General features: G+C 33.1%; 2 pseudogenes; both read right to left on the bottom strand.

The window, feature by feature from the left end:
- Positions 1 to 30,271: 30,271 nt before the first annotated feature.
- On the bottom strand, positions 30,272 to 63,331 carry LOC134471848 (inhibitor of growth protein 2-like; annotated as a pseudogene).
- Positions 63,332 to 71,822: 8,491 nt separating this feature from the next.
- The window catches only part of LOC100728724 (dnaJ homolog subfamily A member 1-like), a 9,623-nt pseudogene continuing 9,356 nt past the window's right edge, over positions 71,823 to 72,089 (bottom strand).

Genomic DNA, 72,089 nt, shown 5'->3' with positions numbered 1-72,089 from the left:
CTTGTCATGTTTCTGGTTTCTTTCAGACTGGGGTGTCCTGGAAGTCTCTGGCCCTCTCTCAGGGTCTTTCTGAAACACACTGACTGGAGTTTGTGCTGCCCTCCCCAATTTGCTGTTATCTGACGTATAGGCAGGGATGCAGGGATGGTGCAGGGTAGCTTCCAGCCTCTGTGCTAGCCAATCTGCAAGTTAGGCTGTACCTTGTGGTTGTCACAAACTTGTGACAATTTTGTATCTGCTTATTGGGTCCCAACCAGAGGTGTAGTTCAGCCGCAGCAGACCCTGCCATTTTTCTATGTGCTAGGGGAGGCTAACTAATGTCACTTTAGTGAAAGGCTCTGCCAAATCCAAGCTGTCCTCCACCAGACCTCTCTATGCCAGGGGCAACTATCTGATTTCACCAAGGTGCCGGGCTCTGCCCAACTCCAAGATGTCCTCCACCAGTCCTGTCTGTGTCACTGATGCTGCCGTGGTGCTGGGATCTGCCCAATTCCAAGATGTCCTCCACCAATCCTCTCTGTGTCACTGACGCCATTGTGGCACTGGGCTCTGTCCAATTCCAAGCTGTCCTCCAGCCAGTGACAGCAGCTGCAGAACCCAGTCCCTAGTACTCACCAGGACTCAATGCAGATCTTCCTTGGGTTCACTGCACACTGCACCATGTGTCTTCACTGTGTTCCCAGCACAGTGCGGGTCAGTCAGAAAACTGTGTGGTGTCCAGCTTCAGAGCCCAGGAGCTTCATTCAGTCTCCTCTGGTGCAGCCAGGTGGCTTTGGCTGCTTGGCAAGGCCTGGGGTCTCAATTTGCAGCAGTTGCTGAGAGTCACTATAGCTTTTCCCCTTGGATCCACTGCTCACTGTGCCACGCCCTCCCATTAAGGATCTGGGACTCGCCAACTCTTGTTATCAGCAGCCATGGTTTCAGCACGATTTTGGATGTCCAGGTCCAGGTGCACCTAGTACTGCACAGAATGGGGCTCAGTGAGCATATCGAGCTTCAGCTCTCCACCCACACTTTTTCTTCCTCTTCCTAGTTTTATTTTTCCCTTTGGTCACCTCCTTGGTTAATAAGAATCATTATCCATTCATCTGGCCCTCTCCATGTTGTCATATTCTAGCATCTGATCTGATTTCTCCGCAGAACTCTGCTCCCAGCCCTCTAGCAAGCCGCCATTCTTTCCTCTTAACCCCTTTCCTCTTTTTTAAATAAAATTTGAAGAGTTAGTTCAAGGGAAGGATTTCCTCAATCTATGTACCTTCTTATTTTATACAATGTGTTTTTTTATTCTCCTTTGGGAAAAACAAATTTGAAAATTTAGTGCTTCTAATTAGAACAATCCAAGTGCATAATACTGGGGGGGGAACTGATAAAGTATCAGGATTTATAACCCATACAAAATACAAATCTTCCAAAAAGTTCTCTTTGACATTCTCAATCTTTTCAGTTTTCTACTACCTAGTCATATATTATATAGTAATCTTCATGTTCTGGCCCAGATTTCTCTGGGTATTCCACCAACACATCGTATCTTCTCAGACAGATACTGTCCTGTGATTGAAAGCATTGCTGTAACTTTGAATCCCCAGTGCTGGCATTAAAGGTAAATATTGTCTGATTGATAGTACCATGGATATAAGTGAGGACTGCATGATCACATTACATGGATGTGAGTTTTGTTGAAAATCATTAACTGTTAAAACTTTGATTTTTCCCCAGAGTTACAGTGAGCATTAAATGAGTTAAATACACCCAAAATATGAACCAGTACTGGGGTCTTCTATGGATTGTAAGAGAACTACTGTAATTTTTATAATTTTTTAATTCCTTCTTTATGTAGATATCTGCCTGTGTATCCATTAGGTTATGCAGAGAGTGCTCCTGACTTGATTTTAAATATATTTGACATTTCCTGTATTGCCATTTATTTTTCTTATAAGATCTATAATTGAGTCAATAAAATGTGTACTTTAATATATGTGTAATCATTCTTGCAAATATTTTCTAAAATATCATTGGTAGATGTTAATGTGAGTGCTTTTCTTTCATTAATATGGGCTAAAACAAAGTTTTCACCCCATACTTTCAAGTGAGCTTGGTCATAGTTGCTCCTAGACTGTTATAAGAACTCTGTTTTCCCTACTGGCAATGCTTGATAAATGTATGAAAGGCTCAGATTTGGAAAACTATAGCAGTGGCAGTAAAGGCAGAGGGAGCAAACTGAGGCCGAGGAAAGGTTATGGGGAAGCAAACAGAAATCCCTTCCTGGGATCACTGAGAGTCTCATCTGACCCAGCTGCTAATGCCTTACGGGTTCACTGAGATGACATGACTTTCCCTGTGGGTTTCTTTATATAAAATGTCATTTCATATGTTGCATTCAAAATACTACAAAAACGTAAGTCTATGGAACATCGTAAACCACTGTTAAATATTGTATGTGTTTCAAAGATTTAGAATATTTTCTTATCTACTATTCTGATTTTTCTATATAAACTCCCTGTTGCATCATTCAAAAGAAAATTTTCACACACAGCTTCCAATCCCTAGCCAGGCTTCTTTGCCTTTGGACCACTAAGCCTGGATTTTTCCCTTTCAGCAGCATGAGGCTCTTCATCTACATGTATAGATATTGATTACTGGGTTGGAAGGGTTACAGTCCCTATGTTTTGTTTGTAGTTATATCTTATAAATTATTTCCTTAGACTTTTAGAAAATGAAATATTTTTGAGTTTTGAATTTTAAAGGAAGCAACATTACAAAGAATTCTGTAATTGAAATAATTATATATAAATATCGCTAAATAGAAATGAAAATGTGATGCACATATGGAAGCCCTGAAGAGTAATTTCTCAAATAATTTTGAGTAGTTAGGTGTACTAAATGAAAGCTCCTTATTCATGTATTATTTGTCTAATAGCATGTTTTTTTATAGAATAATTATTGGGTATTAACTTTTCATGTGTTTCTGACAGTTTGAAAACAGGAGACAAAGCTCTCATAAAGTACTTGTACAGTACTTCACAGGAAAATGTTGAATGTGTTGGAATTTTGATAAATGACAGATTTATCTGATGTGAGCATATTGGAGCTGATCTATTATGTAAAGGAATAATCCAGTGTCACTGGCATTCTGCTGTGATAAATAAAAACATTTGTTAGCTGGCAAATGTGCAAGAAAATTAAAATTCTAAAATTGTTCATTTTTTCTAGGTATAAATTCATTTAATTTTCTTTTTATCTCATATTACATTTGCATAAAATTATATGGAGAAAGAAAAGTAAATAGGGCTAAAAACTTTTCCTAACTTGGGACTCATTAGTTGGTGAATTTAAATGGATCTATTGACCTACTTGATTCCAGTGTCTTTATCTGTAGGTTTGGGTAAGGAGAGAAAACTCACAGATTTTCCTCTTCACTTTATAATCAGTTGATAGGCCATGATCAACCGTCATAATCCCTCCTTTACATATTTTCGAAGAAGCAATATTATCTTCTGAGTTTACTACTAAATACACATGATGTTAGGTAGACTATATTTTGATGATGTTAAATTTGAATCAGTTAAGGTAGTGTCCACCAGAATTTACACTATAAAGCAAATATTTTTCCATCTAAATTAATTATTATTTTAAGAATGCTTTAAGAAAATAGTAAGATTTCTTGATCAAATAGTCACACATTGGTGGTGTGCTCTTGGTGAATGATTTGAGAAGGACAATGTGAAAGATATGTATCATTGTTTCCCCCAGATTTATGTGTTTTAAAATTTTGCTATGTTTCTTCTTCTCCTTCTCCTTCTTCTGCTTCTTCTCTTTCTCCTTGTCCTTCATTTTCTTCTTCATCTTCTTTATTTTCTTTCTTTTTGTGTTTGAAATAAAGTGTATTTATAAAAATAAATAAAATAAAATAAACCACACATTGAAACAGGTATTGTAACACACACCTTTAATTCCAGCACTCAGGAAGCTGAGGAAGAAGAATTTCTGTGAGTCTGAGAACAGCTTGGGCTACAAAGTAAGCTTAAAGTCAGATTCTCCTGCATAGTGAGAAGTCTCAAAATAGTGTGTCTCAAAAAGACACACACACACACAAACACACACACACACACACACATACACACACACACAAAAACACAGTCACTAATTATTTTTACAGTATTTTGATTCCTTATCTCAAGTAGTCATTCCATGTCTAAGAAAGTTGTTTTCTTTATTTTTTCATTTATTTATCACACACTTACTTATTACAACACAGTTTCAAAGATTCTTATTCTATTTGTTACTGTCATTATTTATTTATATGTTCAGTTGACTCAGGATTGGCCAGTGGAAACACATTCAACTTGTCCCTTCTATTTTCAATAAGTCTGATGGAGGTTTTCTTACTGTCTGAAGTTATAAGACAATCTAAGCTCACTATTGTTTTCAGTGCCACAGATGGAATGAGCTTTTCCTGTCAAGGAGTTTTGCTTCCTTTTAATAAAGAATTATTTCTACCCTTTTTTCTGTTTTTTAATTTTTCTCTAAATAAAAAAAGAGTTATGAATCATAAAAAAATGAATACTAACCAGATATGATGACTCGTACCTACAATCCCAGAACACTGGGAAGCTGAGACAAGATGACCACAAATTATAGCCCAGTCTGGGCAAAATATGAAGACTCCCTGTGGTGTTCAAATTTTAAAAAAAAACACTTGGGGATGTAGACCAGTACGAGGGCCTGCTTAAAATCACTAGCACTATAAATAAATAAATAAATAAATAAATAAATTTATAAAATAATATTGTAATAGTAAATGGTAGTCAGAAGCAATTATTTGAATGTTACATGTACTTCTTCCTTACTGATGTTTTGTTGGGGCTGGGCTCTGTTTGGCTAAGGGTTTTATGATGAATTAATGTTTCTGTATCAAGCCATAAAGCAGAGTTGATCATGGGATTCACTTAGTATTTTTTCATGTTTTCAATATTGACAACCCTGTGCTTAATATTACAACAGCAAACAGATGTATTGTAAATTTTCTGAATTCTTACTGTGGGTTCTCTGAAAAGATAGACAGGTACCTTTTGCTTTGCCATTCTGCTGTGATAGATTTTAATTTTATACCAAGTGAGATACTTTGAATGATATCAATTTTAACAAATATTTCATCTATGTCAAGTCAGCTTATGAAAACAAGGTAACTAATAGAAAATTAAGTAGAGCTACTATTCCTATAATTATGAAGAGTTTATCATGACCTAACAAATATTAGATGGGATAATTATCCCATGTCTAAAATTTGGCTCCTACAGTTCACAAATAAAAATGTTTTCTCCACTTCAATCAATTTGTAATTTTTATTGCAACTCAGTTTTATGAAGTCCTATTGCTTTAGTTCACATGAATATGCCCCAAGATCCATATGTAATGGCTAATTCCCCCAGGCATTTGTATTGAAATTCCATGGATTTTAAAAAGTGGGATGTATGAAAAGTCTTCTGGCCTTTGGAGATATACCTGCAATAGAGATTTTGGGACTCCACTCAGCCTTCTACGCTCCAGCCTAGCTGGAGAGGTGATGGCTTATTTTGACACACGACTCTGTGATGATGTGAAACTTTTACCAGAGGCCAAAACCCACAGGGCTGCTCAATCATGGGCTTTAAATATTCCAAGGCACTCATGCTTAAATATCACATGATTTTTCTTTTGAGAAAAACCCAAAGCATAACAAAATTAATGTGCAAAATAAAAGACAATAGAAAACAAGAAGGTAGATCAAAACAAATAAATATTTAAAAGTGGACCTAGGAATGAACAGGGGGGCAGAGAAGGGGAGAGGGAGGGAACTTAAAAAACATTGAGTTATGTTATGTTTGTATGTCAATCCCACACTATGAATGTAATCATTATGTCATGCAAACTGGAAATAATAATAAAAATTTTGAAAAAAATTAACCTGCTCATTAACAGAAGTAGCAGATATTTCATTACAGTGATAGAAAGGTGACAAGTACACATAACCCTCTCCAATCATAGACTGAGAAATGAAAAAAAAAAAAAAGAGTTCTGTGCATTTTGCATCTTTTTATTTGCTGCCTCTAGGTAAATGAATCTGAACTAGAAAAGTTCATGATGATATAAGAATAAAAAGGATGAAGAATAAGTAATAAAGGTATTTCACTATCACATTATAATATAAATAAACAATTATGTACAAATGATAAATTCCAACCAAATACTGTATCCAAATAGCAAATATTTTAAAACAATGTAAATTTCTTCTCAAAGATGGTTTCAATTTATATTATTTTATATAAGCAGTCAATTAACATGTACATATTTCCATTTAAAGTTAACAGAGTTAAATTTATTTATCTGGCTACTATTTCATTAGTAAATAATTTAATAGTGGAAAATATAAAATTTTATCCACAAACTTTAGTTTGATTATTATTATGCTGATATTTTTTTTGGTACAAACTTACTTATTTTTATAATATAGGTGTGATGATTCATTGCTAATATTTCATTACAACTCTATTGATTTTTTAAGAAAACTTGTACCCAAGGCAAATCCAAGGCAAAGAAATGAATAAAATGAAATCTTATAAGTGATAGCTCAATTTCGTGCATGGTCTCCACTTTTAGTTACTAATTCTGTTATCTTTTCATTGTTCGAAAACTAATTTATAGACAAAATTTATATCAAGAATGAGAGATATGGATCTTCTTTCTATCCAGGTAGCTGAGGCCATGTGAGGTGAGTTCCAGCATATGGCACTGGCCCGGGAAGAGTTTAACACTATTGCTCCCTCTGATTAAGGGCGTGCCCAGTTTCCTGAAACACTGGGCTAGACTCTGAAGGTTTTGCTGGCCAGACCAGACCACACCCAACAACCTTCCTTCAATCCAGGGAACTGAGGGAATGGTAGGTGAGTTCCAGCTCATCTTCACTAGCCTGGGGAGAGCTTTGGAGCATCACTCCCAGCTGTTAGGACCCCACCCAGCTTTCTGGAACACCGGAGGTGGCAAGGGAGGTCCTGTGGGCCTGACTGACTCAGCAAATTTCATTCAGCCTCAGGAGACAAGGGGGTAGGAGGTGATTTCCAATGTGCCTGGGGGAATAATTGGAACATCAGTTGAAGCACAGAAATATAGGAAAATGACAAGATAAAAGAAACAAAAATGCAATTTCAAACTTCCAGCCCATCCCAAGAAAGCCTAGGAGCCATGTACATAGAAAAAAATATAAGCCATACACCTGATATGCCTGACATTATAGAAACTGAAATAAAGAAGCAAGTCTGGGACCCTATAAAGGAATTCAAGTTATAAACAATCTCCCAGATAAAGGAAGAAATGATAAAAGTAATGAAAGAAATGCTGAACACATCTAAAGAAGATACAATTAAAACATTAGAGGAATAATGCAAAAAGATAGAATTCCTGGATGAATAATATAAGAAACAAATAGATGATTATACAGTAAGCAGGCTCAAAGATATACAGGAAATCAAAAATTCCACTGAAAATTGGTAAAACTGCCTCAATCAAAGTTAAGATAGAATTTCAGACCTAGAAGACAAGATTGCAACTAGTGAACAGAAAAAGAAAGGTCTTTTAAAAATAACAAGGAATCAGGAAAATAACAATTCAACAGGAAAAAAAGAAGCAAGGAAAAATACAATAAGATTGATAGGGATAAATGAAAAAGAAGGGGACAACACAAATGATATCAAGAGGCTATTTACAGAAGTAATAGCTGAAAATTTCACAAACATCAGACTGGAAATTCACATACAGATCAGTGAAGCATATAGAACTCCAAATAGCCATAATCAAAATAGAACTGCACACGGACATAAAATAACCAACCTCCCAGAAATCCAACATAAGAACAGAATAGTAAAGGCTGTTAGAGAGAAAAGACAGATCACTTATAAAGGAAAACCTATCAGAATTGCAGCAGACTTCTCAACACCAACAATAAAGTCAAGAAGAGCATAGAGTGAAGTATATCAGATCCTAAAGGAAAATGACTTCCAACACTAATTGGTATACCCTGCAAAACTGTCCTTCAAAAATTATGGAGAAATAAGATCTTTCCATGACAAAGAACAGCTGAAGAAGTTCATGATCACCAAACCAATCCTGCAAAGAATCCTGAAAGAACATTCTATATAGGAAAATACCATTAAGCAAGGCAGACAATTAAACAGAAAGGAAAGGTCATCACCAGCATATAGCAGCATAAAGAAAGGTTATACAACAGCATAAAGATAACATGTAAACAATAAACCAATATATAACAGTTATAACAATTAATGTAAATGGCCTCAATTCACCAATTAAAAGAAACAGACTCACAGAAAAGATCTAGAAACAGCATCCAATCATATGCTGTACACAAGAAATGCATCTAACCTAAAAGGAGACTCAGACTGGAAGTCAAAGGATGGAAAACAATACTTCTTGCAACAGAAACCCAACCAAGTGGGAATAGTTATTCTGTTTGCAGACAATGTGAACTTCAAACCAAGAATGATCCAAAGAGATAAAGAAGGTCACTACATACTATTTAGAGGAAAACCTCAAGAGGAAGACATAACAATCTTAAATATATATATGCACCAAATTCAGGAGCACCCAGCTATACAAACCTAGTTTTAATGGAAATGAAAAATCAAATAAGCAATAATACAATTATAACATGAGACCTTAACACACTATTAACACAAAGGGACAGATCAACCAGACAGAAAATCAGCAAGGAATTAACAGAACTGAATCACAACTGTGAACAAATAGGCTTGATAGAGGTAAACAGAGTGTTCCATCCAACAACATCAGAATATACAGTTTTCTCAGTAGTACATGGGACATTCTCTAAAATAGATCATATACTATCTGACATAACATATTTGAGTAAATGTAAAACAATTTAAGTTATGGCATGCATGTTACCATATCATAGCACCATGACACTAGAAATTAATGATAAAAGAAACTGGAAAAGCCCCTAAAAGACATGGAAATTGACTGATACACTCTTGCACAATCAGTAGATCACAGGGGAAATTAAGAAAAAAAATAAGCAATATTTAAAAGCAAATGAAGATACAAATACAACTTGCTGGAATTTGTGGGATGTAATGAAAGCATTTCTTATAGGAAAATTTATTCCACTGAGTTCCTGAGTTAATTCCATGAAAACAAAACAAACACAAATAGACAACCTGATGCTAAATCTCAAACATCTACAAAAAGAAAGGCAAGTCTAGCCCAAAGCCAAAAGAAGGGAGGCAATTATAAAAGTTAGAGCAGAAATAAATATAATAGAGACTAATAAACAATCCAAAGGATCAATGAATCAAAGAATTGGTTCTTTGAAAGAATAAATAAAATTGATAAGTGATTAGCCAACCTTATTTTAAAAAGGAAGAAAAAACTCAAATTCATGTAAAAGGAATGAAAAAGATGAAATCACTACAGACTCTATAGAAACACAGAAGTTCATCAACACCTATTTCAAAAAACTCTACTCTCAAAGGTTTGATAACACAGAAGAAATACACAGATTCCTAGAAACATATGAACTACCAAAGATGGGCCAAGATGTAAAACTGCTAAATAACCCAATTTCGATTAATGAAATTGAAAACGTAATTAAGTCCTTACCAATAAAAAAGAGGCCAGGCACAGATGGAGTCACTGTGAAATTCTACAAGAAATACAAAGATTTAATGCCCACACTTTTCAAACTCTTCAATGAAATTGAAAGGGAAGCAATTCTTCCTAAGTCATTCCTGGAAGCAAATATAACTCTACCACCAAAATCTGAAAAAGACCCAACTAAAAAAGAAAACTACAGGCCAATCTACATAATGAACATAGATGCAAAAATTCTCAAAAAAATATTGTCAAACAGGATGCAGTAAATAATCAAGAAGGTTATACAACATGACCAAGTGGGATTCATCCCAGGCATACAGGGATGTTTCAACATATGTAAATAAGTAAATGTAATCCACAACTTCAATATAGCCAAAAGTAAGAATCACAGGATCATTTCTTCTTCTTCTTCTTCTTCTTCTTCTTCTTCTTCTTCTTCTTCTTCTTCTTCTTCTTCTTCTTCTTCTTCTTCTTTGTCTTTTTCCCTTTTATTGGTACCAGGGATCGAACTCACGACTGCCTGCTTGCAAGGCACGTGCTTATGCCACTGAGCTAAATCCCCAGCCCCCACAGGATCATTTCTATAAATGCATAAAAAGCTTTTTATAAGGTCCAACACTCATTCATGATAAGAACTTACAGAAAATTGCAATAGATGGTCTTTACCTCAATATAATAAGGGCCATCTATGACAAACAAACAGCCAGCATCATATTAAATCGTCAAAATTGAAAGTTTTTATCTTAAATCAGGCACAAGACAAGAATGTCCCTTATCACTGTTTCTATTCAACAATAGTACTGGAAATATTAGCCAGTGTAATTAGACAAGTGAGAGAAATAAAAGGAATAAAGATAGGAAAAGAGGAAGTTAAAATATCACTCTTTGCAGACAACATGATACTCTACATACAAGACCCTCAAAACTCCAGTGAAATACTCCTAGATGCAATAAATAAATTGAACAATGTAGCTGGATACAAAGTCAATACTGAAAGATCAATAGTATTTCTATACACTAACAAAAAATCACTGAGAGAGAAATAAAAGAAGCCACATCCTTCACATGAGAATCCAGAAAAATGAAATACTTAGGAATTAATGTAACCTAAGAAGTAAAATATATGTACAGGTAAAATTATAATACTGTGAAAAAAGAAATTAAAGAGGACTCTGAAATGGATAGACATCCTTTGTTCATGGGTAGGAAGAATAAATACTGTGAAAATGGCCATTCTCCAAAAACTGTTACACAGATTCAATGCAATCCCAATGGAAATATCACTAACATACCTCACAGATCTAGAGAAATCACTGTTAAAATTCACCTGAAACCAGAAGAGACCTAGAATACCAAAGGCAATTTTAAGCATCAAAGGCAAGGCAGGAGACATCACAATACTGACTTTAAATTATACTACAAAGCTACTGTAATAAAATCAATGTGGTTCTGGATTTAAAAAGATCTGAACATCAATAGAACAGATTAGAAAATACCCAGAACTACAAACATACTCAATTACCTTATCTTTCATAAAGGAGTTAAACATGTTCACTGGAAGAATGTTAGTCTCTTTAATAAATGATGCTGGGAAAACTGGCTCTCCATATAGAAAAATGCAAATTAAAACCACACTGAGATTCTATCTCACTCAGAAAGAATTTCCAGGATCACAAAAACTACCAACAATTGCTGGAGAGGCTGTGGAGGAAAAGGAACACTTCCACATTCTTGGTGGGAGGGTAGGCTGGTGGAACCACTATGGAGGTCAGTCTAGAGATTCCATCAAAAATTGAGATTGGAAGTCCCTTTGATTCAGCTATTTTGCTTGTAGGCATATTCCCAGAATCACCAAAAACATCACACCACAGTGATATTTGTGCACCCATGTTTATAGCAGCACAATTTGTAATAGCCAGATCTTGGAAACAACCTAAATGTCCATCAACTGAGAAATGGATAAAAAAAAAAATTGTGGTATTTTTATACAATGAAATACTATTGAGCTATAAAGAATGACTACCTTGATACATTTATTTTTTAATTTTATTTAAAGAAAAAACAGTAAAAGGGTACAAGTGACACAGAATTTCAAAAAAAATAAACTGTAAGAAATCACTAGTTAATAGATTACATATTGTCATCTAAGAAATAGTTGTTTAAGTTACAAAATTAAAGCATACAAAGTGGACATTCAAACAGTGAGACTGCAAAGAGTTGTGTTCAATGATTTAACAAAAACTTAGTAATATGGTCATCTACCATACACAACTAAACACACACAGAGTTGTATATTTTAGAGCATTTTCTTTTCCTCTTTTTTTACAATAACATTTACACATTTTGGGATTTATTACTCCCACAGTTCTTATTACATTTTTTTGGAAGAGAATAAAACCAAATGTGACAAAACGAAGCAGTGAGTCAAAACAAAGGATGGGCATAGTACATGATGTAAAAACAGAATACAAGGTAATCAACAATGGTTATCATAATGCCTCTTGCTACCTTAAAAAGATTGCCTATATCATTAGGTATAATATAATTGAACAAAACAGTACAGAATAAAGCCTAAACATTGGAGACATTACAGGAATTCAAAAGAAGATAATAGTCAAACCAGAATGGGCATCATAGTGAATCTCATTGCCTTCAAAGTAGTTGCATATACCCTCAAACTTGATATTATCAAGCAAACCAGAATAAAGTAAAATCATTCAAAACAAGATGGTGAGAGCAATACAGCGCTTCAAATCAAGTTAATAGGAAAACAAAAAGTTGCTATAATACATCATGCTAATTTTTTAAATTTCTTCCCTTGATTAAAATAATAAAAAATAAATATATTTTTAAAAGGGGGGAGAGATTGAGATAAAAGAGGACATAACAACACAGGTCAGAAAAGAACAATTTAAGCAACATAGTGTCTCACCATCAGATAACCCGACTTATTAGTAGTTACCATAGTGTCTCTTTCCTTGAAATATTTGAGTACAACTTCGTATACTATAGCATCAAACATATCAAGACAGCGTGAAACCACTCAAGAGTATGAAAGTATTACAGGGTATTTAGAACCAGCTAATAGAAAACCAACAATGGTTTCTATATTATCTCTTTGACTATAAAAATTTTTGTTTATACTATCATATATAATAAAATTTAATAAGAAACAACATGATAAAACCAATGGAGACAGAAGAACAACAGTTTGATGGGACTCCAAAACAATATGCTATTAAATCAGCACTAGCTATTATGATGGCCTGTTTTTTTCAAAATAGCAGTTCATATCAGCAAAGACAAAGATATCAATCAACCTGGAATAAAAACATTCCAATTAATGAGTGAAAACTTTATAAGGCTTCAAAGCCATATAATGCGGAATAATGATTACCACATATTTTTATGCATTTGTATCATTTCTTGCAGTAGGGAAACTATTCGATAGTTATATATGTGAGTTTGATTTATTTCACTTATGAGTATGGTCTCAAGCTGCACCCATTTATTTATAAATATCTCAATGTGATCATTCTTTATAGCTGAGTAGTACACCATTGTATAAAAATACCACAGCTTTTTTATCCATTCCTCAGTTGATGGACACTTAGGTTGTTTCCAAGATCTGGCTGTTACAAATTGTGCTGCTATAAACATGGGTGCACAAAAATCACTGTGGTATGATGCTTTCAGTTCTCCTGGGAATATGCCTAGAAGTGGAATATCTGGAACAAATGGGACTCCCAATCCCAGGGTTTTGATAAATCTCCAAACTGACCTCCACAATGGTTGAACCAGTCTACACTCCCACCAACAGTTCAGGAGAGTTCCTTTTTCCCCACAGCTCTCCAGTATTTGCTGTTGCTGGTTTTTTTTTTTTTTTTTTTTTTTTGATCCTGGCCATTCTTTCAGGAGTGAGATGGAATTTCAGTGTGGTTTGAATTTGCATTTCTTTAATGACTAATGATGATTAACATTTTTTTCTGAATTTATTTTCCATTTGTATTTCTTCATCTGAGAAGTGTGTATTCATTTCAGATGCCCATTTTTGGATTGGAACTTTGAATTTGGGGGCTATGACTTTTTTAAATTCTGTCTATGTTTTAGACACAAGTCCTTTGTCCGAGAGACAGTTCACTAACATTTTTTCCCAGTTTGTGGGTTTTCCTTTTAGTATGCTGGAGACTTCTTTTGACATGCAGGAACTTTTTAATAAGACCTGATCCCAGTTATTGATTCTAGGAAGTATTTCCCATGCAGTTTGAGTCCTGTTCATGAATTCTCTACCTACTCCTATATCTTCAAGGTTTTTACCCAATTTGTCTTCCAATAGATTTAGTATTTCTGTTTTAATATTCACATCTTTGATTAATTTAGTTTTTAATTTAGTACATAGTTTTAGTCGTGGGTACAGTTTTCGCATTCAGCATTTGGAGAGCCAGTTTTTCCAACACCATTTATTAAAGAGACTGTCATTTTTCCAGTGAACCTGTTTGGCCCCTTTATCAAAGATAAGGTGGTTGAGTGTGTTTGTAGTTGTGGTTGTATCTTCTAATCTATTCCATTAATCTTCGGCTCTGTTTTGTTTCCAGTACCATGTTGATTTTACTGTGGTCGTTTTGTAGTATGACTTGAAGTCAGGGATTGTGATGCCTCCTGCTTTGCCTTTGTTGCTTAGAACTTTCTTTGCTATTCTAGGTCTCTTCTTACTCTAGATGAATTTTAGGAGTGATTTGTCTAGATCTATGAGGTATGTTGATAGTATTTTTGTTAGGATTTCATTGAATCTGTATAACAGTTGTGGGAGAATGATCATTTTCACAATATTTATTCTTCCTATCCATGAGCAAGGAATATCTTTCCATTTTCTAAAATCTTCAATTTCCTTTTTCAGTGTATTATAATTTTCCCTGTATGTCTTTCACTTCTTTCATAAGAGTAATTCCTAACATTTCATTTTTTCAGTTGCGTGAAGGGTGTGGCTTCACTTATTTCTATGTCAGTGCTTTTGTTGTTAGTGTATAGGAATGCTATTGATTTTGTATCCAGCTACATTACTGAATTTATTTATTATATCTTTTTTTTTTTTTTGGCTTTTTCGTTTTTATTATATCTAAGAGTCTTTCAATGGAGTTTTGGGGCTCTTATATGTAGAGTATCATATCATCTACAAACAATGATAATGTAACTTCTTTTTTTCCTATCTTTACCCTCTTTATTTCTCTCTCTTGTCTAATTTTTCTGGCTAGTATTTCCAGTACTATATTAAATAGGAGTGGTGATTAGGGAAATCCTTGTCTTGTGCTTGATTTTAAAGTAAAGGCCTTCAATTTTGGGCCATTAGTATGATACTGGCTGTTGGTTTGTTGTAGATGGCCTTTATTATATTGAGATAAAGACCATCTATTCCAGTTTTCTGTAAAGCTCTTATCATAAATGAATGTTGGACCTTATCAAGTGCTTTTTATGCATCTATAGAAATGATGATGTGATTCTTACTTTGGCATTATTGATATGGTGAATTACATTATCTGATTTACGTATGTTGAAACATCTCTGCATGCCTGGGATGAATGGCACTTGGTCATGGTATATAATCTTCCTGATGATTGGCTACATCCTATTTGCCAATATTTTGTTGCAGATTTTTGCATCTTTGTTTATTAGGGAGATTTGTCTAGAGTACTCCTTTTTAATTGGATCTTCTCAGGTTTTGGTAGTAGAGTAAAATTTGCTTCTAGGCATGACTTACAAGGGATAGCTTCCCTTTCAATTTCATTGAAGAGTTTGAGGAGTGTCAGTATTAAGTCTTCTTTATATTTCTTGTAGAATTCTGCAGCGAATACATCTGGACTTGGGCTCTAATTTGTCAGTAAGGACTTAATTATATTTTCAATTTCATTAATAGAACAGTTTCATCAGTTTTACATCTTGGCCCAGCTTTGGTCCTTCTTATGTTTCTAGTAATCTGTTTATTTCTTCTGTGTTATCAAACCTTTGAGAGTAGAGTTTTTTGAAATAGGTGTTATTGATCTTCTGTATTTCTATAGACTCTAAAGTAATTTCACCTTTGTCATTCCTTTTGCATGAATTTGAGATTTTTCTTTTCTTATTTTATAATAAGTTTGGCTAGGGGCTTATCAATTTTATTTATTCTTTTGAAGAACCAACTCTTTGATTCATTGATTCTTTGGATTGTTTTCTTAGTCTCTATTGCATTATTTTCTGCTCTGATTTTTAGTATTTCCTCTCTTCTTTTGGCTTTCGGCTTGACTAGCTCTTCTTTTTCTAGATGTTTGAGGTATAACATCAGGTTATTTATTTGTATTCATTCTGTTTTCCTGATGTGGGAACTCAGTGCAATAAATTTTCCTGTGAGGACAGATTTCATGCATCCCACAGTTTCCAGTAAGTTGTATTTGTATTTTTGTTTGCTTGTAGGTATTGTTTAATTTCTTCTTTAATTTCCCCCATGACCCACTGATTACTCAAATGTGTTATTCAGTTTCCATGTTGTTTGTGGGATTTTTGCAGTATCTTTTATCATTAATTTTTAATTTAAAATCGCTATGATCCGATAACATGCAAGGGATACTTTCAACACTTTTGCATTTTTAAAAATATGTTCTGTGAGCCAATATATGTTCTGGTTTAGAGAATTATCCATGCACTGCTGAGAAGTATGTGTTATGATGTTATTGGGTGTAACTTTCTTTATAGGTCTAACAAGTCCATTTGTTCAAAGGTGTAATTCAGTTCTTTTATTTCTTTGCTGATTTTCTGTCTGGTTGATCTGTCCCTTGGTGTCAATAGTGTGTTGAGGTCTCCTGTTAGATTTGTGTTCCTGCTAATTTGGTTTTTTATTTCTGTTAATACTTGTTTTATACAACTGGGTGCTCTGGAATTTGGTGCATATATATTTAAGATAGTTATCTCTTCCTCTTGAAGTTTTCCCCTAACCAGTATGATGTGACATTCTCTATCTCTTCTGATCGTTATTGGTTTAAAGTTCAGATTGTCTGCAAACAGAATGGCTACTCCCACATTTTGGAGGGTTCCTTATGTGTGAAGTAATATTTTATGTGCTTTGACATTCAATCTGTGAGTTTCCTTTTGGGTTAGATGGGTTTCTTGTAGACAGCATATGGTTGGATTTCATTTCCTGATTCATTCTTCCAGTCTGTTTCTTTTAATTGGTGTATTGAAACCATTTACATTAATGGTTATAACTGTTATGTGTTGTTTTATTATTGACATGTTATCTTTCTGCTGTTCCATCTTTATCTTTCTCTTTTAATTATCTGCTATGCTTAGTGGTTTTTTCCTAAGTATATCTAAACTAATTTCTAATTTCAACATTCTTTGCAGGGTTGGCTTGGTGTTCATGAAGTTCTTCAGCTGTTCTTTGTCATGGAAGTATCTTATTTCTCCATCCATTTTGAAGGACAGTTTTGCAGGATACATCAGTCTAGTTTGGAAATCATTTTCCTTTAGGATCTGAAATACTCCCTCCATGCTCTTCTTGACTTTATGGTTTGTGCTGAGAAATCTGCTGTGATTCTGATAGGTTTTCCTTTATAAGTGATCTGTCTTTTCTCTCTGACAGCTTTTAATATTCTATTCTTTTGTTGGATTTTTGGGATGGTGATTACTATATGTCTGCATGTAGTTTTATTTTGGTTATGGCTATTTGGAGTTCTATATGTTTCACTGACCCTGATGTCGGTTTCCGATCTCATTTTTGGGTAATTTTCAGGTAGTACTTCTCTAAAGATCCTCTTGACATTCTTTATGTTGTCCCCTTGTTTTTCCTTAATCCCTGCAAACCTTATGTTGTTTTTCTTTGTGTCATCTTGCAGTTGTTGAATTATTTCTTGATTCTTTGTTATTTTTAAAAGATCTTTCCTTTCCTGTTCACTAGCTGCAATCTTGTCTTCAAGGTCTGAAATTCTGTATTCACATTCATTGAGGTGGTTTTTACAGCTTTCAGTGGAATTTTTGATTTCCTGTATATCTCGTTGCATCTGCTTTATGTATTAAGATTTCAGGTGTATGGCATATATTTTCTTGTTATGTACATTGCTCCTAAAGTTTCTTGTGATGGGCTGCATGTTTGAGATTGTAATTTGGTCTTTCATTTTGTCATTATCCTATATTTCTGTATTTCAAGTTTTTCAAGTGTTATTCCAAGGCTTCCCCAGTGTCTGTTGGAAATCATCTTCTATGCCCTCAGTTCCTGGGACTCTGGCCATCCTGTTCCCCGGATTGAGAAAGGGTCACTGGGGGTGGGGCAGGCCAGCTCAAGCCCAGCCTCTGCAACCGATGGCGCCTGCTTGCTTGCTTAGAACTCCAGAGACCTTCCAGCACAGCCACGACAATGAAGGCCATTGAAGGCCCACTCAGGACCAGCAATGCTGGTCCAGTGCACCTACAAGCCACGAAGTTCCCTGCCCGGGGCCAAGTGAGGGTCCCAAACTAGCTGGACTTGGGGATAGTGCGGGGTTGGGGGACTTACCCCAGGGCATTCAGCCTCTAGAAGCGATGGAGCCTGCTTGCTTGCTTTGAAATCCAGAGTCCACCAAGCAAGACCCAGAGTGGGGAGGCCCACTCTGGACCTACCATGCTGATCCAGTGCCACATTGATATACTTATAAGTAAATATATGCAACTTGAGACCATACTCATAAGTGAAATAAATCAAACTCACATGCATAAATACCGTATAGTCTCCCAAGTGTAAGAAATGGTAAGAGTACATAAGATTTTATGGTAATCATGATTTACCATTACATTGCTTTGAAGCCTTACAATGTTTTCATTCATTAGTTGGAATGGTTATATTCTGTTTTTTTTTATTTTATTATGTGTGATTGAATGAACAGATATTTTGAAGAAAACAAGACATTATGTCAGTCATTACTGTTTTAAATAACCATGCTTTGAAATCCTACCATGCTTTTGTTCTTCTTTTTGTATCATGCTGTGTCTTATTGGATTTTAATATGTGTGATAGTATGAACAAATTTTTATGGAAAATGAGATAACATAGTAGCCATTCTTCATGGTCTGTTATTTGGTTCTTAATATTCTGTAATACTTTCATTCTCTTGAATAGTTTTATATTATTTTTGTTATGTTTGATATTATTGTATATGAAGGTATGCTCAAATATTTCAGAAAAGGATAGTATGGTAGCTACTATTAATATCTAGTTGCCTTACTGTGAAGTGCTGTGTTGCTTACACAGTTCTGTTCTGATCTTCTTTGTCCTCTTTTTCCTTAATCTCTTTAAAATAAAATTTAAAAAAAATTGGAGACACATATGTAGCAGCATATTACATCATATTCAGAAAATTTTGGAGTTAAATTTACATTTATTATACAAATAGTGTTTTAGTTTTTTTATTTAAAGAGGAAAAAAACAAAACAAAACAGTAAAAGGGTACAAGTAATACTGAATTTCAAAAAATAAACAGTAAGAAATCACTAGTTAACAGATTACATATTGTCATCTTAGAAATAGTTGTTCAAGTTACAAAATTAAAGCATATAAAGTGGACATTAATACAGTGAGATTGCAAACAGTTTTGTTCAATGATCCAACAAAATCTTAGTAATATGGTTACTATCTTACACACCTAAATATACGTGCAGTTATATCCTTAGAGCGCTTTCTTTTCCTCTCTTTTTTACAATAACAATTACACATTTTGGGTTTTATTACGTCCACAGTTCTTATTACTTTTTTTTTGAAGAGAATAAAACCAAATGTGTTTAAAAAAAAAAAAAACGGAGTCAGTCAAAACAAAAGGATGGACATAGTACATAGTGTGAAAATAGTATACCAGGTGCTCAACAATGGTTATCAGAATGCCTTTTGCTACCTTAAAAATAATTGCCTATATCATCAGGTATAATAAAATTGAACAAAACAATACAGAACAAAACCAATAAAACCTAAACATTGGAAACATTACAAGAATTCAAAAGAAGGTAATAGTCAAACCAAAATGGGCATCATAGTGAATCTAATTGCCTTGACAGTAGTTGCCTATACCCTCAAACCTGATATTATCAAACAAAACAAAATAGAGTAAAATCAGTCAATACAAGATGGTTAGAGAAACACAGGGGTTTAAATCAGGTTAATGGGAAAATAAAATAGTTATTATAATATATCCTGCTATTTTTAATTTATATTTTCCTTAATTAAAAATAATAAAAAAGTAATTTATAAAAAGGAGAAAGTGAAATAAAAGAGGACATAACAACATAACAACACAGGTCAGAACAGAACAATATAAGCAACATAGTGTTTCACCACCAGATAACCTGACATAATAGTTGTTGCCACAGTGTATCTTTCTTTGAAATATTTGAATATAACATTGTATTCTATAGCATCAAACATATCAAGACAGTGTGAAACCATTCAAGAGAATGAAAGTATTACAGGGTATTTAGAACCACTAAAAGAAAATGAACAATGGTTTCTATATTATTTCTTTGCCTATAAAAATTTTGTTTATACTATCATGTATAATAAAATCCAATAAGATACAACATGATAAAACCAATGGAGACAGAAGAACAAAAGCTTGATGGGACTGTAAAACCAGATGATATTAAATCATCACTAGCTATTATGATGTATTGTTTTCTTCAAAATAGCTGTTCATACTAACACAGACAATAAAATCAAACAACCCAGAATAAAACATTTCCAACTAATGACTGAAAACATTAAAGTCTTCAAAGCAATATAATGAGTAATCATGATTACCACATACTTTTATGTATTCTTATCATTTCTCACACTAGGGAAAATATTCCATATTTATACATGAGAGTTTGATTTATTTCATGTATGACTATAGTCTCAGGCTGCACCCTTTTATTTATAAATATCTCAATGTGATGCTTCTTTATAGCTGAGTAGTACTCCATTGTATAAAAATACCACAACTTTTTTTATCCATTTCTCAGTTAATGGACACTTAAGTTGTTTCCAAAATCTGGCTATTACAAATTGTGCTGCTATAAACATGGGTTCATGTATATCACTGTGTTATGATGCTTTCAGTTCTTCTGGGAATATGCCTAGAAGTGGAATAGCTGGAACAAATGGGAATTCCAATCCCAGCTTTTTGAGAAATCCCCAGATTGATCTCCACAGTGATTGCACCAGTCTACGCTCCCACCAACAGTGCAGGAAAGTTCCTTTTTCCCCACAGCCTCTCCAGCATTTGTTGTTGATGTTTTTCTTGATCTTGGCCATTCTTTCGGGAGTGAGATTAAATCCCAGTGTGGTTTTAATTTGCATTTCTCTAATGACTAATGATGATGAACATTTTTTCGTGTATTTATTTGTCATTTGTATTTCTTCATCTGAGAATTGTGTATTCATCTCCGATGCCCATTTTTTGACTGGAACTTTGAATTTTGGGGGTCATGGTCATCTGGAGCTAGAAGATACCTAGAATAGCAAAGACAGTTTTAAGGATCGAAGGCAAGGCAAGAGGCCTCACAATCCTTGACTTGAAGTTACACTACAAAGCAACTGAAGTAAAATCAACATGGTACTGGAAACAAAACAGAGCTGAAGATCTATGGAGTAGATTAGAAGATACAACCACAATTACAAGCACACTCAACCACCTTATCTTTGATAAAGGGGCCAAACAAGTTCACTGGAACAACGACAGTCTCTTTAATAAATGGTGTTGGAAAAACTGGATCTCCATGTGAAAACTAAAACTAGACCCATGCCTATCAACATGTACTAAATTAAAATCTAAATGGATCAAAGATCTGAATATTAAAACAGAAATACTAAATCTATTGGAAGACAAATTGGGTAAAAACCTTGAAGACATAAGGATAGGTAGAGAATTCGTGAACAGCACTCTAATCGTACGGGAAATACTTCCAGAATCAATAACTGGATCACATCTTATTAAAAAGTTTCTGCATGTCAAAAAATATCTCTAGCATAGTGAAAAGTAAACCCACAAACTGGGAAAAAAATCTTAGTGAACTGTCCCTCAGACAAAGGACTTCTCTCTAAAACATATAAAGAATTAAAATCTACAAATATTTATTGACTGCATAATACATCAAGAGTATTGTGACATTAGAAATAACATTAATAGAATGATATATCCCTATGAACCTTATAATTATAAAAGTTAAATTGTTGATGAAATATTGCAAAACACTTTCAAATATTTTTTTCTAAGTTCTAAAATTTTACATATGAGTAATACTACCCAGTTTTATTTTGAAAGTTTAATGGCAAACAATAACAACAATGACCCTAAAGGTAAAAAAAAAAAAGTAGCTTTTCCAAGAGTATATGGGTCCTTTTCATAAGAATTGAGTTTAGACCCAGTTTTCTGATTTAAAAACTATGACATTTAAGCCATATGGTCAACAAACACCAGATGGCAAAATTTAGTCTGTAAGAATAAGCAAGTTGGCTCCAAATAACACAAAGTACCCCCTCATTATTTATTTGATTTCAGCTCCAAAGAGCAGATTATTTTACTTGAGGCTTTGTTTTAGAGACAAGAAGATTTAGTATAAACTTCCATTAAATCATTCCCTCAAACACAAAAGCAATTGAGCTTATTAATGTAAACATATCAAAAGAAAGTCAGTTAATCAAGTCTTGTTTTTCTATAGGAATCCATGTGCTGTTTTAACTAATACTACTGATTTGTCAACACTAGGAGTGGAAAGCATATGCATTATATGATACACACTAAGAAGGTAAATATATACTTATGTATGTGCCTTGTTTTAAGTTGCAATTTATAGTTGAAAAAGAAACCTGAATCCAGAAATGCAAAAGTAAAGGGAACTATAGGTTCTAGAATATGAGAAATAAGACTAGTTGATCTCCAAAGTTCCATTCAGCTTAATAATTCTATGAGTGTATAATGTCTCTGATGTCTGCATTTGAGCGTGTACATGAAAGTGTGAAAATAATAATATTTGTGGGTAGAATGACCCCACATAATTTTGACAGATTTTGTATTATTTGGCTATTTCTAAATATGCAATAGTCAGTATGAAAACTTATGATGGTATTTGGGAATATACTTCTTTAGAAAAATCTCTGCAAAGTTAATTTTACAGTTTTAAGAGAAGTAGGGAAATAAAGAGAAATAAAATATATTTCTTAATAGACTGGTATATGGGATTATGCACCTTTTGGAGGGTTCAGTTACGTATGGTCAGATTTTTCTATTGCCACTTGTTGAATTATTCCTTTAACCAAGTGTCTTAATTTCACATACCTGAATTTTTCGCATGCAATGTCTAATAACTCTGAGTTCTTTTTTTTATATGAAAACTGCAATTTTTTTCCTTTTTTTATTTAAGGAGAAAAAGAAAAACAGAAAAAGGGTACAAGTAATACAAAATTTAAAAAATAAACAGTAAGTAATCACTAGTTAATAGATTACATATTCTCATTTTAGAAATAGCTGATCAAGTTACCAAATTGAGGCATATAAAGTGGACTTTCAAACAGTGAGAATGCAAACAGTTTTGTTCAATGATCAAAAAAAACTCAGTAATATGGTTATCTATCTTATACACTTAAACATATATGCAGTTATAACCTTTAGAGCACTTTCTTTTCTTTTCTTTTGTACAATGACAATTATACATTTTGGGTTTTATTACTCTCACAGTTCTTATTATTTTTTTAAGAGAGTAAAACCAAATGCGACATATCAGAACACAGTTAGTCAAATCAAAAGGATGGACAGAATAGATAATGTAAAGACAAAATACAAGGTGATCAACAATGGTTACCATACTGCCTCTTGCTATTTTAAGAACAATTTCCAGTTATATAAAATTGAACAAAATAGTAAAGAATAAAACCAAAGCATTGGAAACATTACAGGCCTTTAAAAGAAGATAATAGTCAACCAGAATGGGCGTCATAATGATTCTTATTGTCTTCACAGTTTTGCCAATACTTTTGAACTTGGTACTATCAAGCAAAGCATAATGGGGGAAAATCAGTCAAAACAAGATGGTGAGGGCAATACAGGATTTCAAATCAAGTTAATAGGAAATCAAGGTAGGTTACTATAATGTATCCTGCTAACACTTGAGTTCTTAAAACAGTTGGAGAATTAAATGAATATTTCCTATCATTCCCTTAATTTGATGCTTAATTCATTGTAAGTAAAAGGAAAAAGACACTTAATATCTTCACAAAATAGTCTAAAAACAGACAAATCTTTTTCTTGCCATTTTAAGGGACAGATATGTTGGTTAGGCACAGTCTCATGGAGTCATGCAAGATACTGATACCATGAGTTCTCAAAAACTTAAGTGAAAGTTTATACTTTTGCTCAATACCACCCTTTTCTTCCATTTCTATTGAACCAGTGTTCTATGAATTCAAGCTTTGCATTTCATGAAGAAGAAAGGTTATATAACATTTGTTTTTCTGTGGCAGGATAATTTCATTGAGAGTAAACATCTCTATCTGCTGGATCATTTAACATGTTTTCATAGTAAGCAGGTGCAAAATTTTTCCCTGGCTTTATGAAACACAATACATTATTGCTATTCAGACCATTCCTACTACACAAAAGGGGTTTCAGTACTGTTGATATATCAATCCATGCTTTTATAGAAAGTGTGATTTTTGTCTAAGAAGAGATCTTGTTCACTTATATGTGTTGTGGGGGATGTCCTTAATTGTATAATTTATCTACATCATACAAAACTAAGCTAGGTGTTTTAAAGCCTGTATCAGTTTGTAGCAAAATGGAAATGACCTAGAAACATTTTAAAATATGCAACAAAACTTGAACTTTTCCTCTCCTTTGTGGGTCCTGTCTTCTTTCTATGAACCATGTTCAAACTAATAGTTCAGTCATTCTAAATGACCACTCATCAGCTCCAGAACACCTAGTACTTGGTACCAATGTATTTTGATGAGAAAATGTTTCAGTACTCCTAATTCGTCAAAAGAGAAGCACCCTTAAACAGTTATTAATATCTTGTAGTTTTGTGTGCTTCAGTTGGATCACAAAAAGGTAAAGAGTGATAGTACTAAGCCTAAAAGTTTGATATTTTCCCATTAAAAATCTAATATTACCCCAGCAAAATGTGAAATTTCTGGAGAACTTTCATAAATATATCTAAATACATTATTTCTTTTTTAATAGTCCAAGTTTTCTGTATATAATGAATAATCAGATGGTGAGCTGGTACATTTACAAACCCATCTTAATAATTTTTTATCCCTTCTTTTGCCCTTACTCAACTTCTTGGTTCTTTTCTGTTTTCCAAAGCACCTATCTTCCTGTTTCCTATCATCTTTTGTTTTGCTATATAATTTATTTACATTTTGGATTTATTTCTTATGGAAAAATTCATTCAGTTTGACACAAAACACAACTTTTAAAACAATTTAACAATGAGTTTAGCAATATAATAAGAAAATTCATACATAAAGTTTCATGATTTTGATATATTTAATAAAGAGCTATAATACTCTTTCCAATAACGAAGACGCTTATTATAATAAACTTTGTATATTTCTGGGCAGTGATAAAACACTAAAAATATACATAAAATATAACTTGACTCATTAGTGTTAGCTTCTTTACCTTCCCAAAAGCTAAAATATGATGTTAGTTTGATTTCAGCCCATTTTTTCTAGATTTATTTCAGTAGTATATTATTTCCTATATTTTAAGGATTTATATAGAGACTACCCGAGCTTACCTTCTGCAGCTTACTTTTGCTAATGAAAAATTTACATTTAGATTCATCTATTTTCCCACATATTAATTTAATTTCACTTTTTATTAAATTTATTGATATAATTTAGATATAAGTAATGATAATATTCACAGTAGAGAATTCATACCTGTATGAAATGTATCATGATTTCTCTTTTTTCTCATTCTCCTCTTCTCCCTCCAACCCCTTTTCAACTCATTATGTACATAACTTTGTTTCCATTTTATGTTTCACTTCTAAGATTTTTTTCCTTTATGGATCCTTTCTTTCCCTCTTCTCCCATCTTTAGTTCTTCTATCCTTTTGAACAATTTATTACTATTTCAGTTATATATTATATATATTTTATTCCTTATGGTTTCTCACATAAAAGGTGATACAAGACATAGGTGTGTCCAATTTACTAAACTTAAGAGTAAGGTTTCATAGTATCCATTTAGCTAGAAATGTCTCAAGTTTATCCTTGCTTCTTGTTGAATAATACTCCATTATTCAAACAATCATTTTTATTTATTCATCAGTTGATGGACATTTGGGATGTTTGCAAGATTTGGCTATTAAAAACTGTGCCATATATCACATATATATGGTGGACATATATCACTGTGGTGTGCCGCTTTAAAATTCTTTTGGAAAGGTATCAAGAGGGGAAATAACAGATTAAAATGAGACCATGGAACCACTAGTCCTAGCTTTTTGAATAAGTTCACGCAGATTTTTGCAGTAATTAAACAAGTCTGTACTCCCACCAACAGCGTGGAGAATAATTCCTTTTCCAAACAATCCCACCAGCATTGTTATTGGTTAATTCCTTGATAATAATCATTTTTTATCTAGTGAGATGGACTCTCCATATTCTTTTAATTTTCATCTCTTTAATGACCAATGATTTTGAATATTTTTTCATATATTTATTTGCTGTTTGTACCTCATCTGGGGCATATAGATTCATCTCACACATGTCCATTTTGGATTGGGTCTTTAACTGGGTGGGGGGTGGGTCTGCTTTTTGTTTGTTTTTGGTACCAGAGATCGAACTCACGACCTCATCCTCATGCTTGGCCAGACAGGTGCTTACACTGAGCTAAATCCCAGCCCTGGGTTTGGGTTATTTTTTTTTTTTCTTTCATTTCTCTGTGTATTCTATGTATTAATCCTTTATCCAAGGAATAATTGGCTAATTTCTTTTCCAGTCAATAGGGTGCCTTTGAACCCTGTTGGTGGTTTCTTTTGTTGAGCAAAAAATTTTAATATGATGAGACTTCAGTTGTTGATTCTTATAGTATCACTCAGGCAATTGGGGCTTTATTCATGAAGTCTTTGCCTGCATAAATGTCTTCAACAGTTCTACCTTTTCTCTCTCCCATCAGATGTAGTGTTTTTGTTTTAATATTTAGGACTTTGATCCATTTTGATTTTAGTTCAGTGCATAATGAGAAACGTGGGTCTAGTTTTAAGCCTTAGACATGAGGGAGGCCATGTTTTCCACCACCATTTACTCAAGAGACTATCTTTCCTCCAGTGAATATGTTTGGTCCTTTTGTCAATAATAAGGTGACTGAGTCTGTTTGGAGTTGATTCTGCATCTTCTAATCTGTTCCATGGATGACTACGTCTGTTGGTGGTTTTTTTGTTTGTTTGCTTTTGTTTTTGCCAGTACTATTCTGTTTTTACCACACTAGCTCTGTACTATAATTTTAGTTCAGGGATTGTGATGTCCCTTGCCTTGCCTTTGTTGCCCAGCAGGTTTTTTTTGCTTTGTTTTGTTTTATTTGTTTTGCTTTTCTAGCATTCTTCTGGTTAGAAATGAATTTTAGGAAAGTTTTCTCAAGTTCTGTGAGGTATGCCAATGGAAATTTGATAGATACTGCATTAAATCTGTATACCAATTTTAGAAGTTTTAGTCATTTTCACTATGTTGATTTTTCCTACCCCAAAAAGAGACATCTTTGATATTTGTAATTCTTTCAATCTCCTTTTTCAGAATAATGTAATTTTCAATATAGAGGTCTTTTAGTTCTTCATTAGATTAATTCCTAAATATTTATTTTGTTCAATGCTATTATAAAAGGTATTTTCCTAATTTCTCTCTCAATGAGTTTGCTACTTATGTAAAAGAATATTGAATTTTGAGTGTTAAATTTGTATCCAGATATGTGAGTGAAATTGGTTAGTAAATCTAGAAATATTTGGATGGCATGTTTGAGGTCTGTTATGAAGAGTATCATTTCATCTGCAAATAAGCATATTTTAAATTCTTTCTTTCCTATCTTTATTCTTTTTATTTCTTTCTCTTGTCTAATTGCTCTATTGTTTCTGGAACTATATTTAACAGGAGTGGTGATGATGGATATCTATTTTATTCCTGATTTTAGGGTGAATGTTTTGAGTTTTTGTCCACTTAGAATGTTTTTGGTTGATGGTTTTTCACAGGTGGCTTTTATCAAATTGAGATAAAGACTATGCATTTTCATTTTCTGTATTTTTTTAAATCATGAATTGGCATTGGAGTTTATCAAATTGTTTTTTCTGTGTTTATTGAGGTGATCATATGATTTTTTTTCCTTTGACTCTGTTGACATGGCTTATTACATCTATTGATTTGCATATGCTGAACAATACCTGAATCCCTGGGATGAATTCTACTAAGGCCATGGATAATTGGAGTTTTATATGCCACACTTGTTTGTATGTCAAATTCTTTTTCCATGTTTGGGTGGTTTTGGCTGTTACTTCCGTGAACAGGTTGTATGACACACTTTCACTGACTTTCTCATTAAATTCAGTCAATCTTATATTGTTCTTTACATTACCTTGAAGATATTGGATTTATTTTTACCTTACTGTTTTTAAGATATCTTTCTTTCGTGGTCTCCTGTCTTCTAGATTTGATATACCATCCTTTGCATCTTTCAATACACTGTATACTTTTTCAATAAAATGTTCAGTCATCTGGATATCTGTTTTTATTTGCTTTATGGATTTCATTTCTTTACAATGTTGAATATTCATGCTTTCTTTCTATGGGCCTTTTTTATCTGTGTTTGCTTTAAATTCATTGAACAAGTTCTTCATTATGATCATTTTTTTAACCTGAATGATTATTTTTTCTATAGCTTCATTTATCTGTTTCTTTTTCTTTTTGCAGCTATCATTTGAGAAAACTCATATGGGTGGATTCAGATTTTCTCTGTCTTCTTATCACCTGGAATTTTCCTGTGTAAGCTGGAGTCTAGCATCGCATTTTGCCTCTGTATCTTTCAATTTTCTATTTTTTAAAATTTTATTTTGTTTTCTGTATTGATGATTATAAATTTATTATGATATGTTAATCACTAGTATCCAGGCTTCCTTAAGAAATGTCTGTGCTTCAAAGATGTCTTCTGATTTAGATGATTCTTGGTCCTTGTGTCTGTCCCAAACTTCTATATTCCCTGTTTTTTAGAAATCAGATGTTGCTATTTGGCTCAGCACCCAGTCCTCTGGAACTGGATTATGATAGTAGTTATGCCCTTAGACAATCACAGTGTTACATAAGGGAGAACAACTGATTATAAGAGATAATGACCTCCTAGCTAAAGTAGTATAATTATCAGTAGCATTAAGCACAGCCTAAAAATTGACAAACTATAGTACCTATTTATTTAGTACTGTTAACCATAGTAGCAACATTTATAATTATATAACAAAATCCAGCATAATTTAGGAACTCATATGCAGTTTTCCACTAGAAGAGCAATTTCATTGCGTGGTGGAGAAATTTAAGAGGGGACAAAACAGAGATAAATGAATACAAAAAGAGTAGAAACCAGGTGGGAGAACACAGAATGATCACCCAAGCTTTGAGAAAGTGAGGAAAGGGCAGGAGAGAAAGAAGGAAAGAGAAAACAAAAGATAATTCAAAGGAATCAGGAAGACTAGAGACAATGTTCGCTCACATGAAAATAACATAAAAATAACATAAAATCAATAGAAATAGTTGAAGAAACAGAGAAAGAGAATAAAGCAGAATAAAAACAATATTAAGTTAATAAAAACATTATTAATTTAGGAGAAAAATAGAACAAAAAGGAAACAAATAAAAAGAAAAAAATTTACTCTGGGTTCCAAAATTGTGTGATAATGTCCAAGTCAGAGTCCAAAGCAGCTGGAAAACCCTGCCAAGACTGCAGGAGGATTACTTTGGGGTATAGGGCTGATCTTGCCCTCCAAATGTCTGGGCTGGGGCCAGTCTTTATCCAGCAGCTTTATGCATCCCATGGCAGCCCAGCCACATCTCCTTACTCTGATTGTCTCTACCTCGCCATCCCAGCTACTATGGCGCCATCAACAGGGACATCCTGGGGCCACTCCCAGTCCTGTGTTGTTTCAGCTCTTTGAAGTCCTTGTATGGTCTCCTCTGTTCTGACCCTGCTGGCTGTCTCCATTCTGTCATGGCAGTTTCTTGCCAGAAAGGTGGGAGGGGTGCTATTAACTCTATGGAGACAGCCCAGGGCTTCCCCATCTCCCTTCAGTCTACACTCCAGCAGGGTGAGTGCCAACATCCCAAGGCTGTTTAAATCCCACACATCTGTGTCACCCTTTCGTGGTCACAGGCCAAGGTGTCCCACCTCTCCTGCAGTCCCTGGCCTGCTTGTTGCTAGAGACTCCACTTAGCTGCTAGAATATTCAACAACAGCAACAACTAAAGCTGGTAACTAACTGGGGAGGGTCACTCACACCTGTGTCACACATACCAATGTAGCTCTTTCTTTTTATTTATTTTTTTATTTTTTTAAATATGAATGCCCTTTGCTACCTCTATTTTCTTTCTTTCTTTTTTTTTTTTTTTTTTTTTTTTTTTTTGTCTTTTCAGTACTTTTGTCCATTGTTTCCTCATTACCTCTCCTGAATTTTAGACAATACAAATTCCCTCTTTGGTTTATACATAAATGAAACACATAAAAAGTGAAACCATTCAACTGGACACTTTATTGTGACATCCTATCCATTTCCCGTGACAGATGGCTACATACACAGTACGTGGGTTCTTTGGGATCTATTGTAAACTCAACAGGTGAAGCTTATCTTTCTTGGCCTTAGAGCATTTCTTTTTCTTGCCTGACTTAGATTTCTTTCCCTTAGACGGCTGATCTCATTTGTCATGTGACATAAATCACTGCTCTCATTGGTTCGCTGCCAGCGGGGCCTTTTCCAAGGTCTTTCTGGTTGGGTAGAATCCAACTTTGCCTTATCTGAGCTCGTTCACTTTCAGCAGGATCTTGAATGCGCTCTGAATCCAACTTCATTTGTCTTGCTCAATTTTCTACCAATTTGAGCATTTGTATGACAGTTTTTTTTTTTTTTTTTTTCGTTTCCCAATTCTTGACTATTTATCCATGTCTCTGGAGATGCTGCTATAGGCGTTTTTTCTCGTTTAAACCATCTTCTTTCTTATATTTTTCATAGACATCATGATTTTCCTATAATGTTTATTGCAAACTCTGACACTGATTCTGCTGGGGCCCAGCCAACACCAGGACCAGGTGAGCTCCCTCACAGTCAGCTGCAGTGGTCCCCCAAGCTCTTCCAGCGAGGGACCGGCGTTGTCTGGGCCGGCTAGAGTGCACGCCCTCACTCCATCCACCTAGCTTTCTTTTTTACTTTATGTAGAACAGATTATTGCTGGCCATGCTTATAACTTTTATTTTGCTACTGCAAATTTTATACGAAAGTGTCACACTATCTTGTTATCCCGGACATTTTCGTCTTCACTAGATGCCTTGAAACTGTTCCCTAGAGTAGTTGGGAAAGCTCAAGAAGAGAGAAAATCTCATTTTCTGTACTTTTCCATCAATGTCTAGAAGTGAGTGCTTCTAAATTCTGTTTTTCCTTCCTACCTTTCTTTCTTCTTTCCTTCCTTCCCTCCTTCCTTCTTTTCTTCCTTCCTTCCTTTCTTTGTCAGTGTCCTAGTATGATGTAAAGTATTATCTCATTGTCATTTTTATCTAGCTATGAGCAAAAAATAATCATATTTTCAAATATTCATTAAGTCATTTCAGAATTTCTCTTCTGCAATGTGCTAGCTCATTCTTTTATCTTTTTCTTTAAAAATTACATCTTTTGAATTTTCTTAGTGGTTTGTGAAAATTCTTTGTAGATGCTAAGCTAGCTATAATTACATAATAAGCTGGCTACAATTATAGAAGAGAATATGCAAATTAAATCAGATATTTTAATCAGCAATACAAAGTCATTCAAATGGTAGTTATATCCAGGACATTAGGTGTAAAGCATTTCACTCCTATACTGTATTGCCACCCAAATATCAAATAATAAATCTAAGAAAAATAAAAGAAATTTAGTAACCCTTCCATTTTGGTGCATCATGTTTTTATAAAATGTCATGAAGAAGGCAACTGTATTCTATTTATAATTTTACTTGGTTTTTGGTAATGACTATATTAAACCAAGAAAAAACCACAGAGACTACCTCCAGGATTTGGAAATTTCTTAAGGGTATGGAATATAAATCACACTTTCCAGTGCATGTTATGTTTCCTTGGTGATGCAGTTCTGGCAGAATCATCCCAACACATTTATGGTGAATGCTCACAAAATGAGCAAATTAAACTCATCTTTCTGACCTAAGTTTTGCTGAGTATATATTAGATCAAACCTAATGCCTTGTTTATTTAAAATGTAATATTGCCAGTGTGTCTACTAAAATGCCTGTGCTTGTTAACACCCCTGGGAAAGCAAACTATGGAACCTATTAAGATCAAATTCTCAGAAGTTTTGTAAAAGCTGCCCAAAGTTAGACTTATACCAGTTGTCATCTCTCTATCACAGAATTGCACTGCTTAAACAAAATATGATCCTGTGTCAGTTCAAAGATTTTGAAGTATCATCACATGGATAAATAGTATTCTTTGTTCTGTGAACAACTGACAGAGACACAGAGAACCCTGAAGGATCTTTGTCCTCACCAAGTTTTACCTTAGGCTGAAAATGAATGCAAGTGCTTGCTCCAGGGTCTGTTACTTTCTTTTCTCAGCGTTTCACGTGGACTTCAGTGTTTCTCTCTTGATGATTTGTAACGGTCTCTGAAATACTAAGCAGCATGTGGTTTCCTAGGCTAAGTCCAAAACCTAAATGACAAGTGATCATGAAGAGCCAAGCATAGGAACTGCAAGACAAAACAAAGTTTTGAAAGGTGCTATAGCTTGGACATGGTTTTACCCCAAAAGTTCATTTGCTGGAGACTTGGTTCCCAGCATGACCACGTTGAAAGATGGTGGAACTATCCAGAGTATTGTATATGTGGGAAGTGAGAAGTTTGTTGGGGGCATGTCACTCAAGAATGGGTTAGGATAGTTTTTTTGTAGGGGCGGGATGTGTTTCTTTTTCAAGTTGAGTAAACAGGAGTTGGTTCCTGTGTGCTCCACAAAGGTCTGTCTTGGAGTGTGATTACTTCCTTTTACAAGCACACTTGCTATTTTTCAAACAAAACTTCAAATTTTAATCAAATAATAAAGCTGTCATTAAATCTCTTTTTCTATTAGACTTTGTTATGTTAATTTTTGGTGCACTTTAGATATACATAATGATTACATTCATCATAGGGAATTTGTACCTGTGCATAATGTATCTTGATTCGCTTCCCCTCAAATCCTCCCATCCTCCTCAAATCCTCCCATCCTTTCAACCCCTGCTTTGTTTCTATTTTTTCCTTCTATTCTCATTCTTTACTTTTCTATCCCTTTCTTAACCCTCCTCCCTCCCTTGTTCCCCTTCCCATTAAAACATGTTCTTCCTGTCTCCCAATATCTATCATATATTTTGGTCCTCATTTTAACTTTTAAGTTCTCATACCAGAGAAAAATATGATATTTAAATATGTATATCTGATTTATTTCACTCAGAATGCCACCATTTTCCTAGAAATGTCTCAAATTTATCCTTCTTTACACTCCCACGATGGGGACCCCTCCTGCAGTAGGACTTCCCAGAGCTGAGCTGAATCCTGTGCCTCAGTCTTGAGCCTCCATAGCTGTACGCTAGGTAAAACTCTTTCCTTGCAAAGTATTTACTCTCAAATGTTTTGTGATAACAGAGGCAAATGAACTCATACAAAACATAACAATGATCTTTGCCCTTCATGGTCCATCTTGTTCACTCTACACACAATACATGGCTGTGTAATTCCAACTAAACTGGGTGTTTCATACAATTTAGGCACGCCGTTTAAAAATATGTAACAATGAATATATTCTACAGTGATATAATGAGAATGAGGAAACAGAATTAATTCAGTGTTCCATTTTGCTTTTACTAATATTGTTGTTGCAATAAAGAGCAACTAACCTCATTACTGATGATGACATTTATCTTGAATATACAGCACCAAACCAATTAATCCCTAGCTCCAAACTGTAACTCATCTCTGTTTTCTTTTTTATATAATTTCAACCTAATTTATAACTATGGGTCAGAGAAAACATATCCATTAGTAATTTCTTTCATTGTTAAATCCCCTGCACTTCAGGATAACTACTATACAATTTCACAGTCACAGTAACACATGGTGGTCTGAAGAAAATATATCCTGATAGAGTTTACTGAAGAAGCTACTCTTTTCCCCATTACACAATTGTGACTGTATTAAAAGATGTCTTGCCATGTAAATGTCATAAGATCAGTGAATTTGTCTTGATCATCATAAAACTGGGATTTACAGTATGTTACATAAGCCAACCTCAACATATATTTGATGAAAAGGGAAAAGAAAGAAGGATGAAGAGGAGAAAGGAAGGGAGGCAATAAGAGATCAAGGGAGAAGAGGATACATAAAGAGATATCCACATAAGAAAGAAGTGGAGGTGCGAGCAGAAAGAAAAATGAAAGATAAAAGAAAAACTAATTTAGACCATCTCAGAAAAGACAAGTCTTGAGCAACTTATTCTTCTTAGTTTTACCCTCACTGCTCTCTTCATACTGTTCATCTGATTTTCATTTGAAAATCATTTCATATGAACACAACATACAAGGAAAATTTCAATGTAATTATTATGAAAATTCTAATAAGAGAGTGTGATCACTCACTGAATATTTATTTATTCAGGTTAGTAAGTATAATGATAATAATTTTACATTTCAGTAATAAGGAATGAGAATGGGTTATTGCTTTTATAGCTCAATATTCATTTTATTGACTCAGAGACGTTCACATTACCGTAGTTAAGAGATAATTACTGTACATAGGATTGTTATTTGATTAAGGTAAAATCGTGTTAATATTATGATAGTTGAAAGCAAATGTTAAGGTACAAAATTTCAAATTTAAATTAATTTATACACTAAAAGTTATAAGAAGTACAAATAGTTTCTCCTAAATAAAATCTTTTCGAGTATTTTGTACTGAAATAAGAAATGAGAAACCAATTATGAAAGATTTCTTGGCTTAGTGTCTCACCTTCAAGAAAAAAATAAGCTGCATTTTATTCAGAAAGGAGAAACTATTATATTCTCAAAAAATATTGACTTTTACTTCCTTTTGGTTATAAATTTAGGAATGCCAGCCCCTACCAATCTGACAGGCCTTTTGTTTAGGTAATAAACTGGGCCCAAAAAAGTTTTTTATAGAATACTTTTTACAGGCTAGTCACACAAAAGAGAAACCAGGAGCACACACAGAGAATTTAATCTTGGAAAATTCAGGATACACTTTAATGGTTGTTAAATAAATATTTGGCTAGAAGTGATTGCATTGGAAAACGCATTAACTGTATTTAATGCTAAGTCCAACCATATGGTTGGTAATATAATCATAAGGAGAGAATTTAAGAAAGATTATGTCACTTAAGTATGGTAGACAACCTTTGGGAATGATAGACCCAAATAGAGATATAATTTCAAAGAGGAAGTTGTATTTCAATCTTGTATTACCAAAGAAACTACAGAGGAACAAAGTGAATTAATGTTCAAAAACATGCTATCATAATCTTTAATAAATTTGCTGTGGGGTGGTCTGTAATTTTGTGTATTCCTAAAAATATAATGTTGCCTCTGATTCAGCTTCTTGATTCTGCTATTACAAATTCCCACAAGATTCTTGAAGCTTCTGGAACAATTTACTAAAAGTTAGGTGGTTTAAAATAATATAAATGCACTCAGGCCGAGAGCCTACAAATCTGAAATCAAAGCCTTAGTAAGGCTTTGCTCTCTCTAAAGTTTCTAGGGGAATATTTTTCCTTACCACTATTTGCTTCTAATAGCTCCATGTCAATTTTGATTTAGGTCTTCATTGTTTCAATTTGTGTTGTTTTCACATGGTACTTTCAATGTATCTCTTGGTTTTGTTTTATTTTGGTTATATTTTCTCTTCGGTAATGATTTAATACTGAATTTTCTACCTACACTTTTGGGACTCAAAGTACTTAAATTATTGCTACAAAGATGTCATTATTCAACTATGGTCACATTTATAGATTCTGGTTTTCAAATAAGAATGCATCATTCTTGAGGATCACAATTCTACTGACTATAATTTCCATTTTACTAATGAGAAATATTTAACTATAAAATTAAGTGCCTTTTTGAGAACAGTGGAAAGAAAATTCAATTCCTACTTTATTCAACACAAAGTCTTACAGGATTATTGCACAATATTCAAATTATAAATTGCAATTATGATTCTAATTATTTCTGTGAGGGAAACAAAATATAATAATAAACAAAATTAACAGTGTATCACAAACAAGCTAAGATCATACCTTGTAAAACAAACTGACAAGAAAAACAAAATAGGCATTGCAGCCATAAACAGATCAAGATTACATGAAACATTAGAAGAACTGAAATAAACCTTAAGATAATGATAAAATTGAAAGAGAGAACTATTTTTATTTAGGTATCCTTACATAAATAAATTCAGTGAAACATATAGTGTGCTTGATGCATGGAGAAATCATTAATGTACCTTGGCCAAATTTTAAAAAATGATGAAAAATTAGAATTTTATGGGTGGAAATTTGTGTACACTATCATAATTTTTGAAAATAGACGTATTCTTTTTATATTTTATGTGACTCTTTATTGTGAACTATCTTTGATTTATTTATTTTAATGAGACTAAAACGCAAGAGAGCAGAACAAAGCAATTCAGAACAGAACATTGCAAGCACCATACCACTTCACAACAAGACAATTGGATATCAGTGGTGGCTACCATAATGTCTCTTTTCTTTGACATAGTTGATCATACCTTCATACACATTGATATCAAATATACCAAAATAATATAAAACCATTCAAGAGAATGAAAGCGTTACAGGGCATTCAAAACCAAATAACAGAAAATGAATAATGGCTACTATAATATCTCATTTTCCTTAAAAAATTTGTTTATACCATCACACATAATAAAATCTAATAAGACGCAACAGGATAGAACCAATAAAAACAGAATAAAAAATACATGGTAGGATTTCAAAGCAAGATGATAGTAAATCAGCAATGGCTTCCATAATGTCTTGTTTTCTTTAAAATAGCTGTTCATATGATCACATATAATAAAATCAAACAAAAAAGAATAAAGACAATCCAAGCAATGAATGAAAACATTTTAAGACTTCAAAGGAATATAATGGGGAATAATGGTTACTATAAACCCTTATAGTAACCATTTCTTACCATTTCTTACCCTACGGAGACTATATGGTATTTATATATGTGAGATTGATTTATTTCATTTATGAGTATGGTCTCAAGTTGCATCCACTTATTTATAAATATATCAGTATGATCATTCTTTATAGCTGGGTAGTACTCCATTGTATAAAAATACTACATCCTTTTTATCCATTTCACAATTGATGGGCATTTGGGTTGTTTCCAAGTTCTTCCTACTACAAATTGCACTGCTATAAACATGAGTGTGCATATATTGCTGTGATATGATGTTTTCAGTTTTTCTGGGAATATTCTCAGAAGTGGAATAGCTGGGTTGAATAGGACTTCCAATTCCATCTTTTTGGGGAACCTCCAGACTGACCTCCACAATGCTTGCACCAGTCTAAACTCCTACCAACAGAGCAGAAGAGTTCCTTTTTCCCCTCAGTCTCTCCATCATTTGTTGTTGGTAGTTTTCTTGAACCTGGCCATTCTTTCTAAAGTGAGATGCAATCTATGTGTGGTTTTGATTTGCGTTTCTCTAATGACCAATGCTGCCGAGCACTTTTTCATGTATTTACTTGCCATTTTTATTTCTTCATCTGAGAACTGTGTATTCATCTCCGATGCCCATTTTTGGATTGGGTCTTTGAATTCTAGGGATCTGATTTTTTAATATGTTCTAGGCAGAAGTCCTTTGCTGAGGTACAGTTCACAAAGTTTTTTTTTTTTTTTTTTTTTTTTTTTTTTTTTTTTTTTTTTTTTTTTTTTCCCAATTTGGAGGTTTTGTTTTCACTATGCTTGAGATTTCTTTCAACATGCAAAAACTCTTTAATAAGACGTGATCCCAGATATTGATTTTGGGAAGTATTCCCTCTGCAGTTTGATTCTTGTTCATGAATTTTCCATCTACCTCTATAACTTCAAGATTTCTGTGTACTTTGTCTCCAGCAGATTTAATGTTTCTGTTTTAATATTCAGATTTTGATCCACTTGGACTTTAGTTTAGTACATGGTGATACGCATGGGTCATTTTAGTTTTTGGCATATGGAGAGCCAATTTTTCCAGCATCATTTATTGAAGAGACTATCTTTCTTCCAGTAAATGTGTTTAATCCTTTATTAAAGATAAGGTGGTTGAGTGTAGTTTTTAGTTGTAGTTGTAACTTCTAATCTATTTTATTTATCTTCAGGTCTGTTTTTATTCCAGTACCATGTTGATTTTATTAGGGTAGCTTTGCAGTATAACTTCAAGTCAGGGATGGTGATGCCTCCTGCCTTGCCTTTGTTGCTTAGAATTGCCTTTGCTATTTTAGGTCTCTTCTGGTTCCAGATGAATCTTAGGAGTGATTTATCTAGACCTGTGAGATATCCTAGAGGTATTTTGATTGGGATTGCATTAAATCTGTATAACAATTTTGGGAGAATGGCCATTTTCACAATATTTGTTCTTCTTATCCATAGACAGGGGATATCTTTCCATTTTCTGAGGTCCTCTTCAATTTCTTATTTTCAAGGTATTATACTTTTTCCTGAATAGATCGTTTACTTCTTTTTAAGATTGATTCCTAAGTGTTTCATTTATTTGGATGCTATTCTAAAGAGTACAGCATCATTTATTTATCTCTCAGTAATTTTGTTGTTAGCGATAGGAATGTTATTGATATTTGAGTGTTGACTTTGTATCCAGCTACATTACTGAATTTCTTTATTATACCTAGAAGTCTTTCAGTGGAGTTTTGGGCATCTTCTATGTGGAGTATCATGTCATCTGCAATTATGATAATTTATCTTCTTTTCCTATCCTTACTCCTTTTATTTCTCTCATTTGTCTAATTGCTCTGGCTCATATTTTTAACACCATCTTAAATAGAAACGTTGATAATATACATCCTTGTCCTGCTCCTGATTTTAGGTAAGAGCTTTCAGTTTTTGACAATTTAATATGATGCTGGCTGTAGGTTTGTCATAGATGACTTTTATTATAAAGGTAAAGCCTATCTATTCCAATTTTCTGTAATGTTCTTATCATTAATAAGTGTTGGACCTTATCAAAAGGCCCAAAACATTCTGCATCTACATAAATGATCATGTGATTCTTATTTTTGGCTCTATTGACATGGTGGATTACATTCATTGATTTACATATGTTGAATCATCTCCACATTCCTGGGATGAATTCCACTTGGCCTTGGTATATAATCTTCTTGATGATTTGCTGAATTCGCTTTGCCAAAATTTTATTGAAAATTTTTGCATCTATGTTCATTAGGGAGATTGTCCTGTAGCACTTTTTTTTAGTTGTTTCTTTAAGTTTGATTCCTAAGTTTTTCATTTATTTGGATGCTATTCAAAAGAGTACAGCTTCATTTATTTATCTCTCAGTAATTTTGTTGTTAGCATATAGGAATGCTATTGATTTTTGATTGCTGACTTTGTATCCAGCTACATTACTGAGTTTATGTGCTACAGTAATCTTTGCTTCCAAGAATGAGTTAGGAAGAATTGCTTCCTTTTCAATTTCACTGAAGAGTTTGTGTAGTGTTGGCATTAAGTCTTCATTGACTTTCTTGTAGAATTCTGCAATGAATCCATTTGGGCGTGAACTCTTCTTTGTTAGTAAGTAGTTCGTTACATTTTTGATTTCATTAATTTAAATTGGGTTATTCAACAGTTTTACATCTTCTTGACCCATCTTTGGTGATTCATAAGTTTCTAGGAATCTGTCCATTTCTTTTGTGCTATCAAACCTATGAGAGTAGAGGTATTCAAAATAGGTGTTGATAATCTGTTTCCCCAAGGTCTGTAGTGATTTCACCATTTTCATTCCTTATTGCATGAATTTGAGTTCTCCTCTCCTTTTTTAAATAAGGTTGGCTAGGATCTTATCAGTTTTTTTTATTCTTTCAAAGAACCAACTCATTGATTCATTGATTCTTTCTATTGTTTCCTTAGTCTCTATTGCATCAATTTCTGCTCTTATCTTTATAATTTCCTCCCTTCTTTTGGCTTTGGGATTGACTTGCTCTTCTTTTTCTAGATATTTCAGATGTGGCACCAGGTTGTTTATTTGTGTTCATTCTGCTTTCCTGATATAGAAATTCATTGCAATAATTTTTCCTTTGAGAACTATTTTCATTGCATCCCACAGATTCTGGTAATTTGTATTTGTGTTTTTGTTGGCTTGTAGATATTGTTTAATTTTTTCTTTATTTTCCTCGGTGACCCACTGATTGCTCAGAAGTGTATTATTCAATTTCCAAATGTTTGTGGAGATTTTGCAGTTTCTTTTGTGATTAATTTCTATTTTCATGGCACTAATATACGATAACATGCATGGAATAATTTCAGTTCTTTAGCATTTACTTAAGCATGTTCTGTGGATTTGTATTTGGTCTATTTTAGAGAATGCTATTTAGAGAATGACCCATGTGCTGCTGAGAAGAATGTATATTCTGATGTTGTTGGATGGAACACTGTGTATAAGACTATCAAGTCCATTTGTTCTCAGGTGTGATTTAGTTTTGTTATTTCTTTGCAGATTTACTGTCTAGTTGATCTGTCCATTTGTGTTAATGCTAGATTAAGGTTCCTTTTATAATTGTTGTATTGCTTATTGGAGTTTTCATTTCTGTTAATATTTGTGTTGTAAAGCTGGGTGGTCCTGAATTTGAGGCATATATATTTAAGATTGTTATCTCTTCCTCTTGAAGTTTTCCCCTAACTAGTAAATAGTTTTTCTTTGGATCATTCTTGGTTTGAGGTTCACATTGTCCTCAAACACAATAGCTACCCCCACATTTTTGTGTGTGTTCCTGTTGCAGGAAGTATTGTTTCCCACCCTTTGACTTTCTGTCTATGAGTTTCCTTTTGGATTAGATGGTTTTATTGTAGACAACATATGGTTGGATGCTGTTTCTTGATGCATTCTGCCAGTCCATTTCTTTTAATTAGTGAATTGAGGCCATTTACATTAATGGTTATAACATATGTATATTAGTTTATTTTTACATTATCTTTCTACTGTTGATTTTTTATCTTTATACTCTGTTTAATTGTCTGTGTTGCTTAGTTGGGTTTTTTCCTATGTGAATCTAGAATGTCTTTTAGTATTCTTTGCATGGTCAGATTGGTAGTCATGATGTTCTTCGGCTGCTCTTTGTCATGGAAGTATATTATTTCTACATCTATTTTGAAGGACAGTTTGTGGGATACATCAGTTTGGGTGGGAAGTCATTTTCCTTTAGGATCTGAAATACTTCACTCCATGCTCTTCTTGACTTTACTGTTTGTGTTGAGAAGTCTGCTGCAATTCTGATAGGTTTTCCTTTATAGGTGAACTGTCTTTTCTAACAGCTTTCAATATTCTGTTCTTATACTGGATAACTGGGATGGTGATTATTATATGTCTGGGTGTAGTTTTATTTTGGTTATAGGTATTTGGAGTTCTATATGCTTCACTGATCTGTATATCTGTTTGCATTTTCTTGTTTGGGAAATTTTCAAATATTACCTCTGTAAATAGCCTCTTGATATCATTTGTTTTTTCCCCTTCTTTTTCATTTATCCTATCAATTTAATATTGTTTTTCTTTGTATCATCTTGCAGATTTTGAATTGTTATTTCCTGATACCTTTGCATTTTTAAAAGATCTTTCCTTTCCTGTTCACGAGCTACAATCTCATCTTCTAGGTCTGAAATTCTATCTTCATTTTCATTGAGGCAGTTTTGCCAACTTTCAATGGAATTTTTGTTTCCTGTATATCTCTTTGAATCTACTTCATGAATTCTTTCTGTTTATTATATTGTTCATTCAAGGATTCTATCTTTTTTGCATTGTTCCTCTAATTTTTAAACTATGTCTTCTTTAGATGTGTTCAGCATTTCTTTCATTACATTTATTATTTCTTTTTTTTTTTTTTAACCTGGGAGATTATTTCTGATTTGAGCTCTTTTATAGCTGCCCAGAGTTGTTAGTTTAATTCAGTTGTTATCATTTCAGGCATTTAAGGTGGATGGCTTACCTTTTCTTCAGTATACACGGCTGCTAGGCTTTCTTGGGATAGTCTGTATGTTTGAGGTTGTACTTTTATGTTTTGTTTTGTCATTTTTCTGTATTTCTCAGTTTTGAGCTATATTCCAAAGAGTTCCCCCTATGCATGTTGGAAATCACCACATGCATCTTCAGCTGAATGGAGGCCACTGGGCATGGCCCATTCAGGTCCCCAGGACCTCTGGTGATTTAGGACACTTGGCCTAAAAAAATAGATAAATTGTTGCACAAATTCAATGCTTCCAATCTATGTGAACATTTAGAAAAATTTTTATAGAAGATTGCTCATAATTCCTAAAACAAATTAATGATAGTTATAATTCACTGTAAAAGAATAAATGTCATTCATTCTGCCCTAGTATTCTGTCTTCAACTGGTACATAGAAAAACATTTGAAAAATGTATTGAGTAAAGATAAATGCCAATCTCTCTACAAAAATAGGGTTGCTAATCAGATATTAGTAACTTGATGAATAGCTTTAACCAAATGGTATCTCCTAATACATCACTAATTTTACACATTTCTTTGTGTGCACCAGGGTTCTCTAATCCTATCTTCCATTTCCTACAACAATTTTTTCCCTTATTGTGTCTTAGACTGTGAGATTTCTACTGAACAATTCATTTACAAGATTTCAGTAAAGACTATCTACTAATCAACACAATTGTGTGCATGATGTTTGTATAATCTAATACCAGATTCAGTCCAAAAACACTGATAGAAAGATGAATGAAAATTTCAAAAAACAGAGATTATTTTCTTGGAGGATATAAGGACTTAACCAAAATGAAGCCCTAAATTGACTGAACGCTAGGATTTGTTGAGGAACACCAAAAGTGTAGGCTTGTCCTGAGTTCAAGGTTTGTTTCAGGTTACAAAAGCATGGTGACAATTTGAATTACTAAGTTTTATCTGATTATCCCCTAGGGCATTTCCTAGTTTTCCATGTAAGTCATGTTTCTCTTGAATGTGAAAAACATCCTGTCTTTGAGATGTTTTGGTTCCTTAGGATCAGCAGTCCCCCCCACACCATGTTAACCTGAGCAGATTTTGACCCACTGGGTATCACAAGAAACTCCACAATCTAATCTTGTGGTCATTTTATGTTCTTCTATGAATGATGTGTTTTATGTTTATTCCATTCAAATTTTTTTTACTAAAGAAGAATTTTATTGAAACAAATTTGTCCCAATTTTCATCTTGCGAGAAAGCTAGTAACCACATTGCTATGTTCTAAGACTGTAGCACAGTTATTATAATTTCTTAAACTTTTTTCCAGTTGTCAGTCTGAGATGTGTTAATAAATTATTTCAACATCTATCCTTTTATAATAGTGAATAAATGTATTTTTTATAGAAGTGATGATTTTTTTTGCAGTTTTACTGCTCTACTTCCATACAAGTCTGAACATTTTTAAGAAAAATCCATTTTTATTCCATTTTTGTTCTCTGACAGAGACATTTAACTGATGCAGACTCATTGTATATTTAGTAACATACATAAAGATTCCTCAGTCCTTGACAAAAACAATTAGTCATCTAACTTCCCTTGATTAATATTCTTAAAATACAGAAAGTAATGTAATACACTTATCTCTTACTAGGGAACAGCATAATTATTCAAGATTCCATTTATAAATGTGTACCAAGTGCATATGACTCAAAGAACATAAGAAAATAAAATAGCCAACTTTTTCTATCTTAAAACGAAACATAGTTTAAAGTTAACAGGTATAAAATGTTGCAGACAGAAGTAATCTAATCAGAGAGGTAACAGAATTTGGGAAAATTCATTGAAAATGGTTGAATCACGTCTTTAAGAATATGCTATAACAATTCCTCTTATTTTTTTGTATTGAGCATTATATCCAAATACATACTAAAGTCTGCTACTTAGAAAATGTGTTATTTTTAACAAATGATGGACAAGAAATTAGAATATTTAGAAATAATACTGAATTTGCAGTGGAAATTAGTCATATAAAGAATTATGAGGTAAGCCAAAAACTGAGCTGATTTATTGGGAAATTGAACTTGATTATATTAGAAATCTCATTAAAGAACTTGAATATTATATTAAAGTGTAACAGAGTTAAAAGCATTTTGTCTATATATTTGAAGGCATGAGTAGTAAGTCAAAGGCTTAGAGAGCACTAAAATTTTCTGTGTATTTGTCTACAATCCAACATTCTGGTTGACTGAAGCAGAAGAATTACAAATTTGAGCTCAGTTTGAGCAACTACTTAGCGTAATTTTGTCTCAAAATAATAAATAAAGGAAGTAATGAGAGTATAGCTCAGTAAAAAGACCCTGGATTCCACCCTCAGTAATTGCAAAACACATATACATAACATTTCTTGATGTCATATAAATGAAGGTTTAAATACTTGAATGCAACATAACATTGTATCACATAAGACACTGAATAGCATAGTCATATGTACATAAGAAAAAAGAAGGGATGTGACTTAAAGAACAGTACAGCTTAATATAAATATACGGTATGATATATATGGCCAATAAAGTCATTAAAGGTATCTGTATGTTGCTTTGAACAATTTGTATCAGGTAGAATATAGCTGAAGAATTACACATATTTACAGAACCTGTTGGAAGCCCTGTAATTGGCTGCCACCTTATATCTGCAGGCCACACCAACTTAACTCCATCTAGGAGTTAAGTTTGGTAGCTAAGCAGCACCTTGCCTACCTATCTTGTTTGGCTCATTAAGGGATTATGCTAATCAGCCCGCCTTATGAGCCCCCTCTGGAAATTTGAATTAAACTATGACCTTCAGCCTTGCCACTGTTGTTAAGTTACCTGCTGACGTCTCAGAACCCAACTCCCTCCTCCTCAATACCCTATATATTTGATACTCCTTCCTTGAGTAAACCAGACTTGATCAGATGGACTTTGTCTTGTCTCTGTTCTTTGCATCTATTGTTTCCTTTTCATCCCCACTCCCTCTCTAAATTCTCCGCGGATTTAGCCACAGGCCGGAACAAGAATCTTGAAGTTTTGCAATTTTTTTTGAGTTATATAGAAAGAGTAATCTAGAATTGTGAGATGAAGATAGTCTGACAAAAATGAAGGGATTTTGGACCTATAGGAGATAAAATTCAATGAGGAAATGATAGTTTAATATGTGAAAGGCATAAAACAGAAGAAATATTTGACTTATTTATTATGACTTTGAGTAAAAATTGTACCAGTTGGTGAAATCTCAAGGGAAATATGCAGGTCCAATTTAAAGAAAGACTTATTAAAAGACATGGATTATTTCTGTATGTGTAAGATCGTTCTTTGTCTCAATATGTATTCAGTATTAGGCTATACACATGGCAATAATATTACACAAATAATTTTAATAAGATACAATGATTAAATTAGTCCAAGATCAATAGTGTAAATCTGAGGTCATATCTTCAGTAGACTTTTAAAGATTAATACTTTCCAATTACTTCCACTCCAACAAATTTCCCTCCAGTTATATTCTATCATTGTTAAATTCTAATGCAGTTAACATACATATGGAAAAAATACCATGTGGTTTTCACAGTCCCTTATTTCGTGAGTGACAAATGAAATTTTATTTTTACTTTAGTTTCCTTACCCTTGAAGAAGAATGTTATTCCTCAACTTAGTTGCAGGTACCTTACTTTTAATTTAAAATTTTATTGAGATAATTATAAACCTAAATCATGCAATTTGCCCAGTTCCCTTTCAGTGACACTTTAATAAATAATACAGTAATGGAATATTAAACCAAGAACTTCAACACTTATAACAATGTACTTCAATATTAAGTGCACTTGCCAAGTTTTGCAGTAAGGGCTTTTTCTGAGGCAGATAAGCAGATATTCATGAGTTGGTTTGGGAAGATATAACTTTTAGGCTGAAATAGCCACTTGGGGTCTGCAAGTCAGGGAATTTCGTGTCATTCTTGTGAAGAACAGTGAGAATAAAGTCATTAATAGTAGAGATTCCAAATGTTCATACATTGCAATTTGTTTTGCAGTCCTTGTTTAGAAAAATGAAATCAATTTCATTTTATTTCTCTGTTACACTAATGTTTCCTTAAATTGTCATTGACAGGTCCAAGGCAGCAGAGAGACTAATGGAAATAAGCAGAAAACACAACCGAGAATGCACAAAGGCCATTTATTTGGAATTCACCATAGCAAGACAGTGATCATCGTCATTTGCATTTAACAGAGATCAGTACAGGAAAAGAGTAGAAGGCTTTTAATAGAAAAAGGGAGAGCAAAGGTGTGTTTGAATGGAGATTTTGGCATGGGGAAATTGCAGGTTCACTAACTCATCTCTAAACATCTTAAGGGATTGGTTAAGATTTGTCCTTTGCACATTCAGACTGTCATCTTTATTTCCCCTCTGTCCCTTTCTTCTCATTCATTCTCCTATCTTCTGTCTATTCCATCCTATCTATGTACTCATCTGTTAGGATATTTATTTAGCTCTTTTTTTATTTAAAAAGAAAAAGAGTAAAAAACATAACAAAGCAAAACGGTGTAAGGGTGCAAGTAATACAGAACTACAAAAAGAAAAAAAAACAGTAAGATATCACCAATTAATAGATTAATTGAAACAGTGATTCAGGTCACAGGATCAAAGCAAACAAAGTGAACATTCAAACAGTGAGACTGCAAACAGTTATGTTCAATGATTCAATCAAAAATATTAATATGGTCATCCATTTAACACACCTAAACACACTTGCTGTTGTATCCTTTTGGGCACTTTTTTCCCCTCTTTATTACAACAAAATTTACACATTTTGGGTTTTATTGCCCCCTTAGATCTTATTACTTTTTTTGTAAGAGAATAAAATCAAACGTGATAAAACAAAGCTGTCAGTCAAAACCAAGGATAGACATAGTACATGATATAAAAACAAAGTACAAGGTTATCAACAGTGGTTACCATAATGCCTCTTGCTTCCTTAAGAAGAATTGTCCATCTCATTAGGTATTATAAAGTTGAATAAAACAGTAGAGAACAAGTCCAATAAAACATAAACATTGTAAACCTTACAGAACTTCAAAAGAGGACAATAGTCAAACCAGAATGGGCATCAAGTGAATCTTATTGCCTTCAAAGTAGTTGCCTATACTCTGATACTTAATACTATCATACAGAGCGGAACAGCTCTTAATATATTTCAAAATTTGAATTATAAAGTGATTAATTTTGAACTATTCAATAAAAATGTAGTATACAGTGTTGAAGATGTCATGAGCACCATATTCTGGAAAAATAGGGAAATTCTATAAAAAAGATAAAACATTTTAAAATCAAATGCAAATTGTGTACCTAATAAAATACACAAGGTGATATGTTTAATTTTGACCTCTAAGTGCTGGAAATGAAATTTCAAATCTATTTACCAAAAAGCTCACGATTTTATTAGAGATATGAGCAAAATGTATGCAAACATGAAATAACTTTTTAAAAATAAATTGAAACGAATGAAATTATAGAGTATAATTAGTACTTCTTACCCAAGTTTGAGGAAGGGGCCTTAAAGGAAAGAAATATAAATGATTTCAATTTCTGTGTTAGTACATGCTAGGTAAATAAAGAGGATAGAGTATGTATTAGTCAGCTTTCCCAGTGAAGAGACATAATATATAATATCCACAATTTATAAAGAAGAAAGGTTAAATTTGGCTCGCAGTATCAGAGGATTGAAGTCATGGTCACCAGTGAGACACATCATGGTGAGAGGATGTGGTTGAGCAAGGAACCTGTGGTAACTAGGAAGCAGAGCAGAGAAACTGTCAGAGAAAAAGGAGCAGGAACCATATGGGGCTCATTAAAAAGTACGATGTGCATCTTAATAAAAATAATTTATTATAGTAAAAGATACATTTTCATTAATCCTCCTTAAAATACTCTACTGAGCTCCGAATATATTCATGTCACCATTCTTAACTATTTTCCAAAGCAGTCTGGAAGTTGTCTTTCATGCTTGTCTTTAGTTGTGCTAGCTTGCTGTCCTGCTGCCAAGTGCCACCCTATGGGGAGGTAGGCCTATGGGAAGGTACGCCGTGTCTTCCTTCTGCCTTATTAACCAGATCTGGAACTGTATGACTTCTCACTCATTGTCAAAGGAAAATGAACATGAAAAGTAAACTTTTCAAATACTTTCACAGCAAAAGATATTTGGTTCCTGCAGCACAAATTTAGGAGTCAGAGAAGTCAAACAGAAGTTTTGAATATGTAAAATCTTTCACAGCAGTATCCACTGTCTCCACTTGGATATGGGTGAGTGCTCAACATTAATAAAAGTATAACAATAGATTTAAACTGGCACATAAAGCCAGTTATTATTGCAAACATAATTGTTTAAACAAGACTATCCTCTTTCCAAAGTAACAAAAATTTTTACTGTTCATATGTCAATTCTGTTTTTATTTGTAATTAGAAAAAAATTATCTCAGATTGTGTTTATGCCCACAAATTAAGAATTTAGCTAATTTTTAAAAAATTACTGTCATTTTTTCTCAAATAAAAGTACACAAGTATTTTCTATAGTTTCTCTTTACTATCTCTTTACCTTATAAATTATGTAGTATTTAACCTCAGTTTATTAATGTTTTCCTGTAAGAAATAACATTCTTGTAATTGCAAAAGTTTTATTATTCTATAAATAGTCTCTTGGAAAATTGAAGTCTTGAAAATGCCTGGCAAGAAACTTGATGGTAAAGTCTTTTTGAGATTCCCTGAAATAAAAGCATAATAATTGAATAATAACTTGCCTGCTTCTTGCAAGTGGAAGATACATGCAGTCATTTTAATACCTTCCATGTATCTGATAAGAATCTATGACTATTTTATTTTCTAAGCACTCTAATTATCAGCAGGAGAAAAAAAGCTAAAGAAGCAAGAACATTAATATGCTCTTTTTATCTCCCCGCTTCTGAAATAAAAATAAATTTAGTGCATGATAATAACAGTTAGTAATGCCCTCTTCACTTTTATATTAATGACCAACAGTGTAAATGCCTGAGGCATTGCCTTTAGAGTTTGATTGTTCTGAAACTCAACCATATGGCTTAACAATAAAAATGACTTCTTTTGCCCTGAAAAAAGATTAGCGATGCTCTTTAAGATAATGCCACTGGTACAGAGCCAATAGCTTTCTTCAGTCTGGGTGGATTTTGAAAAAGCCTTTCTCTTGAGACTCATCTATAAAACATTGGATTCAGCTTCATCTTAGAACAATCTTTTATGGGAGGGAGATTTCGTAGAGTGTAAAGAATTCAATATGAAAATCAGCAGAAAGGTATTTTGCAAATGACAATGAACACCACCAAGAAAGAAGGTTGCATGTGATAAAGGAAAGATAGAAAATTACAATTTTAATTTAGGAGTTGAATTTTTTTCAAAGAACATCTTAAAAAGATAAGAGTATAGTCTTTTTGAAGTCAAAACTTTAAGTAAATAGCTTTCTCTAAAGCAAGTAGACCTAGTTACATAAAAGTGTAAAAATCATAAAGTGTACATGGAATCTAGCTACATCCAGAAATAAAAGACCAATTATTTTATTGAATGAAGTAATAAATAAATAGTTAGGGTTAAGTTAAGAAGGAGTTATGTGTCTCATTATTATTTTAAAAATCTTGAGCACTAGGATTGGCAATTTAGCACCTGCCTGGCAAGCGTGAGGACCTTTACAGAATGAGTATGCACACACAAACACACATTCCTCTTGAGGAGAATTATTAACATTCTCAAAGGCTAAGTTACTTGGTTTAATAATAGAACTTTGTTTTCTCATAAAGTTAGACAAATCTAGTTTGCCTCAGATCTAAATATAAGTTTATAATAAGAGTAGTTGGAAAAATGGAATTAGAAAATGTCCACAAAACAAACAACAAATAATCATATTTTATGCTAAGAGAATAAGCTGAGGATGCTAACTCTTAGGAACAGATGATAAAATTCCAAATGGAAACATGAAAGAATGATGTGAATCTAAGTCACAATTAAGCTGGCTTTGGCCAGAGAACAGTGAACACTCCTATATTTCTGGCTCTATTTGCATAAAAGCTGCTCTCTAAGCAATCAGGGTTTTGACATTTAGGAAGCTAGTAAGTCATGCTGGACCAATAAATTATTGTTTTTGCCAATACTGGATGCTCAGATATCTTTAGTCTTAAATTTAATGTGGCTTTTTGTTTGTTTTGTTTTTTGTATCAAGGATCAAACTTATGACCTTACCCTTTGGCAAGCAAGTGCTTATGTCGCTGAGCTAAATCCCTGGCCTGTTCTTAAATTTAAAGTTTGAAATATGAAGCTTCGTAGAGATTAAAACTAAAAAAAAAAAAAAAAAAAAAAAAAAAACTAATGCTTCAGACTGCCTCTCTGAAAGTGATCTAAATATTTAAAAATAAATGTGACTTCATTCTCACTGTTCTAATGACTCTAATAAATTTTTCATATTTACTTGATGCCTATGTACAAAATATTTTGTATGTATCATCTCATAATAGTGAAAAACTTAATGCCATATAAAGTCCATATGCTAACTCACAGAACTACAAAAAGGCACAAAGTGGTAATTACATGCACTTTACATGAGCAATAAAGCACATGTAAGTGCATGAGCTTCCATTTCAGACTAAACGGGAAATTTGGTTTACTGGTTAATATCTTGAATTTAATGTTAGAGACACATTAAAATATTTAAAAGCATATTTAAAATATTTAATGTACTAGACAAAAATAAAAAGGAAACTTTACACATGAAGTTAAGATAGATGAGGAAAGAGAGTAAAAGAAGAATGTAAATCTCACCTCTACCTTGAGAATATTTGTTAAATATGGTGAACCTGAACTTTGGCTTTTCATTGCTTTACCTTAGGATATATAGGAAAGTAGAGCGATTGTAGCCTGTCCAACAAAGACAAGCAAAAAGAAGACTTTCATATATATAGTTAATGCTGGAAACCCTACATCCTCATTGAAAAGGAGTCACAGAAATAACCCTGATGATGCTTAGTAAAGTGCAAAGAGAATAACTATGTTTTGTGCTTTCCTGCTATACACGGTGGGTTCCTCAAGGCCAAGTGCTGTTCTTTATTCACTTTTCATTTTATATGAGTAACAGAATGTTCACAAGTAACAAATATTTGAAATATGTGTGACACATACATCAATGATCTCAGATGGTTCAGTTCAAGATAACTAATGCTAGTTTGGGAATCACAAATGAATTTTTGTGTTAGTATTGTCTTCTCCGAGTTGAATCTCAGACTTCAACTAATAAAAACATACAAAAAATGGAATATATATATATATATATATATATATATACATACATAGTCTTCTCATGTTGCATGAGTTTGAAATCACAAAAGTCATTTGCAGTTTCTTAATGAATGCTCAGAATACACAATGCTCTCCTGACACTAACAACAAAGTATCTGATAAAATTAAACTGTGGTGAGATATTTAATATTCCACACTCCTTGAAAATGATTTTACTCTTCATGTCACAGAAATGTCTTGCTTGTTGACACAGTGTGCTAAGTCAAGCTAAAGATACTCTTCTGGGTTTCTATAGATAGGCCTTTCTTAAAGCACACAAAAATGTTCCAAGAAACCTTTCAAATAGCATGAAATGATGCAGTACTTTTTAAATAATTATGCATGCAAGTATATGAGGGAAGTATTATAACTATATGAATAGTGAATGACCTTAGAAGGAAAAATTAGTGGGAGTCTGGATTGTCTCCTTTCAGGACACTGTTGCCTTTACTTTTGCAATTAAATATCTTTATGTTTTGCTTTCTTTTTTACTTCATTTTGTAGCCAAAATTACCAGAATAGCAGCTACACTTGATATAATTATTTTAATTGTTTACATGCTATAAAGCTGTTAAAAGTAATTTTGATTTTACTAGTAAATAGGTTTTATTACAAAGTTATAAACTTGCTCATCGCTATCCAGTATAATGAGTACTTAAGAGAGTATTTCAGTCTGGATTGTTATGTCTCTTTATCCACTGTATGCCTAGCCAAGTGTTACAATTTTGCCCACAGGATAACAAAAAAAATGCTAATAGGTACAATTAAAAGATATGAATAATACTGACACCTTTTTATTATCTTCAGGTACCATTGAAACTGCCCGAGACATTAAGTGGTAATGATGCGAATACAGTTATTTGCCAACTGAAGTGATTCCTGAGGAAGTTCAGGGACATTTGTTTCCAGGTTGAACATTATTTTTTTCTTCATTACTGGATATAGAATTAAAACAGCAGTCTCTAGAATTGTCTAAACAGTAGCCAATGATAGCAAGATCCTCTAAGGATTTAGCACACAAAGGCTAACTTTTTATACCAAACAATGGAAAATAAACTCATGGTTCCTTTGTTGTTTTGTTATAGACAGCTGAGAAAGTCAGAAATATTATAGGCAGACTAAGAGGGATACATCCTCAAGGAACTGGAAAAAACGTGAAACATATCTCAACTGTAGCCAGAGACATGTCTACTGGAGACCAGGCCTCAAGATAAAGATGAAATCACCAGGCCTGTATATGTCCTCCAAAGACAAACACTAGCCTAATGAAGCCTAGATAGACATCAGTCACTCTGGTGGGGGACCAAGACTTCCCAACCCATCATTTCTTGAGTCTGTTCTTTCCATGTGTACTGGTTATGTGACCTGTTTCCCAATTGGATCACTATTACCTACATGATAATAGTTGTACCCTTATTGGTTCACATGGGAGTGGCATGGGTCTATAAAATTTCTTTGCAAAGTGGGGAACTCATTAGGATCCACTCCTGCCTCTCAGGAGTTATCTTCTCTGTCTCTGTCTCTGTCTCTGTCTCTGTCTCTCTCTCTCTCTCTCTCTCTCTCTCTCTCTCTCTTTGAATATCATCCTACCCTTAACCTCTGTTGTTCCTAGAATTCATCCTTTGATTTTAGAAAACACAAATTTGGAGTACCAGGCATCTAATGGTTGAGAATTAAAATATTTTCACATTTCATCTCCTGTATCATATTCCGTATCAGTTTTATAATGGAAACTTCCCCAGTCTTGATTTTCTTATTTTTATTATTTTCTCTTCTCCTTCTTATTTTTTATATTTTCCTATTTTTAATAATTAATCCTGTGATGATGTTTGTCTCTCTGTTTTCTGAAGTTACGGGTTCACCGCCCATCTCCTAGTCACAAATGTGGGGGGTGCTGCCTTTAGAGTATTTAATACCACTAGCTGCTTCTATATGTTTCAGTAAATAGAAGTGGCTTTCCTTCCAGTACAAGACTCTTTTTTATGTTTCCTTATTCTTGCATCTAATAAAATCTTAAGCACAAATTACCTTACTCATTTGCTTCTTACTAATTATGCTCTTTTTCTTTCTTTTAATCTATTCCCCCGTAGTGATCACCCTTTCTGAAGTACAATTCATTTGGTTCATTCCCTACAAACTCCTGAACTGAGATACTACAGGAGCTTCTGCTTAACCTTGCTTCCCACCCATGCAACTTCTCACAGACATCTGCATTTCACTGTGGAGTGTTCCAGTACAAACAGATAGGTCAGGTTTATTTTTTCATTTTGTTTCTCAATTCCAAGTGAAAACAAATGGAAGTAATTGTTCTAATGCAATAGAAAACCTTTGTTGTCTTCTGCCCCTCAGTGTTTTGCCTTTTATGACTTTTTTCCTCTGGATAGAAATCCTTGTTTTGCAAGTGCAGATCCCTACGTCAATCTCATTACTTCCTGATTAAAGTTACATATCTACTAATTTTTGTTCTTTCAAGTTACAGAAGGCATATCTTTCCTTTTGGTCCTGCTTATACATTTCACTTTGCTTTTAAAAAAAAATCACAAAGGAGTATAAAAATTGCACCATTTCATTTAGTGACTAGCTTTCTTAAGAGTGGTTAAAGTTCTTGTATTTCCACATATAAACTGAACCCAAACAAAACACAGTTATTTATGTGATCTTGGGTCAATAAAAACTGCTTCATTTAGCTATACTCTTATTATCCAGTAATAAAAATAAAACATCCCCAACAAAAGACATATAATACTAGAATTATAGCCAATTATCCTGAATTCTAGGCTAAGGTTTCTTACTCTTTTATCTCTCAACACATCAACTTACTCAGCTACAAATATATTTTATCCTAACAGCTCAGAGCTTGCTTGTTCTAGACCATAATATTGTATCATTATATAACTATAATAATATCAGTGAACTTGTATTTATTTCTATTAAAAATTCATAACAGGTAAGCAATTTTTCCACATGCCATTTAAATACCAGACATTGCTCTGGAGACTGGGAACATTACAAATAAAATGTCTGCCTTCACAAAATAAACTTTCAATGAATACAATATCTAATTCAGATATTGCTGTCTTGGGGAGTAAATAAAACTCAGAGATGAACACAGGTGGCATAGACACTGAATCACGGATCAAAGGCAAAGCTGAGGTAGGCATATTGAGCAGATTTGGATTCTTTTGAGCTGAGGCTAGAATGATGAAAAGCAAAGAGTCACACGAGTGAAAAGGATTCACAGTAAATACAAGACAGAAATAGCATTGTGGTGTTCTCGGTAAATAGGAAAATCAATGTAGCAGAAAAAAATATAAGAAAGGATTTGATTTTTTGCACAAGTAGAAACCGCTGGGAAAATTTAAACAAGAAGGAGGCTTGGCTTAGCAGCTTTTCTTGTTTGGTTTGATTGGTTTGGTTTTGGTATTTGAGACAGTTTCTTAATATGTGGTCTAAGCTGGCATTTTCAAAGGCTTGCTCAGTACACTATTTGAAAAATGAGCTTTGAAATAATATGGAAAAAAGTAAGAAGGAAACCAAAGACTTGGCTGTTGCTATATAACGAAAAGGAGATGTAAGAATGTGATGATATGAATGACTAATGGAAAGTTGGAGAAGTAGTGAAATTTACTGAATATTTTAAATTTAAAGAAGTAAGGACTTGCTCATGGATTGGAAGTGGAGTGTGAGGTAAAAGAGAAAATCAGTGACTTTTTCTAATCATCTGGATGGTGATGCTATTTATTAGAAAAAGGAATGAGTCATGTTTGGTAGAAAAATAAAGAATTCTTTTTGGAATTTATTAAGATTGATCTATAAATAGCTACTGCTTATCTATGTGGAAATCTTTGCAGATGTCTAACGTTAAAAGGGAGACCTGGGCCAAGAACTGTGATCTCTTAATTCTTCAAACAGATTTTATTTATCAGTTCTTTAGCCTACAAATATTTTCCTTTTTTGAGCGTTTATTTGGTTTCCTCAGATTTTGATATCGTTCTCATTTTTCTAAAAAGACAGAAAATTTCTTCATAACTAAAGAAATAAAGAACAAGGAAATTTTTAACTCATTTTAGTAATTTGCAAAATTCCTCTCAACACAATTTTGCAGAATGGCCCATTTTTTATTGAGTTTTACACTTTAAATTTTAGGAATCATTTATCTTTTTATGTGCTCTGGATAAATATATATTAATTAAGTCTCATGATCGTTGAACTGTGCACTGGATTTCTAGGGAAAAAGAGAGGCAAAGTGTAAAGGTATAAATTACTACTGTATGGATTTTGTTTGAGGAAGTGAAGAATTTCAAGAGCATGTCCTAGCCCAGGTGGATACTTTTGAACGTAGAAGGTATGATTTAGAACTGCAATGCTAATTTAATATCACATACTTGTGGAAAGACATCTATGTAAGACTAAATTGTCTCATCAGTAACCAAATGATGCAGCTTTCTCTAATTGGTCTAAGGAATAAATATATAACATTCTAAAGGTTATCATTTTCTTTGTTTCTCCCCAAGTTACTTGAATGTTTGCTCATCCTAAAGAAATTGAATGAATAATTATTTCCAAAGTTCCTAATGTTTTATATGTTATTTAACTGGTTAAATTGAAGTTTGTTTAATCTTAACTTGTGTCTATACAAATGACCACTTTGTGTCTATACTATTAAATAAAATATGTATAAATTATACCTCGATGTAGTCATACACCACACTAATCAGAGAAAAGAAATAGAAAAACTTGAATAAGTGGTTTATGCCATTCTCTTTGAAGAATTGATTCTCCACTTCCGTAACAGATTGGAGTGATCTAAAGAGAGGAAAACATGCTGATGCACTGAATATCTCCTCTGAAGATTCTAGATTATCTCATGTGGAGACTGGATGTTGAAACTGTGCGATTTTTAAATTTTTTCAGGCGATTTCACTAGTTGAGAAGCATTGCTTCATTGAGGTACTGGGTCAGAGTTTACAGTCATTACCAATTATGTTCGATGGCTTCTTATTGAGTTTGTCTATTCAGAACACCTGGAAACCCTATTTACCAAACTGCATATTTCATATATATAGCAAAATGTGTTAATGTGGTCACAGAACTGATCTACACAGGTTCACATTGAGGTGTCAATGGAAAATTAGCCTAAGACTTTCTTTTTGGAGCTTCAGCATGATGTCCTCCATTTTAAAACCTCCTTTCTAAGAATCTTCCCTCTTAAATTCAAAACTTAATTGTGCATTTTTCTCCATAGTTTCTTCTTTAATTTAAATTGCATTATGTATTAAAAGCTAACTCCAGTTAAGACAGAAACTGACAGATATTTAAAAATGTGGTGAATATCCCAAACTGATTTCTAAAGATTTTTACTTCTCTTGTAGACTACAAATACAAAAATAAAACCAAAATGCTATTCATTTATAAGAATATAAGGTTCCTACAAAACTGATATGGAGAAATTCATTAGCATCCTAGGGCAATGATTTTCCCCCTGGCAGCTGATCATATATTATTAATGGTTCATTATTTAATAACTATTTTAAGACTTTGTCTATTCTGGCAATGCTATGTGCTCACAAAACATATATTCTGCATCATTTGGGCTAATAGTTTATAACTGGGATTTCTGTCTTCTTTCAATTTGCATTTTCATTAGCACATCAGCCAAATATGCTACTTTTTTATCTCTAGAAAACAGAAAATATATATTTGGTGGACTTTCTCTACAAGCAATCTTACAAAAAACATTAACAATTAGAACAGAGCCAGTGGAGGACCAATATGAAAATGAGGTTATTGCACAGTACAAATAGTCAAGGCAGTCAAGCTGAAAATAGCACTATATGATATAGTCACTCCATATGAAACGGTAGGCAGACATTAATGATGACTAAAACCACGAATTATAGTAAGTCAATCTCCTTACCAATATCTTTCATTGATTTTGTGACATTTTAGTGCACATAAATTTGATTTATAAATTTTGTTTTGGCTGTTCTAAGAAGTGTAGGTAAAATAATATAACACACTTTTCTATACAATTATGTTTAGAATAGAAGAATATTTAAGTAAATTATAGATTTCTGAGAAGTAATTTTCCTTTAAAAGAGCTTAATAATCAAATTAATTTTGGAAATACTGAGTTTTAACTAAGATAAATATACATTTTTTTAAGTACTAAAGATCACAACTTATAAATTTCATGTCTACAATTAGTGCTAATGTTTGCCTCACTAGAAAGTTGTGGTGTTTATAGAATCACCTACATAATTTCTGTGGCTTAGATATGTGCCCTTTGAATATCTTTGGTTAAATGTTTGTTCTTTAGCACTATTGGAACTTCATGAAAAATTTAAAAGATGGAACCTATTCTGAGGTATTTAGAAACTGGAACTATGCACTTAAGAAACTGTTACTCAAATCATGATTGTTAGTCATATTTAACAACTTAATTGGATTAAAAAATGCCTAATGTATTAATAAAGTTTACTCCTCAGTATGTATACATGAGTCAAAGAGATATGATTTCGGATACTCTATATAATCACTAAACTATTCCTCTCCAGCACTGTTCTCCACCCTCCATGCACAGAGCCATTTTGTTATTCTATGTGCTTCTGCAATAGTATTTTTGCTTTGGAGAAAGCTGGCTACAGATTGAACTCCTAGAATATAAGACAATTGGAAACTCTCCATCTTTAAGGGGCAAGTGTACAGTAATTTGTCCAGCAATATGAAGCTGAGTAATACAGAAAAACTGGCAGTGGAAATATGGTTCCATTGCTTTGACTGCATCTACCCATGTGTATTTGAAAACTTTGGTATTGGCTTGAGGCAAATGCTTGGAAAAGTTTACAGAACTAAACGCAAAAGTCATCCAGTGCTGAGAGAAGAGTCAGATGGGTGATTCTGGTTACAGCTCAAAGACCAGAACGCAGATGTAAACACATATAGTAAAATCTAATCTTTAGAGGTTTCACTGGGAAAAAGGACCTTACTGACAATTGGGCTAGAGGTCAACAGTGCTATCCACCTGGCAGAAAGAATGCCTATATTTTGCTGATGTTTTAAGATTTCACAGCAGTCTGAGAATAAGACAAGTAGTCTAACTGGGGGCTGGGGATTTAGTTCAGCGGCATAAGCACCTGCCTTGCAAGCAGGCAGTGGTGAGTTCGATCCCTGGAACCGAGAAATTTTCCCTGTGTAGATCTTTCATTTCTTTTAGTTTTAATTCCTAAGTATTTCATTGTTTTGATGCTAATGTGAAAGGTGTGGCTTCTCATTTCTCTCTCAGTGATTTTGTTGTTATTATATAGGATTGCTATTGATTTTTGAGTATTGATTTTGTATCCAGCTACATTGCTAAATTTATTTTTTATACCTAGGAGAATTTCAATAGAGTTTTAGGGGTCTTCTATGTGGAGTATCATGTCATCTGCAAATGATAACTACTTCCTCTTTTCCTATCTTTACCACTTTTATTTCTCTCTCTTGTCTAATTGCTCTAGCTAGTATTTCCAGTACTATGTTGAATGGCAGTGGTGATAATAGAAATCCTTGTTTTGTGCCTGATTTTAAGGTAAATGCCTTCAATTTTTGGCCATTTAATATAATGCTGGCTGTTGGTTTGTCATAATTGGCCTTGATTATATTGAAATCACTCTTAAAATTCAGGAGAAAACCTAGAATACCAAATACAATTCTCAGCAGCAAAGGCAAGGCAGGAGGTATCACAATACCTGACTTGAAGTAATATTACCAAGCAACCATAGTAAAATCAACATGGTAGAGGAATCAAAACAGAGCCGAAGATCAATGGAATAGATTAGAAGATACAACCACAACTACAAACACACTCAACCGCCTTAATCTTTGATAAAGTAATCAAACATGTTTACTGAAAGAATGACAGTCTCTTTAATAAATGGTCCTGGAAAAACTGGCTCTCCATATGCCAAAAACTAAAACTAGACCCATGCCTATCACCATGTACTAAATTAAAATCTAAATGGATCAAAGGTCTCAATATTAAAACAGAAACACTAAATCTGTTGGAAGACAAATTGGGTAAAAATCTTGAAGACATAGGGGTAGGTAGAGAATTAATGAACAGGAATCAAACTGCATGGGAAATACTTCCCAAAATCAATAACTGGGATCAGGTCTTATTAAAAAGTTTCTGCATGTCAGGCCATGGATTTAACTCAATGGTGTAAGCACCTGCCTGGCAAGTGCAAGGTTATGTTTGATGCCTGGTACAAAAAAAATATCAGTCCAGAAGAATTCAAGGGAAAGATAAAGCCAAAATACATACAGATCCTAAAGATATTAGTGCCATTATAAACAAAGTTTTTTGTACAGCTACAAGAAGAAAGATGCCTGAAATGAATAGATACTTTTCAACTGAAGCAGTAGAAAAGACAAAGAAACATATGAAAAAAATGTTCAATAGCCCTGGTCATTTCAAGAGATGCAAACTAAAATGACACAGAGATTCCATCTCACTCTGGAATAGTCACCTATTGCCAGGAAATTAACCAATAACAAATGCTGGTGTGAGGAAAAATTCCTCCTCACTACTGATGTGAATGTAGACTGTTGCAACTGCCTTGGAAATTAGTGTGAAGAGTCCTCAAAAAACTAAAATGAGGTTCTATTCAATGTATTTCTTGGGTTTCTTGGGAATCCATTTTTTTCTTGTTATCAAAGAATTATAAAAGAATTAAAGACACCATACCACAGCAATGATTATGCACGTATTTATAGCAGCACAGTTTAGAAATGCTAAATCTTGAAAACAGCTCAAACATGTCAAAAGACATTTTTTTTATGTATACAATGGCGTATACCCTGCTCCAAAGAATGATAAACTTGAGATATTTATAGGTAAATGGATGGTACTTGAGACCAGAATTTTAAGTGAAATAAATCAGACTCACATGTGTAAACATATCATTTTATTCCTGGTGTGAAAACTGAAAGAGTAAATAAGGACTAAATTGTACAGTAGATATTATGAAATAGGAAGAAATTGTTCAAAAGGAAAGTGGAACTAGGGGAGGGAGAGGGGGAAAGGAAGGAGGAAGAAAGGATAAAAATGATTTAAAAAGAATAAAACACAAACAAAGCCTTGTAGATTAGGAGAAGAGGAATTGAAGGTCTGAGAGATTAGGAAAAAGAAATTAAAATATACAATGTACAGGTACAAAATTCCTATGATATTATATATATATATATATATATATATATATATATATATATATAAATACACCAATAAGCACAATTAAGTTAAAATTTTAAGTACTTAAAAAAGAGTACAAATGAGACAATTCTAGTTAAATATATGCACCTTGAGATCATTCTTTTTATTGAAATTTATCAGACAAACATATTTAAACATCACATTGCTTCTCTGCTTGTGTAAAACTGAAAGTGTAAATAAGGATCAAAATGTATAATAGATGTGCAATAGGAAGTTAAGATCAAATGGGAAGGGGGATGAGGAGGGGGAAGGGAAAAAAGGAGAAAAAAAATGGAAACAAACCTTTTGCAAATAAGGAGGAAAGAGGAGTTGAAGGGAGGGGAGAGGAATGGAAATAAAAGAATTATGATACATCATGTACAGAGACAATTGCCCCATCATGAATGACACCATTATATATATCTGAAATACACCAATAAATTAAATAAAATAAAAAGATGAAAGATGCCTTTCAGCCATCTCAGGTGTTAGCAAGATCTGACATCTTGAAGCCTCAAGGTTGCAAAAGCATAACATTTTATTTGGGAAGACAGGACCTGGAGCTCCTGCTTCATAAAGGCCTGCTAGGGAATTGGTTCCCCCTGGTCCATTAATTATTCACTGCCAACCACACACTAGGAGGCCACTAAAGCAATGGTCCAATCAAGCCTGATTACTGCTTCTGTTCAGAGTATGTATTAGCACGTTTCACTAAATATTAGTTTTCTGGTATGTGGGAGTGTTGTTAGCTCAGGGAGGATTCAGTCCATGTTTCAAATAATGCACAGGGGGTCCTGGTTGAAGAGCTACATAAAGGGCACTGTGTGACTCTGGGTATGAATCCAATGGCATGGTAAAGATCCACAGGATTTGGAAATGACAAGAATGTGGCATCCATCTGCATAGGGAGGTTGTAGTGTGTGAGGGGATAGCACTAGGAGGGATGCCCCAGGGGCTGCAACCATAGATTGGGGCTGGGGATTTAGCTCAGCGGCATAAGCACCTGCCTTGCAAGCAGGCAGTCATGAGTTCGATTCCCGGTACCGAAAAATGAAAAAAGACCAAAAAAAAAAAAAAAAGACTATAGATGTGGGGCCACCCAAACCCTTTGCATGTACATTTTACCACCCTGTGCTATGGAAGCCATTTATGGATTTATAGGCATTAATGACAGGAGACATAAAGCTCTCAACCTACCAGATGCCTAGTACTAGTTTATGTTCTCTAAAATGGGAAGAATGAATTTCAGGAACAATGGAAGTTAAAAGCTGAGTCTATCTATTGAAAGAAAGCTTCGGTCTGACAGAGACAGACAGACAGACAGACAGACAGAAGGGGTCCCAAGAAGGTCACCAAAACTCTGTCTTTTCTAGGGATTTTTATAGATCAAAACCACAAAGGGAGGCAGGTATAAGGTGGGGAAAGCATGGGTACTTGCAAGTGGGCATGAGGTGTAACAGAATTATGGGCAACCAGTAAAATTAATTGCTCAGGTAAAATTGATTAAATCTGGGACAAATAGGGAAGTAAATCACATAGCAAGCAGGCATGCATACAGAGCTGTGACTCTTCACTAGGGGTTTAGGTTAGTGACTCCTGGCTTCCTCAGACTGATAGAGACTTAATTAGAATATCAATTCCTGATGCCTATCTTTAGGAAATGTGTAGGTGTATTTGTTTTATATTTGCCTGGTGGTCTGCCTTACAGCAGACATGTCTGCCTCCCCCACAGTTTCAAGGTATCTGATCTTGTGTACTGGTTCTTTCCAGGGCTAAGCTCTGTCTGACTGCCTATAATATTTCTATTTAATTCAATTGCCTGTAACATTAATGTTTTCCCTGCTATGATTCAGTATTGTTTTGCTCTGATTCATTACTCTCCCCTGTTCTTCTTTTTTGGAATGGAAATATTTATATTATGAAATTGTACCATAGGATTCCAACTTTTTTTTTTTTTTTTTTTTAACAGAGGTTCACAACTGAGAGTTTGCCTTGAGTATCATAAAAGACTTGAATTTGGACATTTGGAAATGCTATAACTCTTGTAATTCAAGGAAGGGATTATTACACTTTTGGCTTTATATTGACTAATTGTATTATATTGGACCGAATTATGAAGTCATTATTTTTTGTTATTTCAAAAGTAAGTTTTAAGAATATGTGTATGGATATGAATTTGACAAGGACTAGGTGATGACTGTTAATCCTTTTTTGTCGACTTCAGTGGGCCAAGAAATACCTCATGTATTAGTAAAACATCTGAGCGTGTTGGAGATGGTCATGAATGTGTAATATTAGGTACTGCATTGGTCCCCCGCCACTCCTCCTTGGCCATGTTCCTCTGCTCCACTTCTCACTCACCATGAATCGAGCAGCTTTGCTCTGCCATGTGCTTTTGCTATATTACTGTTTTGGAGCTGACTGGCCATGGACTGAATCCTCTGAACTGTGTACCAAATTAAAACTCCTTACCTTTACATTGTGGGTATCCACGATTGTTTCCCAGTAACAGGAAAGTTTACTAATACACAAGTTCTGTTTCTCCTCTTCTCGCTTTAGTTTTTGCTTCCTGTTTGCTAGAAGGTAAGCACCTTCCTCTATCCACAGTATCACCACCATGTTTTCTGCTTCCCAAACCCAAAGTCAATGGGCCATTTTACAATGGACTGAAACCTCCAAACCTGTGATCCAAAATAAACCATGCTTATTTTAAATTTATAATCTTGAGTGACATTAAAATTTACTGTTTTGTATGAATCTAACACAATAATATGTCCCCAAATTTTCATCTCATCCAAAGTCTTTCCTCTACACATTAACCATCACACATACTGTACACTAATGTTTATGCGCTTGTAAATTTCAAAGTCTCTTATACACATATGCCTAAAACTCACCATCTGATTAACTCAAATTTTTTCTAACACTCTAACTTTGTTGCTGATAACGTCATTCAAAATGGCAGAAGTAGTGAAACATAAAGTCACAATTCATTTCAACTCTTGCTTCAAAAGCAAGTCATCAGGTCTTTGAGTTTACTTTCTCAATAATTTTTGTATCATAATTTCGCTATATTAAAGTTAAGTATACATTAGTTGATACCCTAACTTACTTTCTTAGACTAGTGCAGTAGGGTGTACAAGAAGTCTCTAGTCTTGCTTCTATGTAGTACATTATCTATAGGAAAGACAAAATAATTTTTTTTAAAAAAAGAGTATGATCACGGTAATAAAACTTGATAGCTATTTATTTCTAAATACAGTTAATTTCTTAATTCCCCTCAAATCTAACCTCAAGCAATCTTTTTCTGTGTCATGTACCAATTACTCCATCACAGATTAATTACTATTTCATTGTTCATTTTAATTTGAACTGTTTGTAAAGAAATTCCTTCTTATTGATATTTCTAACCCCTCTTTTATACATAACAAAATTTAGGTATTTTGGTATCAAGTGATTTTTTAATACAATGCAAATATTAACTGTATATCTGATATTTTAGGATGTTTCTTCTCGCAAGATACATAAAGCATTTAATATTGTATCCTATTTTTATTTATTACTGTTCATGTATATTTTATCTGCTTGTAAAAGTTATCTTTTATTTTTCTGGAATACCTCATGACACCTAGTATAGTTTGAAACTCAGTTTCTAGTTATACACTATTTAACTGAGTTACAAAATTAATTAAAATTTAATTGAACTTAGAGTTCACTAAAGCAGAATGATCACCTTCAAATGTTCAGATAAAGAAACATGTGAAGGAAATTTATATTAACTATTTTATATCATTTGGTTTTTGTAAGATCAAATATGAGAAGTTATTGTATGTAATACTAGTGATATTTCTATAGATTATGATAGTAAAAAAGAACTTTAAAAATTTGTACACTAGCCTGACCTTGTGTCCTTGTCTTAGCCAGTAACCTTGACTCAAATATATCTAAGACAGGAAATAGAGAACAAGAAAGCCAGCTGATTCTTTTGATAGAGAAAGATAAGTGATAATAGCTAATTAAGATTAGCATCTGGGAATTATACTGTGTTAGCAGCCTGGAAGGAGCAATGATCAGCATCTCAATCTTTTTTGTTATTTAAAGTTCTGCAATAAGATCATTATAAAAGTAAATGTAGAAGGACAGTTTTTAAGAGGGTTCTGAATTGTTTAGAAAAGTGACCGGGAGGATAAAAAATATATATATAGTTTGTCATAACATTAAAAACTGCATATAATTAGGGTTTTTTTATTTTCTTATGTCATGTATGTATGTCAGTTAACTGGTAATATATTTGAAAACATATAGCTTAAAATATAATGTAAATTTTTAAGCATTTAGAACTGTATACTAAGAATAAATATTAAATTGGAAATGCAGCAAGTGCAATACAAAGAGAAAATCTATTATGTTAAAATTTAAACAAATTAGTAGGATTAAATAGAATAAATGAAAAACAGAAAATCTTAATAAATGGTAGAATCAAGAGATTCACTAAATTCAAAAATGATTTTGGAAAATAGTTTTAAAGCAGGTTAATAAAGCTCAAGTGAGGCAGATCAAAGAAAAAAGAGGAAGTGATTAGACTAAAAAGTGGAATATTATTATAGATATATAAGAGATTAAACAGAAAGAATTGTATTATTTTGCATATTTTAAAACAAAAAATTAAACTCTACAAAAATGCAATTTACTATAAACTCCCCAAGACAAAGTAGAAAGTATAAATAATTTTATTATAAAAGAAGCAATTTGAATTATTATTTTCATTTATTTTTTCATTTTTTTGGTACTGGGTATAGAATTCACAATCTCACACTTGCCAGGCAGGCACTTGCACCCCTAAACTAAATCCCTACTCCCAATTTCTTTATTTTTGAAAGAGGAAAATATATTCATATAGCTGAATATTTCAGTTTATCATACAAAACATATTGAGACTATTATAGGAAATCGAATGTGATTCTAATTTTTAATTCATTTTTACTAAATAATTTGGAGCTTGTTTAAATTGTGTATTAGAAAAATATTAACAAGAAAAATTTACTTTTAATTTATTTATAATTTTCAATATTCCCATGGGTTTTCCATTTAATGCAGATGAATATAAAAAATAAGATTTTGAGAATTGTTTAGAGAGGTAATATCAACCCGTTTCTAGTCACATCTTTCATAATGACAGTACCCTTGACCAAGTCTTCACTGTCTCAGAGTATTGAGAGATTTCAGTCATTAATTATGGAATGTATACTTTTCTGATGTACATACTAAATTTATTTTCTTTCTTCATAATTTACAGAATTCAGATAAAACATTGATAAATTTTAAGTTTATAGACAAAAAAGAAATTAAAGAAAAACAAAATAAACCATTAGCGTCTATGCAAAAGTAAGTAGTTGTTAGAGCAATCAGGAAAGAAACTTAATACCTATTATGTTTTCTGAGCATCTGTAATATTTCTGATACTGTCAGAAAAATTATTATATCTCTTAATTTTTATAATTTTATTGACAATGATAATTGCCCTTGTGTAAATACAGGCACAAATTTATAATGTTGAAGTCTTATAGGCTAATAATTACTGAGCTTTCGACATAAATGGTTTTATTTTGAAAAAAAGTTTGGATTTACAACAAAGTTAAACAGATAGTTTAAAGATTTCCCTTATAAGCCTCATCTATTTTTCTCCAACATTAAACTTTTACATTCTCATGTGTCATGGTTTATGTCGCTGGCCCCCTGGCCTCATGTGTTTGCATTATGCATTTGTGATTGGTTCATTGTATAGCACTTGGGTTGATGGTGTCAGTGCTGTGCCCACATAAGGGTTGAGCCAGGGTGTAATGTAATGGCAGGAAGGAAGTGTGTCTTGCTCTCTTGCCGGTTTCTGCCTTGCTGTTTGCAGCCTCCATGAACTGTGGCCCTGCCAGGCTACCCTGCCTTGGATCCAACTGAGGATGGACTGAAACCTCCAAACAATGTAAGAAATAAACCTTTCTTTCCCAACATTGGTCATCAGGTATTTTGTCTCAGCAATAAGTAAAAAGTACCTAAGACATCATGGTTCACACATTGAAATTAAATAAAAAATAGAGAAATTAAAAAAGAAAAAAATTTTATCATCATTACCAGGCATGAGAGAGGGATAGCAGTACAGATTCCAGGACATTCATGACACCTACGATAAAATAATGAATTGTTTATCACAGACATCTCTACTCACATCTACATTGTACTGGAACAGACAACAAGTGCATTAAGTCAAGAAAAGTAAACAAAAGTCATATATATTGGAAAAAATGAAACTTTCCCTATTTGTAGATTATATGATTTTCTTACATATAACATACAAAATAATGCATTAAAGAAAAACAACATCTTCTAGAATAAATTGTTTTGAGAGTTTTTAGAAACCAAGATCAAAAAGCAAAAACCAACCATAATTCTGTTGGCTAGCAATGAATTACTAGAGATTAAATTAAAAGTAACATTTAAAATGCCTTTAGAAAAATTAAAAACTTAGGAATCAAATGAAATAAGCATAAAATATGCAGGTATACTGACAATTATGAAAAGTATTTTTAAATATTTAAGAAATGTCTGCAGATAGTATATATTTAGTTTTTTTTTAATTTTCAAAATTCAGTGATTAAGAAAATATATTTTTTTAAAGATAGACAAAATAGTTGATACAAACTTTACCAAAATCAATATGCACATAGAAATAAGCACTGGAAAATATTCTTAGGCTCAGTTACTAAAAACTGCTAAATAAAACTTTAGATACTATTATGAACAAATTACAATGAATTAAAAATGAATATTGGACTTTAAAACAAAATAATAGGAAATTAACAATGACTACCACCTTCCATTTTCAGATGTTTCCTCCTACTTTCACAATATCTATTGTGGATTTTGGATCACACTAACTCCTTCAGTTTTTTTTTTTTTTTATACTAGGGAAGCAACATGATGTTAAAATACGTGAGACCAAACAATTTCACCCAATTGCATGATCACAAGTTGCATCCATTTACCTACAAAAGCCTATTTTCACTGTATGTTTTGCTTGGTTTTATGTTTTTTTTTTTTTTTTGGTCTGATTTTGGTATATCTTATAGCATGAGAAGCTATTTCAAACATAACAAGATATATTATGGTAGCCATGGTTCATTTCCTATCATCTTGTTTTGAAGTCCTGTATCACTTTCACTGTTTTGTTCTGATTGACTTTATCCAGTTTTATTTTGTTTAAAAATAAAACATTTTTTTAAATGAATAATATCAGGGCTGGGGATTTCGCTCAGCAGCAAAAGCACCTGCCTTGCAAGCAGGCGGTCATGAGTTCAATCCCCAGTACCGATAAATAAATAAATAAAATTAAGGATTGGCCAGGAGGCTGAGCAATTGCAACTCTCCTGCATTACAAATGAAAATGTAAAATGTCATAGCCAGGCACTTTGTAAAATAGTTTGACAATTTCTCATAAATTTAGAGGGATAAGACATGATTGAAATATATAGTGAATATTTAAATTTGCATATTTATTACAGTAACAGACACAATGTCATTCACATTTGAATGCACTCATTCTGCCATTCTTGCCTCATTCTAAAGCAGTACTGCAAGTCCTCCTTCATGTGTATCTTTAGGATATGAGATAAAAACATAGCAAGTAGGGCTTCTAATTGCTATCCAATAAAAAGCAACCTCATAAAACATTATGATATATCCTAATCCATCTTATTAACCAGACCTGGCCCTGTGAGAATTCTTACTCTTCCTCAAATTCAGAATGACCAGAAAAAGTAAATGGTTTTATTCAACTCAGAACATAAAAGCAACTGTAGTAGTGTACTTAAAGAAACTCACAATAGCAATGTGCCTTTTACTTCTGTAAATAATTTTTTTTTGTAATTGAAACATTCACCATAAATTTAAGCACACCGTGTGGGACTGTACTATCCAACATGCATTTATGAAAGTGAAATGAGTTTTTATTTTCATACAAAAATCCCTATATAAATGATACTGGAGGCTTTGTTTATAATTGCCAACAAAAAGAAACAACTAAAATTTCTCTCAGCTGTGGAATTGATCAATAAACACTGGTAAAGGATTGGCACCATTCCATGAAATATTACTCAGCAATAAAAAGAATGAAAAAACTGACATATGCAACAATATAGATAAATTTTACTTGTATTTACTATGATAAACTAGCCAGATTCAAAAGGCTATATACTGTGGTATTCATGTATGACTTCATTCATATAACATTCTAGAAAATTCTGAAGTTAAGAAAAACTGAGAAGTGATTTCCCAGGGCTGCTTAAATGAGAAGAATGGGAATGGAGGGAGGAAATATTTTATTTAAAAAAGACATTGAGTCTTTTTTTTTTTGCATTTTTCTACTATTCTATGATTTCTTTTGGTATATTTTCATAACTGAATACATTCATCAACTCAGATCTGGAGACTAAAAAGGGTAAAATTTGTGTGAATTCTCTTAAAGTGAAATTGAAAAACAAAAAATCATGATTGAAGCATGAATTATTTTCTCATAAAGACAGCAAATTTGGAGTTTAAATAAGTGTAGCGTGAGCCTCTGCAGATTTTTCATGTCAAAACACGTTAGTCTTTCTCAGTTGCTTGCTAAGGAAAACTGAACAATGAAAAGCAAATCATTGTTTTTTAAAAGAATGAGCAAAAATGTAGTAAAAAAAAAAATCTCTTCTACCCAACATTGGCATCTGAGTGGAGATTTAATAGAATCGTGTTCTGTATAAGGTTCACAAGGACAGGGTCATTGGTGCACTGATGTATCATCGGGGCCTAGAAGAATTTTTGTCATATACCAGGTACCACCTGTGAGTGATTACTATGAAAGAAAGAAGCTAAATAAATTAGAATATGATTATTGTCATTTTTTTCCTGCAGAGTAAGGCAAGTTAGAACAGAAAGTAAAGGGTAGAATCAGATTGGAGACCTAAAAATTGTAAAATGATGTTTTTCTATTAATAAGTACAGCTAGAAGAAAAGAAAATTAGCTTCAATTTGTATCACTTGCTACTGCACTTCATAGATGCAACTAATACTGGATGAAAAGTTAGTCATTTGAAAGAATTATGACATCAGTATTTATAGATTCTACTCTAAATCTTGCTAATATATTCTCTACAGAGTAGAATGATATTTTCTACTATAATTCTAATTACGATATTTTCTCACCTAATACTTTATTATTTCTCATCTGCCTTAAACTAAAGAAAATATGATCATAGATAATTGAAAAAGATCAGTATGTTGCAGCTTTTAAACAATTTTCAGAAATTATTAGCCCTTCATCCTTAATATTTTAGAAGAATGCTTGTCTCTCTAAAACAAAATAAAATCTTTACTAAATATTTATGAAGGTATGCTTCAAGTCCTTCTATTACAATTAAATAGCCCTCCTTTTACTTACTCAGATTATGTTATAGAAACACGTTTTTGCACAGACACATCAATCACAAAACTAAAAGAGAGAGACAAGAGAATAACAGGAAAAAGGACTGGTAACCACATTCACAGAAATATACAAGTAGAAGGAAACTGTTATCCAGTCTTTCTTTCCCTTTTTTCTCCCTAGAGTAAAATGAAAATAAGAACTCAATCATAACTTCGAAGTTTTCTACAAGTCTAGTCAACCCAAATTTTGCCAAATACAAAACTTAATTGAAACAGTAGATTATTTTGTCTTTTAAAGAAAATTATTTTGAAAATCATATATAAACTAATTACAATTCTAATTAGTGTTTTATAATGAGAAATATGTGATGAGAACTTTATTTCTCCAGAGATTTTCTGAGAATAATAGTAAGAAGTTAATTTGGAACAAACAGTCAATTAAAGTTCCTACTTGATTAGAAACATTAGCATAGAAAGCGTTTTACCTAACATTATAGAAGTGAAAGATAGATCGCTATAATTATTGCATCAACTATTATTCCATTTTACTCTTATCATCCTTGCAAACATTGTATAATTCTTACAATAGAATAATTTTCCCTTAACCTAATGAAACTGCCTTCTAATGATCATCTATATCTACTCTTCTCCTTTAAAATAAACCTCACAATAGGCTTTTTTTTTCTTTTAATCAGTATATTAAGGAAACATTCACACATTTCAACAGGTGCTTAAATTCTGATAGCCAGATTTAAGCATGTGAACATATGACTTTTTAAACATAACAATAAAGCTATTCATCATAATTTGTTATGGTATTATCATTAAACTACAGTTACTTCAGAGTATTAAGTCAAATAGGTTAAAGACTGTAACATGCAAGGAATACCACATATTATACATGCAAATTACTTTTCCATGTAGTTTCTTCACTTGACTTTCAAAGTTCCCTAGCTCTGAAGCCACAACTCAAGGGCTTATCATGGTCAAAGAGAAGGGGAAAACAATACAACCACGACTGGATTGCATTTCCTTATATGATGTTTCCTTATTGCAATCTTATAAATTCAGGCCTTAAAAAGCAGCATTATTTCAATATACCCCTTATTTAGAAAGATTTCATTTCTATCACTTATCACAGGTTAAATTATATTTTATGCTTCCTTTAGGTAATAATGGAGCCTGTAGAATGCAGAAGCATCACGAGTCCTACTTAATACAAGTAACTATAGACAGACCAGCATTTCCACAGTCTGGTTCCTTTTCTGATTGCCAGTTAAATACATTTTTAATCCATAGTTTAACAATGAAGAATCATCCACAGTGTTAGCTAAAGCTAGCACTTCAATCTAATCTTGTCCATGCATACAACTGAAATCAATTACAAGGTATAACCTGACACCAGGGTTCATAATTTTTATAGGTATTAAACTTCATCTTGCTCACTGAAGTCATCACACATACTGGGCAAAATCGGAGCCTCTGTATTTGCATTTATTCTTCATCTAACATTTAAAACACTACTATAATTGAATATTGAAACAAAAGCAAGTAATAAGCATATGATGACAACAGTCCTTCGTGCATTCACTACTGCACTAAATGCCAGTAGTGAGTATTATTCACTGGCCCCATTCAGAGCACTGACACTGAAATAAAGTTAGTCATCCCCATAGTCTTCTCCATTATAATGGCAACAACTTTCCTGATTTGGATCAAAGTCCACCAGTTCTACCTGATTCATTTCATCCGTCTCTTCTAATTTCTTCTTCTCAGGTAAAGGTTTTTCCAGAAAAGGAAATTTATCAGAAAACAGAAAAGCATTTTCAGGAAAGCTTACCTTAAATTCAATAGTTAGGTGACCCTTTTCATATGGTCTATGATAAATCGGCATGCCTTCATTTAGCACACTGTTGACTGTCTCCAT

This window comes from Cavia porcellus, unplaced genomic scaffold (assembly GCF_034190915.1).
Source record: "Cavia porcellus strain 051 isolate PalLab524CR breed Dunkin Hartley unplaced genomic scaffold, mCavPor4.1 scaffold_20, whole genome shotgun sequence".
Lineage (NCBI taxonomy): Eukaryota > Metazoa > Chordata > Mammalia > Rodentia > Caviidae > Cavia > Cavia porcellus.
Note: the sequence above shows the minus strand (reverse complement) of the source record. Positions and strands in the feature narration are given on the sequence as shown.